At 41.6% G+C, this 72,089-nt stretch overlaps 2 protein-coding genes across 2 annotated transcripts in view; one reads left to right on the top strand and one right to left on the bottom strand.

Annotated features, from left to right (window-relative positions):
• Positions 1-2,143, bottom strand: part of LOC128467033 (protein RD3-like) — a 4,170-nt gene extending 2,027 nt beyond the window's left edge. The window contains exons 1-2 of the mRNA XM_053448537.1: positions 1,738-2,143; positions 699-1,012 (exon numbers count right to left, since the gene is read on the bottom strand). Coding sequence (XP_053304512.1) covers positions 699-1,003 — 305 coding nt within the window. The 5' untranslated portion in view covers positions 1,004-1,012; positions 1,738-2,143. The remainder of the gene's footprint in view (positions 1-698; positions 1,013-1,737) is intronic.
• A 9,863-nt stretch (positions 2,144-12,006) lies between these two features.
• NXF1 (nuclear RNA export factor 1) lies at positions 12,007-47,033 on the top strand. Its single transcript, XM_053448533.1, has 22 exons — positions 12,007-12,054; positions 12,138-12,255; positions 13,446-13,638; positions 13,716-13,857; positions 18,035-18,118; positions 18,270-18,374; positions 18,561-18,647; positions 18,845-18,914; positions 19,004-19,092; positions 33,895-34,002; positions 34,388-34,497; positions 37,338-37,374; positions 37,470-37,538; positions 37,625-37,680; positions 38,118-38,228; positions 38,307-38,365; positions 38,448-38,563; positions 38,966-39,005; positions 45,938-46,010; positions 46,108-46,290; positions 46,427-46,487; positions 46,594-47,033. Exons 2-22 carry the CDS (start codon positions 12,228-12,230, stop codon positions 46,630-46,632), a joined length of 1,860 nt encoding a protein of 619 aa, XP_053304508.1. The 5' UTR covers positions 12,007-12,054; positions 12,138-12,227; the 3' UTR covers positions 46,633-47,033.
• The last annotated feature ends 25,056 nt before the right edge of the window (positions 47,034-72,089 follow it).

The following is a 72,089-nucleotide window of genomic DNA, read 5'->3' as shown; positions in this document are numbered from 1 at the left end:
GGGTGAGTAAAAAAGGGGAGGCCTATTTGGTAATTTCACAGACCAGATCCATAGATTTAGAGTAAAAAATAACTAAAATAAAAAAACTGAAAAAGTGGATGTACATGATCCAATTTTAACCGCTATGTGTAAAAAAAAAACAAAAAAAAATGACATACCATGGCATTTGAGGTGTTTCCAAAATCAGGACGAATACCTAACCTGGTGCCACTACAGGGAACAATAGGTGTTATGTTTCTTAGTTTACATATAATTATGCTTTCTGTCTCAAATGAGAACGCTAAAAGTTGTAATGATAGTTCAATTTATATGTAGACAAGTGTCCACATGGGTATACGAACATATCCAAAGCCCTTTGTGAGCTAAGACAAATTATTGCATAATAGCCATGTTAAACTGCTTAATCAGATTCAGCATAATAACCCAACTACACTGTCTAAACTGTAAATTGTCTAAATAGTGCTGGAAAATGCATTGCTCGCTATTCAACCTGTCCAAATTCAAATATGGGTGCAATCTGCTTTTTCATGATATCTACTTTTTGGCTATATTGGGCTATATCAAGCCCAATATATTTATATAGGCCCCTGAATTAATTATGTTTAATTGAGACTAACACAATAAAATATTATTTTCTTGTTATTAATGGAGAATTAAAGAATAAATCATCTGAATTTAGGGTGGGGATACTATAGTACCTGAGTATAACAGGTCCACACTGCGATGGAGAGATTTTGGAGCAAATATCCCTTAATTCCAGCTCATCTCCTGGACTAAGTTCAAAGCCTTGGCGTGGAAAAGACGCCAGCCACGTGTAGTCCACTCCACTTTTGACACGACGATACTCAATTAGACGTTCTCGTTGCTGTCTCTCTGAGCGCTTTATGTGAGAGCCTAGTTCTAACATCAGGGTCTCTGTGACTAACTCTGCACTGCTTCGTGGTGCCAGCTTCATTACAGATCCTTCTGCATCATTCCAGCCAAAGAGACCTGCCAGGAACATGCTGAACTCCTAAAGAAAAACAAAACATACTCACATCTATAGATACTATATTATGCTAGCAGAAGAAAAACCTCAACACCAGGACATCATCATTTCTCTACTCATCTGAGGTTTTTCTGACTCAATGCAAGAAAACTGGCATGAATAATTTCTGGTGTTGCTTTTATAATTGTGTTTTTTTATATATATTTTATTTTGTTACAATATTTGCTGTTTCACTTTTTGTTTCACCAATATAACATAAAAGGTTGGTATTATAATATTGCCAGGAAAACCACTCACTAACCTACATTTATCATAGTTACACAAGAGTGTTTTAAACCACTGTTTTCACTGTTATCCAGTCCACGATTGCATAATATTGCTTCATAGATAGATTCTGATAACTATATATGTATACCCTAGTAAATTGTGCAATTTACTAGGGTATACATATATAGTTACACCTTGTCTTTATAAACTTGGGTAGAACTGCCATTTTTAAAGAAACATAAGAATTACCAAAGAGTATCAAAGATGCCCTTCAATAAACTGAAACTATCTAGCACAGAGAGCAGAATGTAGTAATATAGTTAGCTTGTACGCAGGTGGAAATGAGAATATTACGAAATTACAAAAATAAATTATCCAGTTACATAGTATGCTGCTTTCTTGATAAAATTATGTCACATTTTGATGGCTTCTATTTACAAAGGGAACATCTTCTCAAATTCAGGGTAGTGCAGCTCCATTACCTGTAAATTCTTTTCTTTTTTTCCTCCTTTTAAATAATTGCTTTTCTTCTTACTCCTTTACAGTTATACTTTTCACTTTATCTCCTACTAACTCGCTCTCTCAATCCCTTCGGGTAAAATGTATCTTATTGTTCTGGTGCTGTCTTCCTTCTTGTTATTCTTCTTCTAGTGTTGTCTTGTTCATATCCTTGCTTGTCCCTATGTTCCTCACATTGCACTACCTCTGCCTTTTTAAATCTCTTGTTAATACTCTATAATCTGAGGATTCCATCCAGTCAGCAATATTTTCATTGAGACTTATGAGCATTCTTTACATAACCAAGAGATCAGAGTTGTGGTAGAAGGTGCTTATTTCATGTACATCTGGAAGGAGTTACCTCACATTTATCCTGAAAGGGGTTGGTTCTTAAATCTATTAAATAAAGCCACAGTCATTATGTCAGTTTGCTTTGATGCAAAAATTATTTATATTTCTGTGGAAGATATAATACCACAACTTTTCATGGGGTGACTACTTCCATGAGGTAAAATGCACTGGAGCTTGTGTGAGTGTGGAATGTTCTCTTACAAAATATGCCAAATCTCTACAGTCCACGTTGTGTGATCTACTGCATTTTTGTTCTTTGAGGAGTGAATAGCGTTTTGAATACCTATTGCAAATGGGGAGGACAATTTGTAGGAAATTGCAGAAACACAAAGAAGTTCCCAGGTATGCTGATAAGGATCCTGAGTTACATAGTTCATAAGGTTGAAAAAATACCTAAGTCCATCAAGTTCAACCCTTCTACCTAACGTTCCTATTCTTGATCCAAAAGAAGGCAAATAAAACCCCTAAGTAACCTACTTCAAATTCTGCCATCAGGCAAAAAAATATTCCTTCTTGGCTCCAAGAGGCAATCAGATTTCTCCTTGGATCAAGAAGCTCTAAAATATTAATGTTATTCTATTTATATCCCTGTATGTCATGCATTTCTAAGAAAATATCCAGACCCCTTTTGAAGGCATCTAATGTATTGGATAATACCACCTCCCTTGGAAGTGAATTCCATACCTTTATTGTCCTCACTGTAAAGAATCCCTTCCTTTGACGTCTATGAAACCTGCGCTCTTCCAGTCTCAGAGGGTAACCTCTTGTTCTTTGTATATTTCTGTTAATGAACAGGTCACTGAAGAGCTCTTTATATTGGCCCTACATATATTTATATAATGTTATCATATCCCCTCTGAGATGCCGTTTTTCTAGCGTATATAATTTTAACTTTTTTAGTCTCTTCATAACTAGTATCTCACAATCCCCTTATTAATTTTGTAGCCCTCCTTTGCACTTTTTCTAATTCTATAATGTCCCTCTGAAGGACCGGTGCCCAGAATTGTACCGCATATTCAAGGTGAGGTCTTACCAATGACCTATAAAGAGGCAAGATAATATCCTCCTCCCTTGAATCAATACCTCTTTTTATGCATGTGAAAACCTTATTGACCCTCGCAGCTGCTTGCTGGCATTGTCAACCGTTATTCCCAAGTCCTTCTCATTGGTAGTTCCCCCAAGGATATTCCATTTAAAGAATAGGTTGCATTTTTATTATTTTTACCATAATGCATAACTTTGCATTTCTCTATAGTGAACCTCATCTGCCACTTGTACGCCCAGTCCCCAACTCTGTCTAAATATTCCTGCAAAGAAGAAACATCAAGATTAGTCTGAATTACCCGGCCTAATTTTGTGTCATCAGCAAAAACTGCGACATGGCTCTCAATGCATCTTGGGAGATCATTTATAAATACATTAAAAAGAAGAGGACCGAGGACAGACCCCTGAGGCACTCCACTTAATACCTGCGTACAGGCTGAGAAATATCCATTCACAACAACCCTCTGCATTCTATCTTTTAGCCAATTTCTGATCCAAATACAAACATTTGCCCCTAAGCCTATTTCTGTTTATAGAGTAGCCTTTTATGTGGAACCGTATCAAATGCCTTAGAAAAGTGCAGATAAATCACATCTACAGCCACCCCCAGGTCTATATTTTTACTAACTTCTTCATAGAATGCTAATAGGTTGGTTTGACAAGACCGGTCTTTCACAAATCCATGTTGACTTCTACTAATTGGATTATGGATCAAGATATGATCTTGAATGTATACCTTTAGCAAACCTTCAAATAATTTCCCCACTGTTAAGCTTACTGGCCTGTAATTGCCCAGTTGAGATTTTGATCCCTTTTTAAATATGGGCCCAACATCTGCCCTGCGCCACTCTAATGGAACTATGCCCGAGCTGAAAGAATCCCTTAAAATTAGTAATAATGGTTGGGCCAGAATTAGGCTTAGCTCCTTCAGTACCCTTGGGTGTATACCATCTGGCCCAGGGGCCTTGTCTACCTTAACAGTATTTAATTGCTTCAGCACTTTTTCTTGTGTCAGCTAATCCCATGTTTGCTGCAACGGTTCCTTAAAGTTAGCCAGCAGGGGCTTCGTCATTGGTTCTTCCTTGGGCCCTGACTTTGTAAAGACTACTGTGGCTACCCCTAGTAGCATACCTGAGAACTCTCCAGGTTTGACCCGGAGAATGACGGGTGAGCGCCCCGCTCCCCGCCCATTTTTTCCATTAAATGGGGGTGAGTCCCGTTGCCGTCAGCAGCAACTCCCCCGATGTCAGTGGGACCGCCCACTGACGTCGGCGGGACCACCCACCATCAGCGGGACCACCCGCTGACGTCAGTGTGCAGTCCTGGCCGCGTCCCACAAGGGAAGGCTCCAGGTAGCCGGGGCCGAGAAGTTCCCATGTATGCCAAGCAGGATATCATCCCATCACTTGCTGAGGGGATTATCCCTGGCAATCAGTCAGGATCGGCAACCAGGGAGTGACCGCCATTGTTTTACTTTAATATCAGACACCCCCTCATGGTTCACTACTATGTTGTCCCCCCCCTCCCCCAGTTCCACCACTACAGACATTAACCCCGGCCAAACGTTGGAACTGATTTCAGCCAGTAATAGATAGTGGAGGTTGGGACCCTATTGTATTGTTAATCCCTTTACTGACCCTGTTGTCTCTGGGAGGCAGATTAAGGGGGCGGTTTGTATCCCAATATCTTGTTTTATGTTAACGTTTTGGTTTATACCCTACACTGAGTCTCGGCTAGTGACTGGGAAACCGGGGAAAGAGTGTGTTGTCCCAGGCTAAGGGAGCACAAGTCAGCGGAGGTAGTCGGTCAGACTATCCAGCTCCGTGACACTGATTAACCTCCAGCAGCAAAGGCGTTAACGATAACAAGAAGAAACAACCAATCAAAAACAAGCAGCACAATTTATCAGTCCCAACCACTCCACCTCTTTCTTTGCTGGTTAGCCTCTAGGTGAGAACCTTCCAATTACATACTTAAATTTGTCTTTGGTATTTTATTATTACTCTATTATTTGTTATTTATTGACTTTAATTTGGTTGTATTATCACTTATTTTGACCTATTTTCTCCATTTATTTAGTCTTTCACGTATTTTCACCTTTATTTTCCATTATTTGGGTTTGCTCATTTTCTGCTGCTTGGTGTATTGTTCCTATTATTACTGTGTTTCCGTTACCTCATATTCATGCCTGTCCTCAGGGTTTTAGCCTCTCTGCGCGATGCGGATCTTTTTCGCCTGCTTACATCCACGTGGTGTGGTTTTTTTCCCTCTCGGCACAGATGGATCTTTCATCTCTTAGTCAGGCCGCATGGTCTTCGCTTTTCAGGACTGGCGGTCTGGTTTTTCTCGCACAGCACAGCGGTTTCTATCTCAGAGACCTGCTGTGTGGCGCGGTTAGCGCCGCGCAACTTTTTGTATCTTCATTATTTTTAGGTTACTGTCTTCCTTTTATTGGCTTTTATTTGTTTATGTGTTTTTTTCTACTCTACTCTGGTGGAGCGTTTGTTATTGCCTATGCACTATTGCTTCGTTTTTGCCCTCATTTTATTTTCCAGGTGTATTTTGTTTTTTTAAAATGTTTTGTCACAGGATTTTACAGTTATATTGGGGTGACCCCCTTTCTATGTAGGCCTTGCCATTTGGCTTTTATTATTAGAGATGACCCCTCTGTCCATCAAACCTTGCCATCTAGTGTATCCCTAGGACCCTCTATATTGTGGGTGAGCCCCCCTTACATTTACTACCTAATTAGGGCCTCGGTCCACCTATAAAGCTACAGGCTACCCCTGTTGCTACTCTGTGTTGGCTCTGCGGGTGACCCCCTCCTCCCACTTGCTGTGCCCTCAATCTGGGGTGACCCCCGTTACTGACTTGCCGACGTTATATTAGTGGATGACCCTCACGCTTGACGGGTGACCCCCGTTTCCTGGAACAGAAACACATTGGAGGTAGGATGGCAGATGAATCTGAGATTCACAGGCTTTTACGCGAGGATTCAGAGGCAGGTGGCTCTTTTTCCTCGACGGATCCAGACAATCCTTTCAAGGGGCTCTGGGGGGGGAACATCTGTTCCCTCTGTTGCTGGCAAAGGTCCTCTGAAGAGACCTAGGGCTGTCTCCCTTCCAGCTGTTCTAGAACCTACCACCTCTCCGACCACAGATTTGGTGGCCAAGTACGAGGTGCTGGACGAATATCACTCTGGCTCTTCGGGGCTTGGCTCACCACCCCTTGCAGAAGTCGGGCGCAATGCTGTTTCGAAGAACAGCAAATCTACGGCCACCGTGCCAGACCAGCCTTTGAAATTACGGATTAATTGGGCATTCCCTTATTTGACCTGAGAGCTCTTCTTCACCCACGCTCTGCAGAGGGGACTCCATCTGCGCATATTGCGGAGTTCCTCAAATTCTGGCTGCGTCGCCCCTTAGACAAGGAGGTCCATCAACGGCTGAGATCTGAATGCCTGCGCCCCACGTTACCAGCCAAGGTGTCTAACACCCCGGAGTTCGATCAGTCCTTCGTGACCTTCCTTACTAAAAATCGGAAGGATCCCAGGAAGGGTATTGAGCAGGGGCTACGCTTGACGCAGGATAAACTCCTTCACGTGTCGGGTCCGTTGACCCAGATATTTCAGATGGCCGACGAGGCCCTGGCGGATGGCACCTCTTTAGACGCACACACCTAGTCCAACTCAGAGGGCTTTCTGCCTCCTTGGCAATGCCAATTGTGCCATTTCGCAAGGCCACTCTCTTCAAACTAGACATCAAGTTGGCAGAGCTGGCCCCCAAGGAAGTGGGCCTGGAAGCTAACGGGAGAAATTTCTTAAAGACCTGAACCAGCATGTCAGCGTCTTCTTCCCCTCCCTAAACAAAGCCCAGGTCTCCATGAGGCGTGTGTTTCGGTCAGGAGACCGGTTTTTCTCCAGAGCTGGCCGGCAGAGGGGTTGACAGCAGAGCAGCCTCCATCGACTCCATACCCCTCTTTCCAGAAGCTTCATCGACCTACCAGTCCCACTACTGCAAACCCTTTCTCACGTGGTACCACCAGGGGGAGAGGATACTCATCCTTCCGAGGGAAGACATCTTCAGGTAAGGGTTGTTCCTATATTTTCCCTTATTCCTTGCCGGGCAGACTAGGTCATTTTTCCTATACGTGGTCCAACCTTACCTCTGATCCTTGGGTTCTACAGACCGTGTTAGGGTTCTGGATAGAGTTCGGTTCCCCTCCCCATCAATTTTTCCCTCCTTTCCCTCCTCGTCTAGCGCACGGCGACAGGGCCCTAGTCCATTTGGAACTATCCTCTCTGCACGACAAGGAGGCAATCGAATGCTTTGCTGGCCCTCCTTGTTTCCTTAGCAGCATTTTCTTGGTGCGCAAGAAATCGGGGAAGTTTCGCCCTGTTATCAACTCACATGTCCTGTGCAGACATTCCAAGATGGAGGGAATCCATCTTCTGCACGACCTTCTGCACAAGAACCATTGGTTCACGTGACTAGATCTGAAGGACGCCTATCTTACGGTCCCCATCCATCCGGACAACAGGAGATACCTTCAGTTTCGTTGGCAGGGGCATCTTTGGCAATTCACGTGCCTCCCATTCGGTCTCAGCTCCGCACACAGGTGCTTCAAAAAGCTTTTGAAACCGGCTTGGAGTTCCTTCGCGCACGGGGCGTTCGTTCCAATATTTATCTGGACGACGTGCTCCTCATTGCACACGACAGGGAGAGTCTACCCTGGCATACGTCCCTCACGGTGCCCTTTTCCAGGATCTCAGTTTCATCAGTTTCTTGGCTTCACGTTGGACTCCGTGAAGGCGGTTCTCCGGTTGCCTCCTACCAAGGTGACATCCATCAAGAAGGAGATTCGGAGACTACACAGCCGTCAGTTAGTTTCCCTCAGGGATCTTGCCGGGTTTATCGGACTTCTGTCAGCCTCTATTCAGGCTATTTTGCCTGCACTACAGGGCCCTACAAAGGTTGAAGACTCCTGAAAAGAACACTGAACACTGCTGAAGTAGGAAAATTCACACAATCCATGCACAGACTTTACTTTCTGAAATGATGCTTCAGATGGAGAAATCTGCTACAGGAAAAACTATTATAACACTAATAAAGCAGGTAATTTACTTACCAACAAAATTAAAAGCAAACAGACTTGTAAGCTGTATTATTGAAAACAATGTTGTCACCAGTTAAGATGGGGGAGGCGTTTAATAAATGTTATCATTCACTTTATAATCTTCCTGACCAGGGTCCTAGAGAGGGAGAGGAGAATTGTGAGAAAATAGAAATCCCTGTTATTCCCCAAGAAAAGTTGGACTTGCTTAACCTCCCAATCGAAAGGAATGAGGTTGAAAGAGCTATTGAAAACTTACAAAAAAAAAGAAATCATCAGGCCCAGATAGGTTCAATAATTCATATTATAAATTGCTTAAAACTGAACTCTCAGATCATTTGGCCAGGATGTTTAATGGAATAATAGCTGCAAACTGTGTCCCTAAGTAGATGGTTCAGGCTGACATAGTACCCATCCATAAACAGGGCAAAGATCCGTCATAGATAGTAAATTATAGGCCTATATTCCTATTAAATACAGACATAAAACTGAATCCCTCAATCTTGGCAAGGAGAACTGGGGAAGTCATTCCATCGCTGATTAACCCAGATCAGGTCGGCTTTGTGAAAGGAGGATCATCCGTTCATTTTAGATGCAATAAAGAAAACTAAATATACTTTACTAGTACTGGCCTTAGATGCTGAAAAAGCTTTGGATCGAGTGCCCTGGCTCTTTATGGAAAAAAAACACACTGGACAAATTTGGGTTTAGAGGCAATATCTTTAATGCCATTATGGCAACCATAAAGATAAGGGGTGGTGGTTTTATGTCAGAATGGTTCCCTGTCTCTAAGGGACAAGACAGGGTTGCTGTATGTATTAACTGTCGAGGTTTTAGCTCTAGCAATAATGGTTAATGATGGAAATAAAATTTTCCCCACATCAAAAGTGGTGAGAAAGTCATTGAAGCTTAACCTCTATGCGGATGCTATTTTAATACCAGTCACCGGTCCATTGAGATTGACAGATATAGTTTCCTGTTCAATTACAGGTTGAATATTGACAAATTGGTGGCTCTTGTGGTGAATGTTACTAAAGAAGACCTAGCAACGTTTAAAGGAGCCTTACTACCCCGGTCCAAAAACCAGAAAAGAAGGGAATGTGGTTCCCAGAATGCAATACTTACTTAGAAGCAAGCATGCTCTCACAAGCTATAATAACGCACACACGGTATCATAAGAATAAAGGCTGGTATATAATTGAAACCGAATTGTGTAGCAATTCTGATTTACCAGCAGCATTTTGGAAAAGACTAGCGAGAGGTTCAAAAGTTCTATCATAGTAGGTAATATTTTAGAATTCTGGCAAACATTGGGAATGAAGATGAGGATCCATCGATGAATACTCTGTGAATTACCCTTAGTGATAGAGGCACAGAATATTCAAGACTTGAATCTGAATGCCAGGGTACAGAAGGATATTCTTAAGATAGCAAATATTACAAGATAAAACCCTTTCAAATATTGGTAATGGAAAAGTACTTACCAAAAAATGTTTTTGTATCAAATAATTAAATATTACCCAGGGAAATTTAATGACTTACCTTCTCTAAAGGGGTAACAATGCTGGAGACATTAATAACGAGAGAATCTGATATTAGTGTTTTGTATCAGTGTTGAAATATGTAGAAGGAATTTAATAGAACACGTGCTAGTATCTATTAATAACTGGGAAAATGACTTGTACGCAAAAGCATAGGTACACAAGAATGGAATGGAGCTTTGGCACACATGGGAAGCATAGTCCACTGCTTAAACCTGAGAGAAGTCCAATTGGTGGTACACGGCACCCTCCACAATCTCTAAGATTTATCCTGGAACACCAGATAATTGCTGGAGATATGGTCAGACAGGAGGGAGTTTTCTGCAAATTTGGTGGCAATGCCCTATAATTAAAAGCTAATGGGATGACAGATTGAGATAGTACTCCCCCGAACCTCAGAAACCATTTTATTACATTTAGGTCTCTCAAGAATGATAAAGCCTGCACAAATAGGTAGAGGTTAATATGCAATTGACTTTAATGGAAATAGGGTCATGGAAACGTCAGAGTTTATAAAAAAATAAAAAAAAATGTAATATATGCAAAGTGTGCTTTGCGCCTGCGCTAGCGCTTTGCCGCCTTTTTGGCTGCCTCGAGCCGTCTCGTGGGTGCCTCGCGCTGTGTTTAGGTGTGCCTCACCCTATCTCGCGCTGCGCTAAGGGCGGGAAAACTAAGTATAAATAGAGGGCTGATGAGGGGGCTAGTTTACTTACCTGGCGCACCGCCTAGCCGATACTGCACTGTCCTTGAGGCTGGCGAGCAGTGGCAAAGCGGTAAGCTGAAGATGGACGAGTTAATGAAGATGAAGATTATTAGAGTATGGTTACCCTATAATTTTATGGGGTGAACTGATATTTGAGTTATGCCAGCTGGCTTATATGGAGCGGTTGGCAAGATGATGTGTTTTTAAGATGTGCTCTGGGGCTTGTTCCAAGGGCTGGAGTTTTTGTTTATATATGTATCAGTTATAAAGTTTCAAGTTATAATTGAAAGTTATTTGTATGTGATGGTAAAACTAAATAAAAGTCCACGGCCTGATTCATCCAATTTATGTGTTGTGTTTTTATTATTTGGTTTGAAGAAGAATATCTGCTGTACATTTATTTGAACTATGTCCCCTACAGCTTCATGTCTTACGCTGATAGAACTTTAATTACAAAAATTTGATAGCAAGTAAACTCAGTGTAGCAAGAAGTTAGAGAAAGACCCCCTTGCCCTCCTGTGCAAAAATAGGAGACAAGTTCTATATTAACTAAAGAGGTATTGTGAGTCAATAACTAAATAACAAAAGAAAGTACTTAGTGTGGTGTGATCTGATTAACAAAATAACTAAGAGAACAAACTTTCAGTTAAACATGTAATTAATAAACATAAAGATGTATATACTACAACCAGTTGCCCCTGAGAGGCAGGATAGAGATAGAGGGGAAAGAAGTGAAAATATAATTAAATGGGAGCGATATACTATTTATAGAATTTGTGTTCTTTCTGTTCTTCTTCTTGAACTACTTATTATAATCTGAGTATAATAATTGAACTATGTCAATTGTCTTTGTATAAAAAGAATAAAGAAAATATACATTTTTATGAGAAAGGGTTTGTTTATGTAAGAAAATAATGTTTTTGTACATGTAATGATTGTGGCCAAGTTGAAAAATACACCTGTGAGTCCGAGATATTACCGTAATAAATGTGACACTACATTCCCATGCTGCAAACCAATTAGAGAATAATAGCTCCCCAATTAACAATAATTGCTAGGAGGCTCTGCAGGAGCTGAGACCACCATCTTTGCCCTTGCATAGTGATGGCCCTTTTTGCGCCAGACAGGAGATGATACCTGCTCTTTAATCCCCAAGACACATAAAGTGAAGGTGACTGCCCTACCTAAAGCAAGATACTTTATGGACGTGTTTCCACTGCAATCAATCCCGTCCAAAATGCATAAGGGGTTAGATTGAGTGACAAAAATTTCAACAAATGAATGCTGCCACAATAGAGTTACAATAAATTATGTATTCGCTCTTTTATGGAAACTGGGAAGGGTAAGATATATTATATTTATCCGTGGCATCTAGTCGCGTTTCCACTAGTCTGTGCGTCTCTCCAGCCATCTGAAGTATTTCTCATGCTTTACTCACGTCTTTTAATTGTCAATATCTCTTCAAATAAAGTTTCGGAATACAAAACCTAGCCACCATCCCAACACGCATGCGTACTAACGTTACAAAAGCATACATGGCTGATGTCGGGGTAAGTCTGTTACTACGTTACCACCTTGTTGCGGTTGTTTTGTGAGTACCTAATTTTAATATAGCTATATTTGTCTCCGGCAGCAGTCGAATACGTTTTTCAGATAAACGTTCGGTAGACGAAGGAGGCCGATCCCTCAAGGGAAGTGACGATAACATCGGCGAGTGACCGAAATGGCGGATGGTGGTCGGTCTTATAGCGGTAAGGCTCGGCTATTGTATTTTGTAGTTGAATTTGTATTTTGCCACGTAAAGGCGGGCTTTAGCATTGGTCTGACTAATTGTTAAGTCGTATAGTTGAGCATATAAAATGATGGCAGGAAGTTGGGATCCTTTAGGTGTTTTGTCGTCAAGGATGCGTACTTGGTCAGCTATAGTACCGGAAGTTTTATTTGCCATTGGGGGATGTGTCCCATGGTCGTGAGGATAACCCTTGGGCTTCTTGCGATATTGATAATGTCTTAGTTGCTATGTCGAAGGGCTTATGGAAACCTGAAAGATCACGTGGCAAAGCTTGCACGGGTTCCTAAAGGTTCATGGCTCAGATCTTAAAGGGTTCTTACGGGATCAAGTGGCAGAGGGGTTATGTTCAAGACAGAGAGAGAGAGTGGAAGATAAATGCAGAATCCTCCCATCAGAAGCGCTAGAGGCTAATATAGTGAGGGAAATTAAACAAATGTGGGGTAGGCATAAAATGACCATGGCTTAGATTCAAGATAAAGGATTAAGATCTGAGTCGTATATCAGAAAAAAGGGGAGATTAGATGGGCCAAATTGTTCTTATCTGAAGTCAAATTCTATGTTTCTACAATAACACAGTGGATATGAATGGTTGCATGCAGCAGTGAGGAAAGTTATTTTATTTTTCACTGCATGAGCAAGCAACAAAAAGGTTATATTAGTAAACAGAGAAGTACTTATAGATGCAAAGTAAATGAGGGTTACTACGACTGTATAGTTCAGATGTGATTCAAATGCATTTAGCCCACTTGAAATTCTACTATACAATCACACACACCTGTCTATAATGTCTATAATTAAGAGCTAATTCAATATGATGTTGTAACCTTTGCTAGACACAAAAAGGCATAGACAACTAGACAACTTACGCTGCAGCCGGAAGGAGGTGTGGTTAGCAGCGGGGGTTGTCTGCGTCTATCGTACAGACCTTCCCTGGCTGTCAGAGATCAGAGTTCCCCCTCACCGGGGAATTCTCTCTGACAGCTGGGGAAGGTATGTTTCTGATTTGGTTTCTGTCCAGAATTTTCATCTCAGTGCATCCCTAATAATGTATCCTAAACAAAAACAACTATCTTTAAAAAACATCCGATAAAGTGGCATGATTTAATTTTGCTGTAGGTATAATTATGATTTATTTTCTTGCTCTGTCAGAGCACGATGACCGGTTAGGACTTTCTATGAAGAAACGTAAAGGAAGGGGGCCCTTTAGAGCCAAAATGTTGGGCGAAAGCTCCTACAACTATCGGAGAGGTGGTGGTTATGGACCGAATCCCCGCTCTCGCTTGGATCATGATGACTTGGATACCGCTATGAGTGATGCTCATGATTCCTCGCATTCAAGATTGTGAGTACTTCATTATGGGCTTTTTGAAGTCTGGCACAGAACAGTTCCTAATTACTTTTTTTCTTTTTCTATTTTAGCACCCCATACAGTCGCGGAGCAAGACGTCGAGATAATAAACCTGGAAATTTGAGAAGAAAACATAATGTAGATTCTTCTGATACCGCTCCCCCTAACAGAGCAGAGGCTAGTGATGGCCGAGGGTCGTGGCACAAAATAACGGTAATAAAGGGTGTATTTGTGTTGGAGTATGTGGCACTATTATAAAGCTAACATACTGATCTTTTAACAGCATCAAGCAATTTGTCCAGAGTAAGTTGGTATTCCATCCTGCCCCTGCAATCTTTGTGCCCTGCTTCCTGAAAATTACATAGATTCAAAGATTTCTTAGTGTGAACATAAATATCTGTTTCTTGTGTCGGTTAACCCCTTCAATCCCCTATGGACGTACTGGTACGTCCAGCCCTTCTTGCAGCGTCAGGGACACATCCCTGCCGCTGCACGGGAGATCAGGCTGTCCTTTGATAGCCTGGACTCCCCCCCCGACAGCAGAAGCTGGCATCGCCGGCTTTCTGCTGTCCGATCTGATGTAACAGCTTCTGGCATGAAAGACGGAAAGCTGTTACATTTCAAACTGCGTGATCGGGTTGGGTCACTGCTGACGTTATTAAAATAATATAAATAATAATTAATGTGAGCTAAGTGATGTCATTGTGACATCACTGGCATGTTCAGGAGGTCCCTAAGAGGACCTCTAACCATTTTTGTGTAAAAAAAAAAAAAAAATTAAAAAACCTTATATCCCATTTCCCTAGCATAACATCTAGCCAGTATAACCCTCCTGCCCCTGTTCACAACACCCAAACCCGTTAAGCCATAGGCATAAAAATTATATAAAAAATGTACACCTTACATAGTTAAAAAAAGACCCAAGTCCATCAAGTTCAACCCTTCTACCTAACCTTTCTATTCTTGATCCAAAAGAAGGCAAAAAAACCCCTAGTTAAGCTACTTCGAATTCTGCCATCAGGGGAAAAAATTCCTTCTTGACTCCAAGAGGCAATCGGATTTCTCCTTGGATCAAGAAGCTCTAAAATATTGATGTTATTCTATTTATATCATGCCTTTCTAAGAAAATATTGAGGCCCCCTTTGAAGGTATCTAATGTATTGAATAACACTACCTCCCTTGGAAGTGAATTCCATACCTTAATTGTCCTCACTGTGAAGAATCCCTTCCTTTGCCGACTATGAGACCTGCGCTCTTCCAGTCTCCGAGGGTGACCTCTTGTTCTTTGTATATTTCTGTTAATGAACAGGTCACCGAAGAGCTCTTTATATTGGCCCTGCATATATTTGTATAATGTTATCATATCCCCTCTGAGACACCGTTTTTCCAGTGTATATAATTTTAACTTTTTTAGTCTCTCTTCATAACTAGTATCTCTCAATCCCCTTATTAATTTCGTAGCCCTCCTTTGCACTTTTTCTAATTCCATAATGTCCTTTTTAGGGCTGCAACTAACGATTATTTTAATAATCGATTAGTTGGCCGATTATTTTTTCGATTAATCGGATAAAAAAAATGAATGTAAATTTTTCATTTATTTAAAATAATTTACTAAACAAATGATGTTAAATACAAACAGCAGAATAAAAAACTTTGATAATACATTTCTTGTCTTTATTTCCCAACCAGCCCCCCAATATATGCACATTTGAGCCCAGGCTTGCTACGCTGCCTCCCAGACATGCCATGCTGCCCCCCCACATATGCCACGCTGCCTCCCACATCTGCCACGCTGCCTCCCACATCTGCCACGCCACGCTGCCTCCCACATCTGCCACGCCACGCTGCCTCCCACATCTGCCACGCCACGCTGCCTCCCACATCTGCCACGCCACGCTGCCTCCCACATCTGCCACGCTGCCTCCCACATCTGCCACGCTGCCTCCCACATCTGCCACGCTGCCTCCCACATCTGCCACGCCACGCTGCCTCCCACATCTGCCACGCCACGCTGCCTCCCACATCTGCCACGCCACGCTGCCTCCCACATGCCACTGTGCCTGATACGCCTTATACCCCCTGAAACACCACTCCATCCTCCCCAGACATGCCACGCTGCCTCCCACATCTGCCACTCCACGCTGCCTCCCACATCTGCCACTCCACGCTGCCTCCCACATCTGCCACTCCACGCTGCCTCCCACATCTGCCACTCCACGCTGCCTCCCACATCTGCCACTCCACGCTGCCTCCCACATCTGCCACTGTGCCTGATACGCCTTATATCCCCTGATACCCCACTCCATCCTCCCCAGACATGCCACCCTGCCTCCCAGACATGCCACTTCTCTATCCCCAGATATGCCACTCTACCCCCAGATATGCCTTATACACCCTGATACACCACTCCGTCCTCCCCAGACATGCCACACTGCCCTCCCCACATATGCCTTATATACTGTATATGCCTTATACCCCCAGATATGTCACTTCACTGCCCCAGGATTTAGATTCCCCTAAATTAACCCTAAACTCCCCATTAACCATAACTGCCCCTAAATTAACCCTTAACACCCCCTTAACCACAGCATCCCCTAAATTAACCCTAAAGACCCCATCAACCACAGCATCCCCTAAATTAACCCTAAACACACCATTAACCACAACTGCCTCAAATTAACCCCAAACACCCCATTAACCACAGCTGCTCCTAAATTAACCCTAAACACCCTATTAACATAACTGCCCCTAAATTAACCCTAAACACCCAATTAACCATAACTGCCCCTAAATTAACCCTAAACACCCCACTAACCATAACTGCCCCTAAATTAACCCCCACCTCCCCTAACTTTCAGTAGCCCAAATATATATATATATATATATATTACATACATATATACACACATATATATATATATATATATATATATATATATATATATATATATACACATTATATACTTACAGTTAGATGAGTGTCACAGCCATGTGGTTCTGGCCTGGAGAAGGAAGGGGCGGGGCCAGTTGTCACAGTGATTACAGGGAGGGGGAGTAAGTAGGAGCTGCTGCTGTGAGACGGTGAGTCAGACTAAACGGATTATATAATGAGGGGGATTTTTCAGAGCGTTGAAAAAACCCTCATTTTATAATCGATAATAATCGATTCAACTAATCGATAATGAAATTCGTTGCCAACGAATTTCATTATCGATTATTATCGATTTTATCGATTTAGTTGTTGCAGCCCTAGTCCTTTTTAAGGACCGGTGCCCAGAATTGTACCACATATTCAAGGTGAGGTCTTACCAATGATCTGTAAAGAGGCAAGATGATATCCTCCTCCCTTGAATCAATACCTCTTTTTATGCATGCCAAAACCTTATTGGCCCTTGCAGCTGCTTGCTGGCATTGAGCACTGTTGTCAAGTCTGTTGTCAATCGTTATTCCTAAATCCTTCTCATTGGTAGTTTCCCCCAAGGATATTCCATTTAAAGAATAGGTTGCATTTTTATTATTTTTACCATAATGCATAACTTTGCATTTCTCTATATTGAACCTCATCTGCCACTTGCACGCCCAGTCCCCAACTCTGTCTAAATCTTCCTGCAATGAAGAAACATCAAGATTAGTCTGAATTACCCGGCCTAATTTTGTGTCATCAGCAAAAACTGTGGCATGGCTCTCAATGCATCTTGGGAGATCATTTATAAATAAATTAAAAAGAAGAGGACCGAGGACAGACCCCTGAGGCACTCCACTTAATACCTGCATACAGGCTGAGAAACATCCATTCACAACAACCCTCTGCATTCTATCTTTTAGCCAATTTCTGATCCACATACAGACATTTGCCCCTAAGCCTGTTTCTGTTAATTTATAGAGTAGCCTTTTATGCGGAACCGTATCAAACGCCTTGGCAAAGACCTTATAGTATGCTCCCGGGTGCTGTGAAAAGTATGGAAAATCTATATAAATTGGGTATTTCTGAAATCAGGACACCTGAATTGATAAACTTGGAGGGGATTTTCCATCACTTCCATCCTAATTTGTGAGGATTCGGAGGGAAAATGTAAAAAAATATATATTTTTTTTTTTCTAATTGTCGCTAGTTTTTACTAAATTTCTCATTCTAAAATTTCAGCTAATCATCCAACTATTGTATCAAAAGAAAGCTCTATCTCTCCTTAAAAAAACAATATATAGTTTACATGGGTACACTAGTCACAGGAAAGGAGAATAATCGCTAAACCGACATATCGCAAAAATGGCAAAATTTCTCTGGGACTTGAGGTACCAAAAACCCCTGGGATTGAAGGGGTTAATGGTGATGTAAATGTTCACGTGGGTTTTTTTGTTTTGTTTTTTTCTATTACTTTATCCCAACCAGGTTCCTCACGGAAAAAAATATGAGAAAGACTGGTTGATTAGCGTGTTGCAAAATGCCTGCAGTCTACCGTTTACTCCGATTCAGGTATGGTTGACCTTTTTTGTGTACTTTCTTTTTTTTTTTTCTTTTCTTTTTGTGCTAGTTTATGTGCCTTTCTACTTTGCTTTCTCATTTTGCCTCTCATCCCCACAACCACCTTCTACACTACCCATGTTGTGTGTATTCTTTCATGCAGTATCATTGCGATCATTCCCGTGCTCACTTTTATGTGGATGATGCTGCCACTGCCAAAGCTTTGAAAGATATCTCCAGGACATGCACAGACAGAGAGAATTTTAAGGTAAATGTTTGTGATCTTGGACCTTAAGCCTATCTGCATTCTATTGATGAATTTGTTTTCACCCTCCTACCTACAAAAAGGTCTTTGTATTTGTAAAATGTTTGTTTTTTCCCTCTTCTCCCTGTCTACCTTCTGTGCTCAGACATTGTATTCCATAGCTTCACTTTTATTATTATTTATTATTAGATTACAGTCTTGACTCGCCCGTGTCTCCCTCCTGTTGCCAAGGAGTTCCATGTCTTTATGAAAGATGAAGAAATAGGACATTTTAAGGTACAAAGATAAATGGATCTTTTGATATAATTCTCCAGATAACTTTTACATAGATATTAAACTAATATCGTCCTTTATAACCTATGTACACTTTTTTTTTTCCTTCATGTAGCACCTTTGTCAAAGGATGCTCTTGTTGGTTGCCTATTGCTTCTCCGTTAAATATTTTTTAGTATTTTTATTGTTATCTTTCTCAGAATTGCATGCAGAAGAGATATGATGGTGCCACTCTGGCACTGGATATGAAGTCTTTGAGAAGTGACTCAGGTACTGACACCGCTCTAATCCTGCTTCATCCTATTTATTTGCTTTATTACAGTTTGTTCATAACTTTTTTTTTGCATTCTTTTAACTAGACTTGGTTGCAAACAAAGTAGATCTGATTCTGAACAGGAGGAGCTGTATGCAAGCCATGCTGCAGATTATAGAAGATAATGTACCAGAGGTTAGTTTACCTTTTGCCTTGAACATGCATATATTCCGGTTATCTTCATGGACTTGTCAAATATCTGACATACAGGTGATACATATGTGGAGTAATGTGTTGTGCTTGGTATATTGGCTTGTTTTGAAATCGCTGAGAATTTTGTAAGCCTCTGGGCCTGAAATCTGCTGTTCTGTGAGATGGAGAATTTGTCTATTAGGACATCCACTGAACTGTCCCATTGGTGGTAGCAACAGATATGGACTTAACGCAAGCTGAGAAAATTCCTTGTTCGTGAAAAATAACTGCAAGCAGAATTATTTCATTAGATTGACCCGCATACACTGACCATTCTGAGACCCACAATTCCCACACTGCTCTCAGCTCAGTTGGCACACACACCCACTGACTTCTGCTCACGGCGCTAATGAGAACACAAACTGACCACTTTAAATCACACCGACTGTTCTCAGCTATACCAGTGTAAACTCAAAACGTTCCATTCTCAGCCACAGAAGCATACATTTAAAAACATTCTCAAACTAATGCACACATTATTCTGTAATATCTGAGCATTGAACCTGAACCTGATTCAATATATTTTACTAAAATTGAAAATATAAGTGATTTATATCTTAAACTCACTGCAGAAATGAAATCCAACACAGCTTCTTTGAAACAGGACATTGCTTCTATCTTAGCCAAACTCACTTCTCAGGAAAACTCTATTCAGGCACTACAGCTTGAATTGGGAATTGCTAGAAAAGAGAGTAAGGATATGAAAGATAAAGTTCAAGCTATGGAAATGAAGCTTATTTATTTGGAGGATAGATCAAGACGCAAAAACCTTAGGATAAGAGGGATCTCTGAAGATACTACCAATTTGGGCGAATATTTAAATGGCCTTGTATTTACCTTTATAAAACAGGACTGTTCAGTTCATCAACTGTTTGAAAATTTTTATAGGATACCGAAGCCGCAAGACCTGAACACTGATATGCCTAGAGACGTAATGGTCCGCTTTAATAATTTATATTATAGGAACCTTTTCACAAAGTAATTTAATAAGAATAAGGCACAACAGGAACAATACAAGGATCTGAGGTTGCTTCCAGATTTCTCTACTGCAACACGAAACTTTAGGCAACAATTTTTCACAGGCGTCAAGAAACTTCGAGATCTGAATATCAGATCTAAATGGGGCTCTCCCCCCAAATTGATTGTATTCAAGGAGGGCGGACCGCACATAATTAACAACCTTGTGGAACTTGATGATCTCTTAGTCACCTTAACTCCAATTGAAAGGCATTGATGGACGGAGTAGTTAACCCACTCGCGAATCAATTTTATATAACTTAATTGAATCATGTATTTCTTTTTTTTTTTTTTTTTTAAATTTATTTATTTTTTATCTATTTATTTCTATTTAAATATATATATATATATATATATTTTTTTTTTTATGTATTTGTGAAATTCTGCAGGGATAGTAGTATATATTAATTATCACTCAGTCTAAACTAATAGTAATAATTAATTAATTGGTGGTCTCGTACTGAATAGGTAACAATTTAATAATACATTTTTATGTGGATTGGTTTTGTTTATATATAAATGACACTTTAATTTTAATATAGCAGTATAATATTCGACTAACTAGTATAATTAGATACTAGATTTAACTAGTCGCCTAGAAATATTGCGCTATTACTGCACTTACAAACACTATATATCGACTGCTTTGCACTAAAATCACTTTATCTGTGAAAATGGCACTTTAATACTGGCTGATTTGCACATATCTATTATTATGAAATAGATTTTTTTCTATATATGCATTTGATATTTCTGTTAGGTGTTTTTGTACACTAACCCATGCAGAAGGGAAGCCTACAGCAGTCATCAGAGAAACCCCCCCCTGCAATGGCTGGTCTATAGACCAGCAATTGCGTCCCAGCTGCCAGAGGAAGCTTCAGGGACAGGGGGAGAGGGTTCTTTGGTCTCCACATGAGTGTGGAGACCAGCCCCAACCCTCCCCTGCTGCCTGATCGCTCCATGAGAGCGACAGTGCAGCGTTAACCCCTTCAATGCTGCGATCGTGGCATTTAGGGGTTAATTCCTGTTTTGTAAGGGGCTCTGCTGCTGGTGGTCTGCCTTCCAGGCAGACCGGCAACAGCAAAAACGAGCCCCCACAAGCCCTTTGATGATTCCTGTAGGCATGGAAGCCTACAGCAGTCATCAGAGAGACTCCTCCCTGCAATGGCTGGTCTATAGACCAGCAATTGCGTCCCAGCTGCCAGAGGCCAGCCCCAACATCCCCCCTGCTGCCTGATCGCTCCATGAGAGCGATAGTGCAGCGTTAACCCCTTCAATTCCACTTCACTATAATTGTGTATAACACATTCGTGGCATTGCAGGGGTTAACATTTGTCCCCACAAGCTTGTGGGGACTAAATATCAGTCAATGCTGTGCTCCAATGGAACATCAGCATTGAAAGCGTTAAAAAAAGTATGTGTGTGTGTATATATGTATATATGTATATATGTATGATATATGTATGATATAAAAACAACAACAAAAAACAGCACTGACTTGAAAGTCCAGGGTGCTTTCAGGTCAAATGCTGTGAGTTTAGTAAGTGGGCCGATGATGATCAGATCACTCCTAACCAACTGCTTAAAAAAAAAAAAAAAAAAAAAAAAAAAAAATCCTGGCTCCTAACTTTTTTAGCTGGCGCCTAGATTCACAACAAATTTGTCAAGCCCTGCTTTAAATTTATATATGTAAACATATTTTTGAGTCTTATTTATAATAATTTATTATATACACACAAAAGTTATTTATTTATTATTTTTGTTTAAAATATATTTATTATTATTGTATGTAGCACTTATTAAGCACATTTGAAATTACTATTATAATGTATGTATGATTATATTCTACTTTTTTTTTTTTACATAAATGTGATTGTGATGCATCCATCTATCGGCACTTACGCACGATATACCCCGACATATTAAATGGGGCAACAAACACATGAACTGTTTTCATGTGTAAACAGTGAGAATGTAATTAGGGCTGCAACTAACGATTATTTTAATAATCGATTAGTTGGCCGATTATTTTTTCGATTAATCGGATAAAAAAAAACAATATGCAAATTTTTCGTTTATTTAAAAGAATTTAATGAACTGGATGTTAAAAAACAACTTAAAATTTACATTAACATTCTTATTTTGTTATGATGTAATAAAAAACAATATTTTCAAAGTACAAGAACCCAAACACAATATTTATGAAACAAAATAACCCCAAACATTCTGAAAAGAGGTGGACTATTACTGTTCAAGAAACTTTGCCCCAGCACTTTGCACTTTGCACCCAGCACTTTGCACCCAGCACTTTGCACCCAGCACTTTGCACCCAGCCCTGGCACTTTGCACCCAGCACTTTGCCCCAGCCCTGGCACTTTGCATCCAGCACTTTGCACCCAGCATTCAGCACTTTGCACCAGCACTTTGCACTTTGCACCCAGCCCTGGCACTTTGCACCCAGCACTTTGCACCCAGCCCTGGCACTTTGCACCCAGCCCTGGCACTTTGCACCCAGCACTGGCACTTTGCACCCAGCACTTTGCACTGTGCCCCTGCACCCAGTCTCTAACTCTGCCCTGCCCCCACACTCACACTCTGCCCTGCACCCACTCTGCCCTGCACCCACACTCACACCCTGCCCTGCATCCCCACCCCCACTCTGCCCTGCACCCAGTCTCCCACTCTGCTCTGCACCCACACTCACACCCTGCATCCCCACCCCCACTCTGCCCTGCACCCAGTCTCCTGCCCTGCACCCCCCACCCCCACTCTGCCCTGCACCCCCACCCCCACTCTGCCCTGCACCCACACTCACGAACCGCTCTGTGCGAATGGAGCCACTCGCACAGAGCGAACCGCTCTGTGCGAATGGAGCCACTCGCACAGAGCGAACCGCTCTGTGCGAATGGAGCCACTCGCACAGAGCGAACCGCTCTGTGCGAATGGAGCCACTCGCACAGAGCGAACCGCTCTGTGCGAATGGAGCCACTCGCACAGAGCGAACCGCTCTGTGCGAGTGGAGCCACTCGCACAGAGCGAACCGCTCTGTGCGAGTGGCTCCATTCGCACAGAGCGATTCGCTCTGTGCGAGTGGCTCTGTGCGATCCGTGCACATAGACATGAAGAATACTTACCTCCGGAACGCGTCACATCCGTCACGTAGCTAAAAGAAGGCGGAGACTGCAGAGCGTGTAGCAGAAGCGGGGAACGCTCGCGGAGGTAAGTAAAAGGAGCCGAGTGCTCCAACAACGAATTGATCACTCGATTAATCGATAACGGAAATCGTTATCGATGATTTCCGTTATCGATTATTATCGATTTTATCGATTCGTTGTTTCAGCTCTAAATGTAATGTATTTGTTTGTTTGTGTATGTTTGTTTTGACGGTAGTCCAGATCTAGGGGGGGAGAAGGAGAGACCAATTGTATTTAACATAAATGACACTTAAATTAGCATCTATTAATTGCCAAGGATTAAATTTTCCATATAAAAGGGGTTTTCTATATGATGTGTTAACTTGAGAGCGAGTGGATATATGCTTGGTGCAAGAAACCCATTGGAAGAAGGGTGCCTCCCATTGTTGGAAATACAAGAGATTTCCTATCCCTGCCCAAGCTAGTTTAAGTGGGACGAAAAAAGGGGTGTCGCGATTTTGATAAATCAAAAAATTTAATTTGAACAGCTATATTTGGAAAGTGATCATGAGGCAAGATATATTATTCTTCTCTGTAAATTGAATGATGTGCTATATACACTTGTCAATTTATATGCACCCAATGTATTTACAGTAAAATTTTTGGAAAAACTGTATTTCGGACGTTAAATTAGATACATTTTTCTTTTGGCTCACACCCAAATTTAAAATTGAAATCTTTGGCTAGATCTTTCTTTGTTTTGCTCGCAACAAAATATATGATATTTGGAGGATACAAAATCCATCTGTGAAGGAGTTTACTTACTATTCTGCTGAACACCATTCTTATTCTAGAATTGACATGTTTTTATCTGACATCAAATCTATCGAATTCTGTGAATCGTCTAGTATAGGAAATTTGTCTTGGTCTGACCACGCTCCTATCTTTATAACAATTAAAAATAACGAGGAATTTAACACAAGATCTAATTGGAGGTTAAATGAATCTCTTTTGTTCTCTCGAGACTTTAAAGCACAGTTTTGAAAGTTAGCCATAGAATTTATGGAGTCGAATGATAACGGAATGGTTTCAGACGCGACTCTGTGGTGTGCCTTCAAAAGTAATATGAGGGGTCATCTTATAAAACGCGGTGCATATGTTAAGAAACTGAAAGGGGCTACCCACACTGACCTTTATATCAAATTAGCACAAACAGAGGCTGCCAATAAATTAAATCCCTCAATTCAGATACTATTAGATTACCAGTAGTTGTGAAAGATAAAACGCAAACAAATTCTTTTCTTAACACTCTAAATTTACCGAAAATCTCTGAGATAAAATTACAAGAATTAAATCTTCCGATTTAAACTATCACAGCTAAATACTACCATAAAGAACTTACCTTTGCACAAAGCTCCAGGCCCAGATGGATTTTCTTCTCCTTTTTTTCAAATTTTGGAACCTATTGTCTCTCCCTTATTATTAAGATTATTTAATGGAATATCTTCAGGGAATAATTTTCCATCTGAGATGTGACAGACTATAATAACTCCTATTCCGAAAAGTGGGAAAGATCTGACTAAAGTCACAAATTATCGTCCGATATCACTGATAAATTTAGACATCAAAATATATTCTAAAATTTTAGCTGACAGACTTAGTTCTGTTATGGGTGAGTTAGTCCATCCAGATCAAACAGGATTTCTATTGGGTAGAAGCGGTGAAGACAATACACGCAAAATACTAAATTTAATTTGAGTTACATCTAAGTAAAACGCCAGCTATTTTTCTCGTGCTTGACGCAGAGAAGGCATTTGACCGCGTGAGTAGGTCTTTTTTAGAACAAACTTTAATCGCTTTTGGTTTGACTGGTCAATTTCTAACTCTCACTATGGCGTTATATAAGAATTTGCAAGCGAAAATTTCAGGGCCTAATTTAAACTCTATTAGTTTTTCTATTAATAATGGAACAAGACAAGGGTGCCCTTTAGCTCCCCTATTATACGTGCTTTCAATTGAGCCTCTTGCGACATTAATACGCCGGTCGAACAAAATCATTGGAATAAGTACCGGTCCATATGAGCATAAGATTTCTTTATATGCCGACGATACTTTACTTACTTTGGCTTCCCCTGAAAACTCACTCCCAGAGGTTCTGGAATGTATTAATAAATATAAATTATATTCTAACTATAAATTAAATTTAGACAAATCACAAATTATTGATTTCAACATGGAACACTCTTGGTTTGAGCATATTAAGAATAAGTCTGCAATACATTGGAATCAAAAATATATTGACTGGGAATTAAAATATATCAGAGTCTTACAGCTATTGTAATTAACAATTATTCGATTCTCCTAGATTTCTTTAAAACTCAATTTACCCAATGGAAGAATTTGGAAATTTCTTGGATGGGCAGACTAAACACTTTAAAGTCATATGTTTTGCCAAAACTGATTTATTTATTTAGAACTATACCTTTACCAGTTCCAATGAAAATTCTAAATCAATTTGAAAAAACCTCATATGTATGGACGGGTAAAAAATCTAGAATTTCACGGTCCATTCTTACTAGAAATCTTTCGAGATCTGGGCTTAATTTTCCTAGTTTGCGCACTCTACAACAAATTTGTTTATTTAACCATTTCCTAGCTTGGGATATAAAACGAAAATCGGAACTACCTTGGTACAACTATGAGAGGTGGAAATGTCAAAATTTAGACCCATTTCTTTTATATTGGATTAATAAAAATGATATAAATAAATTAAATATTCTTAATCCAATTGTTTCTAACGTATTAAGTAATATGATTACTTTTAAGAAAATATTTCGTAACACGGAACTATGTTCACTATCTTCTCCACTGATAGCAGTACAATATATGATAAAAGACATTGATCTAAAATCCTGGTTTCTTCATGGTATAGATACAATATCTGATATTTGTACTTTTTCTGATTTGGTTTCATTTAATGAAATCCAAATTAAATATAATCTTCCAAGTAAAGAACTATAATCCACTAATTTCTCCGACCAATTTAGATAGGTTTATAAATAGTCATCATAAAAAAAAATCTAATTGAGGGGGGCGTGGCTGACCAGCAAACAGCATGGACGCTTAGGAACAGAGCTCCGACGCACGCGGCCACAATTTAGCTTCGGATAAGCTTCTTATCCCACCATGGGTAAGCACGGCAAGGTTCCTGGCACCCCGAGACAATCGGGGTCTAAAGAAAAGGGGTCAGTTACCTCGATGCGCTCGTTCTTTCATCCTCCGCCAGACCAAGACTCTCGGGACTCCTGTGCTAGGCCGCCATCTTCCGCGGCTAGCTTGGACAGCGATGTAGCCGAGGAGTGCGCCACGGATCCCAAGCAGCTCTCACCCGACCCTAAGGTGGACTCTTGGCGAGAAAAGATCGACTCTCTCCCCACCAAGAAAGATATAGCCGATATCGTGGATCGGGCCACTAAGGGAATCCGCTCCAGTTTAACGGCCATACAGGCGGATATCCGCCATGTTGGTGAACGTGTAGCGGTTCTGGAAGAGGAGCAACCTCGTGTTTTTGCCACAGTCGATTCCCTCACCTCGCAACTGCGGGAACAGTCGTCTGTTATTCAGCAACTAACGAGGAAACTAGATGACCTTGATAATAGAAGCAGACGCAACAATCTTAGGATCAGAGGCCTGCCGGAAACGATTGCGCATGAAGATTTACCGAACACGCTTACAGCCATATTCAACAAGGTTCTCAACAGGGATGCTGAAACCCCTGTTCGTTTTGACAGGGTGCATAGGGCTTTACGGCAAAAACCTTCTGGATCTATGCCCCCGAGAGATGTCATCTGTCGTCTTCAGGACTACCCTCTTAAAGAGGACATTATGCGGGCCTTTCGTTCTCGACCTACCTTTACCTGGGACTCCTGCCCTATTTCGGTGTTTCAGGATCTGTCACCCGTGACTCTCCAGAACCGCAGGATGCTCCAGCCAGTCACCCGGGCTCTCCGTGAGGCGAACATCCCCTATCAATGGGGGTTTCCGTTCGCTCTTTTGGTCCGGAGGGGATCTGCCACGCACATCATCAGACAGCCGGATGACGTACGGCCCTTTACAGAGGCCTTGGGCCTTCCACATTGTGACATCCCTGCGTGGGATTATTCCTTTCACCCACCTTCGAGTTTGTCGGATCCAGCTAAAGCCTGGTCACCAAGACCGCAGCGCAAGAAAAGGCAACGTGGTAGAGAAGACGCACAACATCAGGACACCCATGTTGATTGAACTGGTCGTCGGCTGCCATATCGCTGTCGCAGGGACTTCCGTGGACCCTTCATAGGATCGACGCCTTGCGAGCCCTATTGTGGACTGTGTGTGCTGACCCCCTGCTGCCCTACGAACAGGTTTTGGTTGGGTTGGGGGGTACTTGGTTGCCACTTATTTGGGGAGCCTTCCTGAATTACACCTTTGGTGCTTCGCATTGGGGTGGTCACGGGTCGCCCCGTTTCTCCACTGTGTTCCACCGCATTGTTCTCCTGAACGGGCCCCCGTCTTATCACTTTTTGTCTCGCGGCCTGCACAGTTAATGTTATGTTTATGTATGTGTGGCCTTATGCCCTTCGGTACAGGGGGTGGTTTGGGTCATACACTGTCGCCTTTTTGTTTATTATTTTTTTATGGTATTCTTTGATATTTGTGGCTCTGCCTTTTTGTCGACCCAGTTACATGCTCTAGGCTGTCGCCCTTGTGAGTCCCCGCCGTCGCTCATGTGGGGTTTTATTGGGTCCGCTGCGTCGCTCGGTTCCTATCTCCATTTTTTTATGTTTTGGGTTTTATGTTTTTTCTGATGTTCTTCCCCCGGAGCCGACCCGCTCCTCTTCCTTGCGGAGGTGGAGTGTTGGTTTATGACCTACCGCTAGGTCCTTGGGCTCACTACTTGATGCTTCGGCATCCAGAGTCTTTGGCTGTTCTACATGAGCTTGCTCTAGACTCTACATGTTTTTTATTTGTTTTATATGGTTTAGTTCAGTTTTTGTTACAATTATCTCACTGCCAGGATGCTACTAACCTATTATGGCCTTTCCTGCTTTCCGATGTCGATTCCTGACTGTATTAAACTAACCTCGCTCAATGTGAGGGGCTTAAACAAGCCACAGCAGAGGTCCAAATTATTACATATATTACATACATTTCGCTCACATATTGCTTTTTTACAAGAGACGCATTTTAAATCCCCGCGGGAATTTAAGCTCACAGACCGTCGTTTCTCCCAGGTGTTCCTATCGAGTTCTTCAGAATCTAAAACCAAGGGAGTTGCCATTCTTCTTCACAAATGTCTCTCCTTCCGGCTTCTAGATGTGTGGAGGGATTCGGAGGGTAGGGCTCTCTTCGTTAAGGGCTTTATTGGCAATCAAAAGATCACGCTAGCTAACGTTTATTCCCCGAATCGTAATCAACCGACTTTCCTGAGTCGTATTTTGACGAAATTTGGGGACTTTCAGGAAGGCCTCTCTGTTTTCGGAGGTGATCTTAATATGACTCTAGACCCTCTGAAGGACTCTTCTGCCCGTTCCTCTCACATCTCTTTTAGGCATATTAAACGAGTCAGACGAGCTCTTCATTCTAACCGTTTGGTGGACGTCTGGAGGGCCCAACACCCTACTGATAGGGATTACACACATTTCTCTGCTCCCCACAACAGATACACGCGTATAGACGTAATGTTTCTCTCTCATCATCATCTTTTACAATTGCGCTCATCTAACATTGACATTTGCTCGTTTAGTGATCATGCTCCCGTTCATTTTACCCTTGCCTTAACACAGCCTACATTTAAACCCTGGTCGTGGAGGCTTAATGAAAACGTCTTAGATAATCCTGTCCATCTCTCTGATCTATCAGACCATCTCAAGCATTATTTTGCCGACCACACTTCCGTCGATCTCCCCTTTCCTACAATTTGGGAGGCTCATAAGGCCGTCATGAGAGGCCACTTTATACAATTAGGAGCCACCCTTAAGAAAATTCGTCTGGCCGAAGTCGTGTCGCTCACCAGACAGATACACAGGCTGGAACAATCCCATAAAGCCACGCTGTCCCCTGAACTGCTTTCTCAGCTCCTCACCCTTAGAACTCAAATGGCCTCCCTTTTAGAGGATAGAACGAAAAGGTCCTTTATGTTGGCCAAAAAGCACTTTTACGAACTGGGTGATAAGCCCGGGAAGCTACTGGCCAGGGCGCTACGAGCGCAGTCCTCCTCCTCATACATACCCAGAATCAGGAACAGTAGGGGTACCCTCAGCTATGAATCCTCTGAGATCGCTCAGTGCTTCTATGAATACTACTTGTCCCTTTACAACTTGCCAGCAACAGCCTCTAGTGGTCCGCAGGCCCATTCCTCTATCCAGTCTTACCTGTCTGAACACTTTCCCCAGCGCCTGGAGGACTCCGTCATCGAGTCCTTGAACTCCCCGATCACCAGTGACGAGATAAACCTCGCCTTGAAACTCTCCCCTAAGGGTAAGAGTCCGGGCCCTGATGGCCTCACCACCAACTATTATAGCCGCTTCTTTCCGGTGTTGGGTCCCCATTTGACTAAATTTTTTAACTCCTTAGCGGGGGGTCAGGTCCTCGACCCATTATCCAATCTCGCTCATATTGTGGTTATCCCTAAACCAGGGAGGGACGCAGACCATTGTTCCAATTACAGGCCTATTTCCCTGATTAACACTGACCTCAAATTGTTGGCCAAGGTGATGGCACTGCGCTTGAGCCCGTCTCTCCCCTCTTTGGTCCACAGAGACCAGGTGGGGTTTGTCCCGGGGAGGGAGGCTAGGGACAACACGATCAGGGTGCTTAATTTGATAACTCATGCTAACACTCACAATGTCCCCCTTGCCTTGATATCTATGGATGCCGAAAAGGCATTCGATAGAGTTGCTTGGCCTTTCCTGTTTCAGACATTGTCCTCACTTGGCCTCCGGGGGAACTTTCTTAATCTTGTTAGGGCCCTGTACTGCGATCCGTCCGCGCAAATTAAAGTAAATGGTATCTTGTCTTCACGTATTCATATACACAACGGAACTCGGCAAGGTTGCCCCCTTTCTCCGCTGTTGTTCATCCTGGCAATGGAGCCCCTTGCCTCTGCACTTCGGGGAAATGCTAATATCACTGGCCTTCATATTGCTAATCATACACATAAACTCGCCATATATGCTGATGACATGCTCTGTATGGTCACACAGCCCTCCTCCTCTCTCTCACACATCATTCGGGAACTAAGCATTTTTTAGAGATCTCTCCAATTATACCATCAACTTACAGAAATCAGAGATCCTGGGGATTAATTTACCTGTGTCACTCCGGGACTCCTTGGTTAGGGACTTCCCCTTTCGTTGGCAGCCTAGAGCCATCAAATATTTGGGCCTCTGGATTTCGGCGGATCTTTCCCGGCTAAAGTCGCTAAACTTTGATGCCCTGCTCTCCACGGTACTTAGTGATCTTCGCAGGTGGGCTGTGCCACATATCTCGTGGTTCGGTCGTATAGGGGTCATAAAAATGAATATACTCCCTAGGTTCTTATATCTCTTCCAGTGTCTCCCTATATTCCTCCCCAAGGCCTACTTCAAGGCATGTAATAGAGTTTTTCGTAAATTCATATGGGGAGATCGTAACCCTCGTTTATCGTTCCATCATTTGGTACGACCCAAGCTCCGTGGGGGATTGGGGGTCCCCAGTGTGGAATGGTACTGGATGGCATCCCACCTCCGCCGTATCGTGGAGTGGTCCCTAGAGGTACCGAAGCTGTGGATCCCCCTAGAAGGCTCTTTTCTGTGGCATCGCGTCTCGGCGGTTCCATGGTTACCGGACCGATTCCGTCGCTTAAAGGTAGCTAAACACCCCACGATCTCGGCTACGTTGCGAGTCCTTCGGCGACTCGCATGTCGCCGACTTCTCACGTCCTCCCCGTGCCCCCTTCTCTCCCTTTCACACAATCCGGTGCTCTCCCCCGACCTGCAGAGGGGCATTTCTGACTCTTTGCCTCGTCTGGCGACGGCACATGTTAGACTCTACCACCTCCTCCAGGGCTCCGAGTTTAAACCCATTGCTGCTCTGGTTGGGCAGACGCCCCCTCCCTTTCGCTCGGTGTTTCTGCTTCACCGTTTGAAACATTATGTTTCCACGCTTCTCCCTAACGCTCTACTCACTAGGGAGTTGACTGCTTTCGAGCAGTTGTGTGTTTTACCTAAGGAGCCTTCGCACCTCCTCTCGCATCTGTATGCACTAGTAGTTGACGCCCACTGCACTTCGAAGCCGTTTTACCTTAGCCTCTGGGAGAAGGACCTCTCTATTCAGTTTACCGACGATGATTGGGAAAAGATGTTCTTACTCACCCATAAAAGTGTCATCTCTTCCAGAATCCAGGAAAACGCGTTTAAGCTGTTATCTCGTTGGTACAAGGTACCCCTGGAGGTACATCGATACTTGCCCCAGGTTTCTCCCTTGTGTTGGAGGTGCGCGGAGGTGGACGGTTCCTTCTTACACTTGTGGTGGGAATGCAGACATATCCGTCCGTTCTGGGAGGCTGTCGTTAGGGTGATAGTGGAGGTGTCTGACCCCGGGTTTGTTGCCTCACCGGAGTCATTATTACTTTTGCACACGCATGTCTCATATGGGACCTATAAGAGGTCTCTCACTATTCACTTGATCCAGGCGGCAAAGTCGGTTATCCCCCGGTTCTGGAGGAAGCCAGGTCCTCCGCCGATCGCTGCCTGGATATCTAGGGTTAATTTCATTTATCATATGGAGGACTTGGTGGCCGCATCCCAGGGGCGAGAATATAAGAATGGCCTTAAGTGGCTCCCATGGTTATCTTTTATGACCTCGTCTCGCCTTCTGGTCGCCGACTACGGGCAGTCTCCCTTAGGGGCGTTGGGTGGTGTCACCTTGGCGACTTCCCCCACCTCTGATGCTGACCTCTGATTCAGTCCCGTGCTTGGCCTTTTGTCTATTTTTTTGTCTATTTTTTGTTGCATCCTGTATTCTTCTTCAACTTTATGTTGTTTCTTCGGCGCCGTGAGATTTTCGGTTATTTTGTTTTATCGTTATTCGATTCTTGTTTCATACATTGTGACGTTTCTGGTCCCATATTGTATTCTCCGGCCTTTACCTTATGCTTTCTTTGTCGCTAAGGGCCGTTACGCGACTCTGGTATGCGGTAATTTTCTTTAGATCCTTCTATGTGACTGATTGTATCTATTATTCCATGTGATACTGTGGATCGTTTTTTGCCGCTCACATTTATTTCCTACTGTGTATCCCCTGCACATTTTATGACATGTTTTTGCCATATCTCTGTCTTATTACTGTGCATGTCTAATAAACGGAGAATTGAAAAAAAAAAAATCTAATTACGCGATTAAGGAACATATTGGATCAAGAGAATACGTTAGACAAACCGAATACTATTCTGAAATGGGAAAGAGATTTGGGTGTTTCCTATTCTTTTGACACTTGGTGTGAATCCTGGAATAAATTAAGGAAAGCGATGCATTATACAGATACAGATGGTACTATGTTCCAACCTCATTGCATAAAATGTATAATACTACCTCCAACAAGTGTTGGAGATGTAAAATAGAACTGGGGTCAATGATACACATTTGGTGGGAGTGTGATAAACTTTCAAAAGTAAGATCTGAAATTAATATTTTATTTAAGACTATTTGATATTGACATGGTACTGAATCCGCAGTCCTTTCTTTTCCATATCGACTTGCCTTGGGAAAACAAATCGAAATTGTATTTGGCTATTAACATTTTGGCAGCAGCCAAAATATGTATAGCTCAATCTTGGAAAACGGAACAAGCTCCACTTTGGCCTCAAATTATAGATCAAATAAATTACCAGTATACAATGGAGAAGTACTTTTACCGAATTCATAACAATACAAAAAATTACGATGTAATTTGGTCTCCATGGCAAAGATGGTTTTCTGGAAATGGTAAAACACACCAAATATTATATAATCCTGGCAATTATTAAATTAAAATATTATCTTTATATAAACGCTATCAATATCTCTCTTCTCTCCTCCCTAGATGATTTAGGAAGCAACTTGGTCTTTATACCGTTTTGTATTTGAATGCTACAAAATTAATTTAACACTAATTTGTATATCATAAGAATGAGAGGTTTTTTTGTAAATGTCTTTTTTTTTTGTGACATAATAAAAACTTAAAAAAAAAAAAAAAATACTTGAGCATTTAAAGGGACAGTTTTGATATTCCAAATTATGACCGTCTGCTTGACCTAAGCAACAGTAAGTTTATCAAATGTTAATTCAAACATATCTAACAGAAAATAGCTGGAAGGTGGGGGAAGGAGTAAATGCATATGGGAGATTCTGTAGAATCACCCCATGAACTTGCAGAGGGAGGTTAGGGAGCACCTTAATTTAAATTATCAAATGCATGTAAGCATGTGATGGCTGGAGTGTCCCTTTAATGGCACTTTCCTGTCTTAAAAATTGTGTATTTGTCTACAGTCACGCAACCCCCTCACTCCTGATAAATCCGTTGTTCTTTATTCTTCCAGTTGTTGTCATTGGATATCAGCAACAACAAAATCTACAAACTGGATGACATGGCTGAAATTCATAACAAAGCACCTAATTTAAAGATCCTGCACTTGTCCAACAACATGGTAAGGCTTTTTACATGTATTTACATACTTGAGAAGTAGAATTACTTGGTGTATTTAGTACATATTTTCCCCTCTTATGTAGCATGGAATTTAAAGTTATGCAGTACTTGCAGTGTTGGGTTATTCATTTTTTTTTCTTTGCGCTTCTGAATGTACTGGAAATCTATTGTCACAGGTGATGGAAGTCTTGATTCCTGTCACTTATGGATATATAGTGAGGACCTACATTTTATGTATATGAGTAGAGAGTAGGATATAATTTGTGCAGAGGTGATGGACTAACCAAATTTTCCTTAGTGCCCGTGATGCATCCTTGGGAAGGATTAACTTCACTGTCACCTTTGAATTATTATGCTGAATGCGCTGTTATTTTTGCTTCATGTAGTTGAAGACTGAGCGGGAGCTGGATGCAATTAAGGGATTGAAGCTTGAGGAACTTTGGCTTGATGGAAACCCTCTTTGTGACAACTTCCATGATGAGGGAGTCTACATCAGGTCAGTGAATGGTTCTACAACATGGTAGATGAGGAGAATTTTGATAAAGTAGCAGAAATTCCATACTGTAAGATAGCTGATCTTACAGTATGGAATTTCTGCTTGTGGTTCTAGGAGTGGCTGGAGAAGGCTAGATCTGTGGTTTGTATTTAAAAGCAAGCCATAGGTCTAAATTCAGTTAACCAAGAAAAACCTTTTGGCTAGACTTATAATTTCAAGAGATTTTGTAATAAGTACTTTGAGTCTGTGCATTGTGGTTTTTGCCATGTGATTTCACTCTTTAGAACATCTGACTATGGTTGCAAACATAGGGGAGCACTTGAGAGAGAGAGAGAGAGATAACACTTCTCCCCTCTCCTTTTCGTGCTGGGTTTATCTGAGGATTTCTATGCAGGATTGGGGCACATATTCTGATTTGTGACTTCCACTTTGAAAAAGAACTGCCCTATAATGTAATTACTTCCATGAAAAAAATCGCTTAACATCCTGATTTGGCCTGTCTGATGTGTTTATTCTGTAGGATAATACACTTTTATATTGCAGAAGGTTTTTTGTTTTTTTTTGTCCTTATTACATTGTACATCATCTTTATCGTTGATTGTCTTCCTCTGTATTTTTACATCACATTTTCACACTGTTCTATTTACATCATAAAATTACAGCACATACTCATTAATTGGAACCTGCACCAGCCTCCTTTCCTCATCCCTCTCACCTTCCTTGTGCATTGCTGTTGGGGTACTTTTACCAATAAGTACCCTCACTCTGTTCCCTAACCAATACAATCGATGTCCCAATGAAACCAATTTCCAACAATATGAACCTGCCTCCTTCTTTAGATGAATGTGGTTGTTTGGTCTATGACGGGTAAGACCCTCTGAAGGGGGGGCAACCTAAGGCAGACCTGAAAACGGCCATGAGAACAGTTTTGAGATCGGGGCTGGCGTTCAGAAGAGGGGTCAGTAAGAGTATTGAATCTGCTGCCTTTTTCCACCTTGCACATGCATACACCCTCCAAAATCCACTTCCTGCGAGGAGGGGGGAGGAAACTACAAGCCACATGTGACGTGGTAGTTTAGAAATCTAGAATAAGGTCTCCCTGAGAGGAGATCAATGTGACATGTCATAATGCCCAAAGAGCGAGTTGTATTGTGGAGCTTACCCACTATTGGACCCCATAATGAAGCTGAAGCAGCAAATGACACTTGGAAGAGCTGGATGTTGGCTGGGGTTGGCAGCAGTAGAAGTTCTGAGGTCTGAAAGCTTTGCATTCCTCATGTGCCCTTTTTTGTTCTACCCCACACGATCTCCATATGTGCACACATTCTGCAATAAACTCATGTCTACTCCACATGGTATATTCTTTCCACCTTTTTCATATTCTTTTAATCTCTATACTCCTTTTTCAGATATTCTATTTACTCAGTATTATATACAGCTCTAGATCCTGCCATTGTGGTTAAACAGTGTGGCTTCACTCTGTAATTGATGGAATGTTTTTAAAAACTCTTTAAAATTTAATTGAAACACTAAAAATACAAATTTGAAGTAGGTTTTTTTTATTTTTCCTGGTTTGGTAGTATACATTAATATATCTCCCCTGCATGGAAATCTTTGTATAATTCACCCCAGATAAAGCTAAAGCAAAGTTAAGGAAGAATCATTGAAAGGTGTGGACTAAATGTCTGCCACAATAAAGTCTACAAGGCAAGAACAATATGGGTGGCAGGCACTATACTTGTGCATTGGGATTTTGTACAAATGTTAATTTGAATGAAATTTGCCAATTTGTATGAATGTCTAAAAACATGGAGAGTTTAGTTTGTTTTTTTGTTTTTGTTAATGCTCTCTATCCCCACTTCCTTGTCCCCGTCTCCTTTCTCGCAGCACTGCTTTATTTGCCTCTCACGTTGTTCTGTCTTTGTCTGCTTCTTCCTGGTATCAGCTCTATGAACCTGGCCTCCAGGAGCATGTACAAAAAAAGTGGAGCCTCTGGGCACACCCTCTCCCCGATTGGCAAAATGTGGGAGAGGCTGTCCCTGTGCTGCAGTACTCAGGCCAGAATAATGCGGACAGATTTGTGGAGAAAAACTGTTTCTACACCTCTCGATAAATCTGTTATTCCAGTCTCTCAGAGTACTTCCGCAAAAGGGTTGTGCTACGGTTACAGCCTTTCTCTCGTTCCTCCGATCGTAGGGGGAGGGGGGGGCAGGATGTATCCAAAGGCTCCACCTTTCTTGAAGTGTTCTGTGAAGCTTTGTTTATAGATCTGATCCTGTGGAGAAGCACCACGCTCGCAAAGAAGACAGATGAGCAACGAGAGAAAGCGGCGTTCCAGGAAAGGAGATGCAGGCACAGATGTGCTCTGTGTAGAAGTTAGGTAGCCATTCAAAGAGTTTGAGAGAGCATGATATAGTTAATAACAAATTTAGTTTAAAATGGGAACAGCCCTCCAAATTTTATCCAAACAAAAATTCTTTGTCTGAAAACAGACACAAATCATAACATTTGTCTGACACTTGGTCCGCTTGCACAAGTAGTAGACAGTTGTGGGAGAAAATGTATTCCACAAAACATAATATTACAGTGATATTACCATTTTCTGCTTCTTATGAGATGTGTTATTAATGCGTGATGTTACAAAAGCTTGCAAACTGACTACATTCCCAGCATAAATGATCAATCAACGTGGATGCACCACCCCTCATGTGATAGAGAAGGGAGTTCCTAATCACGGAGTATGCATTCTTTGCAATGGGTGTTGCAGTTTGCTAGAGCTGACATTGTATGTTTCTCTTTTTTTCCATTCTTTCGTGGTGCTCACTCACCCTGGATGACAGAGCCGTGCGTGAACGATTTCCCAAACTAATTCGCTTGGTGAGTCTTTGCTATATATTGGCCTTGATTTATTCTAGTAAAGATTTTTTTTGTTCCTCAGCCTTTTCTTTTAACCGTGTCCTCTTTCTTCTTAGGATGGCCATGAACTTCCGCCACCAATCATATTTGAGGTTGAAACTCCCCTCACGCTTCCTCCAGGCAAGGTGAGAGTTTGTCTCTGTACATAGGGTGTGGTACTGATGCTTGATGATATTTACATCATATGTGTGTATCTGCCTCTTGTTCTCAGGGGAGCTTCTTGAGCAGCGATGAATTGAAAGTATTAATTCTACAATTTCTGCAGCAGTGAGTATCTCCAATCTCCCATTACACACACAACCATTTTTTTCTTTGTTTTTGTTTTCTGTCACAAAATGTAATATTTGAAACTTCAGGTGGAATTAGTCCAAGTATTGTCATTGGCAAACAATACACCTTCTAAATTGCCAATATTGCCAGGACAATTGAAGGCAGTGCATTCAAATTACAATAGCAGTCGGGTAATCCCTTGTTTCGGTAATTAACTGAAATTGGGAAAAAAACAAAACGTATATTTGTTTGAACATATCACTGGTACACTACTGTCACTGTACTCCCTCTCATTTTTCTTTACAATTATGACAGTCCCCCAGCCAGAACCTTCATATTCTTCAGCTCTTCCCATTACTGGCATTACTTTTTTTATCTTAAACTGTTCTTTTATCTATTTTCATCTTTCCTATATTACCCCAATCCTAATGAAGGTATTATGCCTGTTATGATGGAGAAGATAGACAGAGTCTGCTGAATTTTTACCATGATGAAGCGTGCTGCTCCATGAGCATTCCCTGGCTTACGTGGCAAAACCCCACCAGGTGAGTAATTCTCTGCTCTATGCTTTCCACAAGATCCAAAACCTTTTCTCCAACTAATTCATATCTTTCTACACATAGGAGCAGCCTTGAACCATATTTCAAGGACAGCAGAAATATTAAGAAACTCAAAGATCTATGTAAGTTCTGAGACCAAATACCATTGTACGTGATGTACAAACCTTAACGACGTCTAAAAAAAGGACCTTTTTATTTTTTTAGCTGTCCGTATTAAACTTCTTAAACACAAGCGCCTGAATGTTGTTGGCTTCCTGAACGAGCTCCCAAGGACCCAACATGACCTCAACTCATTTGTAGTGGATATTGTTTCCCAGTCGGTTAGTTTGCACCTGTTATTTGTTACTCTTTCTGGCAGTTCTTCTGTCACTTACTCTGTTGTCCTTCCTTTCCCATTGCATTTCAGCTTATCTCTTCCAGATTTTTATTTCTCTCTGCCATTATTAAGTTTGTTTTATTCTTGGGTGTTCATTGTTTCCATTGCTACTTTACTGTCCCCTTTACTTAAGCTACTATTTGTTTTGCTTGTTTTTTTTAACTTTACCATGTGATCAATTGAGATTTATTTTTCCATAGTGGCATGTAGTAATCTTATCCCATTGTTGTGTATTTTCCTATTCAGTATTCAGTATCTTATATTTGATTTATAGGCTGCTCACTTAAGTTTGAATCTGCCTTCTCAGACAAAGTTGTATTTTTTTTTTATTATTTTTTTACTATAGAACACACTGCTTTGCTTCACTGTAAATGGAATTTTTAAAGGTAAGTAGATCTCCGATTCCTTGACAAAGAGCAAGGGCTTTCTGGAGGCAGAGTGGAATATAGGGGTTAAAAGGAATATCAGGGAGGCAGAGTGGCACATAGGGGGTTAAAAGGAATATCTGCAGGGCAGAGTGGCATATAGGGGTGTATAAGGCATATCTGCGGGGCAGAGTGGCATATGGGGGTGTATAAGGCATATCTGCGGGGCAGAGTGGCATATGGGGGTGTATAAGGCATATCTGCGGGGCAGAGTGGCATATGGGGGTGTATAAGGCATATCTGCGGGGCAGAGTGGCATATGGGGGTGTATAAGGCATATCTGCGGGGCAGAGTGGCATATGGGGGTCTATAAGGCATATCTGCGGGGCAGAGTGTCATATGGGGGTGGTTAAAAGGCATATCTGCGGGGCAGAGTGGCATATAGGGGTGGTTAAAAGGCATATCTGCGGGGCAGAGTGGCATATGGGCGTGGTTAAAAGGCATATCTGGGGGGGCAGAGTGGCATATGGGGGGGTTAAAAGGCATATCTGGGAGGCAGGGGCAGAGTGGCAAAAAGGGGGTTAAAAGGCATATCTGGGAGTGTCGTATAGGGGCACATCTTTTTTGGGGGGGGGGGTCATCTTATAATACGGTATTTATGCATTTCAAACAGATGCTGCTAGTTTGTGTTTTTGTTCTAAAGTCCTGAATGCTTTGGCAAATGTTTGAAAAGTAGTAGTAGTATAGAATCTACCAGATACCATACATTGTTTCAAAGATTAACCCCTTGATGCCCTGTATGACGTACCAATATGTCATGACTTCTTTGCATCTGCAAGGACGTATCCCTGCTGTTTCCACACTGGAAAAATCTAATTACAGCCTGGACTCCTACTGTTAGCGGAAGCCAGCATCGCTGGCTTACTGCCAACAGATTAGATATAGCCGGTACATTGCTACAATATGAATGTCTGGGCACTCCTTTCTGGTAGGTGTTAATGCTGACTCTTGCCAGAAGGGTCTGTCCAACTTGTTGCAATCTGATTGTTCCCCCTGCACTGTTATCATGGAAGTTTTGAGGTAGAAAGAGGGAAAAATATGTAATTTATATAAACACACGTAAATGGAAAACAAACTTTTTAGGACCACTGGTGATGTCGCCATGACATCACTGACATCCATAAGATATGAGATCCCCAAATTCATCTTTATTCACGTTATACTAGGAACAAAATACTAGGTGCAAAATATACCGTATTGGCTCGAATATAGGCCGCACCCTAAAAGTTAGGTGCTTTTTTAAAGAAAAAAAAATTCTGACCAACCCAACCCAACCCCCCCCCCCCGAGATATGCTGCCACTCTGTCCCCCCGCCAGACTTAGCGGTGCAGACTCCACTGGGTCTTGCGGGGCCAGCGGGGGACATCTACGCATAACGCGTATTCAACTTCCGGTGCGGGCACTTCCGCCATGGGAAGTACCGGCAAGGAACATTGTTAACGTACATCGCACAGACGTTCACCGGCTGCAGCGATTAAAGTATAAACCTCCGCTGCCGGCGCGTCTGCACGATGTGCTTAAACAATCTCCCTTGCCGGGACTTTCGGCCAAATACGGTATACGTGCCCCAATATTTTTAAGCCTACCACCTCAAGTAAAAATGTTTATTTTCCTGCCATACAGTGGCAGTACGACTGGGTAGTGTTCTCTCCTTGTGGACAAGACGCTAAAAGTATTGAAAGGGTTAAGTGTTGGTTGAATTAATGGTCGAATTCTCCTCAGAAAAAGTTATTTCCTTTATTTAGATTATGCGCATAATCGAGACAAGGCACACAACACACAAAAGTCGAAGCGTTGTCTAATTACGTATTTGGATTAGATGGTTTATATAACTTATATTTCTTATCTACTTCTAATAGCATGCATCATTCTGATTGGTTACTTTTTAAGCAGGTTACGCCTCTTAGTAGATATGTTGGCGCAACTCGTGATACATCATAGACTAGACATTTTCTACTGTCTTTGTCAGCAATAATATTTATGATTACATAAGCATTTTTCTAACATTAAGTCACGGAGAACTCCTCCTACGTACCCATAAAAGCAAGCTTCCCCTGAACAGCCCCAGTTTTCTTCTTGTCCCGTACAGGGACGGACTTGGCGCTTTGCAGGGGGATATTCCCCAAAGATCAGAAGGCTGGTGAGGCACACGGGTTGTTGCCTGGGGGTTCGCAGCCTACGTAACCTACGGAGGTCCCCTCCGTAACTATGGATGTCACGGAGGGTTGTGTCGGAGTCTCTTTTCTTCTCGGCTGTCAGAGGAGCATGCGCAGTAGGTGGAACGCATGCCCAGGTGGCGTTGCGTTCCACCAAAGATCCGATCGCGCTACTGAGCATGCGCAAATCGGATCTTCTGGAGGGCGCCAAATTCAAACCTATAAAGGTTGTTTTTTTTTATTCCTGTCTGTCTGCATTGGTATTTCTCAGCACAAGATACCGTGTCACCAGCCCCCCCACACGGTTCTGAGGATTTTGAGGTAAGATTTTCTTTTCCTTTAATATTCTCATCCTCCAGAAGATAGATATAGATAGATAGATATAGATATTATTTGTTTTTTTTGTTTTTTTTTAATTTACATTTGTATTTTGTCTTTAACCAGATGTCTAGTCTGGTTTTACCTGGAGATAAAGACAAGAAATCTGCTCCTATTCCTAGAAAGTCCACTTTTAAATCAAAGCCATGTGGCTTGCTCTGAGTGTGCTACTCCTCTGCCGGATGGATGCAGAAAAAAGATGTGTAATGCCTGCTCGGCAGAACAACTCACTAAAGACAAACAAAAGGACTTGCAATCCTTCCTGGGATGGTTTCAGGAAAACCTAGCACAGACCTTTGAGGCGTTCCAGGTCTCTGCGGCTCAAGCTCAGTCAAGGGTTTCGGGGAATGCTGCCTGTAAACGCAGAAGATCCGGTTCTTCCTCTAGATCAGAGCTCGCATCAAGTTAAATCTCGCAATCTTAGGACTCCTCAACCTCGTTCAGTTCTGAGGATGAAGCGGTTTTTCCTTCCCAGGAGCTTCGCAGGTTCACTAAGGAGGTGACTCGCATGTTTATCAGACAAAGAAGTAGATAAAATCAAGGGTTTTCCTATACTACCCAAGTTGAAACAGCTAATGGAAAGAGAATGGAAATACCCGGGGAAGAGGGCTTTTCTCTCCAGGCATTTTAAGCATCTCTTCCGACTTCGAAGTGAAGAGCATTGGGATGAGCCCCCCCCCAAGGTGGACGTCCACATAGCCCAGCTGTCGAAAAAGACGACTATTCCCATTGGAAGTGTCTCAGGTCTTAAGGACTCAATGGATAGAAGAGTCGAGACTTCTTGCCGGCGCATATTTCAGGCATCAGGTGGGCAATGCAGAGCGACAGTGGCCAGTGCAGTAGTCTCTAGAGCACAGTTGTTGAATACAGGCCCTGGAGGACTGTTTACCGGATGATCAAGATTCCAAAATCTCCAGACTACTAAAAAATTTGCGTTTATCCAACAGTTTACTTATGGATTCATCTCAAGAGTTGGTGAAGATATCGGTTAAGAATATGGGGTTATCGTAGAGCCTTATGGTTGAGATCCTGGACGGCTGATACAGCCTCCAAGGCATCTCTATGTGACTTACCTTTTGAGGGGAGTAACTTGTTCGGAGCACCATTGGAAGATTTAATCAAACAAATGTCGGAGACCAAGAGGGCTCTTCCCCAGGATAGACGTCCTAGATGGAACAGGAGATATCCGTACAAGACAACCAGGCCTTTCCAGACTTCTTCCAAATCGCAGAATTTTTGGAATTTCTACGGAGACAAAGTTCCAGGACCGTTCCAAAAAACAAGAGAAAAGAAAGTTATGACAAAGTAGGAGGAAGGCTGCAGCAGTTCAAGCATATTTGGGAACAGACTACACACAACAGCTGGATTCGGAAAATCGTTTACAGAATCGGTTTCTTCTCTCTTCCCAGAAGTCAGTTCCTGATTTCTTCATATCCATCCTCGGTGAAAAATTTAGCTCTATATTCGGCGTGCCTATCTCTCCTATCAAAAGGGGTTATAGAGAGAGTTCAAATTTCTCAACGCTTCCAAGGAGTCTATTCCAGACTGTTTCTAGTCCCAAAGCCGGATGGATCCTTTCGACCCGTTTTGGATCTAAAAAGAGTCAACAGCGGCATCCAGTAATCGCCATTTTCGTATGGAGAACATTTCTTCAGTCACCCACCTTCTTCAGAAGGGAGACGTCATGGCTACTTTGGATCTGAAGGACGCTTACCTTCACGTTCCGATTGAGGAAATTTCCAGACGGTTTCTCAGGTTTTCAATCCGTGTAAAAGGAAAAATTCATAATTTGCAGTTCAAGGCCCTTCCGTTCGGGCTGTCGTCAGTCCCAAGGATCTTCACAAATATTTTGTGTCCCTTGACGGCTTCTCTACAGGAAAAAGGGATTTCCATGGTTCCTTACCTGGACGACTGGCTCATCAAGGCCGAATCTTCAAAGGAGCTCCGGGCGGATCTAGTCCCCACAATGCGTTTGCTGGAAGAGCACGGCTGGATTATCAACCGCAGCAAGTCCAACCTCATACCTTCCACCAGGATCCAGTTCCTCGGCCTAGAGGTGGCCGAGCGTGTTCCCAATGTGTTTTTCTATCCTCCGAAAAGATCAGGAAAATCATAAGAACGGTCAGATCGCTTCAATTACATCCGACTTGCTCTATCAGAAAGCAGACCTAAGACGCTCATGGCCTGACAGCCTCCATCCCAGTGGTCAGGTGGGCAATATCTCAACTTCGTCCCCTTCAGTGGGATATTCTACGGAGTTTGTCCAGGCGAGAGGAAGACCTAGACTGGGACATAACTATCTTGAGTCAGTTCTTATCCCAACTTTCTTGGTAGAGGACTTCTTCTCATCTTTTAGAAGGCCTTTCTTTTCGTCCTCGCAATTGGGTAACTCTTATCAAGGATGCTTCCGGTATCGGTTGGGGCTCCCATTTAAGTTATCTCTTCAGGCAAGGAATCTGGACGAACGAAGCGAATCTTCCGGAGACCAATTACCGGAAGCTAAAAGCGGTTCTTCAAGCACTAGTAGCCTTCAGGCCCCAATTGGTAGGTTGTGCCGTGAAGATTCAGTCGGACAACGCTACAACAGTCGCGTATGTAAACAAACAAGGGGGTACACGAGTAAGGCTTGTTCGGCTTATCGGCTACCCACATAAGAGGCTGCGACAATTGCATTGCAGACGATCTAAGCAGGCTAAGATGGTCTCAAGCAGAGTAGTCCTTGACCGAAAGGACCTTCACCTCCCTGGTGTCAAGATTTGGCCTTCCGAATATAGATTTGATGGCCTCCAGGCGAAACAGGAAGGTTCCAATTTTTGCCTCAATCAACAGGCAGGATTCGCCGGACTTCCTGGACGGTCTGTCCATCGAGTGGAACTTCCGTCTAGGATACGTGTTTCCGCTTGTCGCATTAATTCCCCGTGTCCTCCAAAAGATTCGTTCGGACAGGGCTCAGGTCTTAGCCGTTATCCCATACTGGCCGAACCGCAGTTCGTTCTCCTCCCTAAGTCAACTGAGTCTAAGGTATTGGTAACTACCTCTCTCAGATCACTTGTTGGACGGTGGCAATCTTCCTCCAGATCAGCGTGTAGGTGAAATCCAAGCCTTTTCATCCTCTGACAAGTTTACCATCTTCTATCAGGATAAAGTTGTTCTCCACCTGCAGCCCTCCTTTCTCCGAAGGTTCTGTCAAAGTCCACTATTAATCAGCCCTTGGTGCTTCCATCATTTTTTCCGTCTCCTTCCTCTCCAGATGAAGCTAAGTGGCACATGTTGGATGTCAAGAGAGCCCTGGAGTTATATATTGCTGGGACTTCCTCCATCCGTTCCACTGACCAGCTTTTCGTTTCGTGGTCTGGTCGTTCGGCGGGTAAGGCTGCTACTAAGGCTACCTTGTCAAGATGGATCACGGAAACCATTCACATGGGCTACCAAGTCTCTGACCTACCTTTTGTTATCTCCAGTCATGGCCCACTCCACCAGGGCCGTGTCTGCTTCATGGGCTGAGAAGGCTTCCCCTTCACCAGAGGATATTTGCAGGGCAGCTACGTGGGCGTCATTCAATACATTCGTTCGTCACTACCGCTAGACGTCTTCTCATCCTCGGAAGCGGATTTTGGGCATAAGGTGCTCCAAGCTGTTATTTCCTGAGGATTTGGTTGCCCTCCCTTTCTTACGGGATCTTGTTACATCCCAGTTGTACTGCCACTGTATGGCAGGAAAAATGGAAATTTTTACTCACCGTAAATTCCTTTTTCCTTAATACAGTGGCAGTACGGATTTCTCTCCCTTTATTTCTAATAAATTATTTTTGCAAGCAGTTTTGTGTTCTTGTTACTTACTGGGGCTGTTCAGGGGAAGCTTGCTTTTATGGTTAAGTAGGAGGAGTTCTCCGTGACTTAACCCTTTCAATACTTTTAGCGTCTTGTCCACAAGGAGAGAACACTACCCAGTCGTACTGCCACTGTATTAAGAAAAAAGGAATTTACGGTGAGTAAAAATTTCCATTTTTAAAAAAAAAATTTACCATTCCCATACCTGACAAGCCAGTAGTTTTAGAAAAGAAATAGAATTTAGGGAAATATGTTATGTTACTGTAAACAAATGTTGCCAAACATAAATTGATTTTGTTGTTTAGCAGTGGCACCTACTGTATAGCATTATATTACCACAATTTTTTTATGTACTGCTATGATTTTAAAAGATTGCGCATGTGGGCAAAATGTATGCTTTTGTTATGTACATCAAATGTGGAAAAAGGAATCCTAACTTAACAAGCACATTAAGAAAAACTTTATGGTATTAAAAAACATGGTTTTGTATTAAAACTATCTCAACTTACTCATATCTGTCTCTTTTCAGTTGATGCTCAGTCAAGTGACACTGTGTTTGCGTTTTCTCGTGTCTTTTTAGCTGTGCCTGGCAATGATGGAGGGTAAGTTTGAACTTGTATATGTCGTTCCCCAGAAAACCTCTTTTTGCATTAAAATATAAATGTACATGTAGTCTAATTTTTTTTCTTCCTAAATCAGGCTCCTGTTGGTTAATGATGAACAATTCATAAGGAATGCCACCACCGAAGAGAGCCACAAAGCATTTGCTGCTCCAGCTCCCACACCATCCAGTAGTCCTGTACCTGCCCAACCACCTGTACCTCAGGACATGCTTCAAGCTTTTATTCAGTTCTCGGGCATGAATGCAGAGTGGTCTCAGAAGTGAGCAAACATTTAAAAAAAAAAAAAAAACTGATTCCATGTGATATTCTCTAGAATATTATTTTGGCTTGCATATTGCTTAAAGTCCTTCCCTGAATACTATTCATAACCAGATTTCATATGCATTTTTATTTAGGTGTCTTCAGGAAAATGCTTGGGATTTTGAGCGGGCTGCCCAGATTTTTATGAAGTTTAAGGTAATTCACGCTGGAGACGGCTAAGTCTACCCAAAGAATTTTTACTTTCTGCAGTTTCTGATCGACTCATTAATTTAAAATATCTTCTTTTCTTTTTAACCTGCAGGCAGAGGGGGTGATTCCAGACGTTGCATTTATCAAGTAACATCATTCAACATTTATCAATTTTTATTATGCTGCATCCCTTCTGAAAACTCCTACCTGAAATCTAAAAGTTATGGCTACAAACTTCATAATGCATATTACCATTGTTCTGGACCATCTAAGCTGTTTTTTAATTATTAAAATGAAATCGCACAACCGGATAGCCTGTGTGCATATGTGACATAACCCATTGATGACTTCATGTGAAATCAAGCCAATTTACAATTTTGTCTCTTCAAAGGAGGAAGGTTGTGAAGTCACTGATCTTCTTTCAAACTTCTGTTCTCTGTATGATTTAACAAATGGTCATCCTTCTCAAATGCCTTAACCCTATGATGTTCACATTCTTCCTGTTGGATCATTTGTGCCAGTCTCCATGAGAAATTTAGTCAATATCCCAAAGAGATTTTTAAGAACATAACACCAACTAAATTTTCATGAAAGAAATTGAGACAGCCCTTATTTACTTACCTTCATATTTAGAGTAAAACACTAGCTGTCAAGTAAGGCTATATATGAACCAGTGGAGTTTGTTTAAAAATGTAAATACACTTTTCAATGTTTAAATTTCAGTGTGTAATTTTGAATGTTTTAGTTTAAAAAAATGGCTGTTCTAGTGGCATCAGTGCGAAAGAAGAATGTGTATGCCATGCAGGTTCTTAATAGTGTAACACCATTGTCAAGGGTTAATGGAAGTTCGTGCTGTGAAGAACATGACACGGCAGCTTGTTTTAGGGATGCATATTTACACTGCCCTCTTAAGTGTAAATATGCCATCTTAACATGAAAGGATGTCATATTTGTCTACCTGCAGCTAAGCCTGAAGCTGTGTTGTGTAACTTCATTATTTTAACTTAATTTGGAGTGTTTTAGTTGAAGTGGGGGGCGGGGAAGGTGTACCTTTTTTTTTTTCTTTTTGATATTTGTTTATCTAAAATGTTTTTTGTAATTGTTGAAACTGGGGAATATTCTAACCAAAACACTTCAAGATTTATAAACTCTGCTTCCAGTTTTGCTGTTACTTGATCCTGATCCTTGTTTTTTTGTTGCTGTACATTAACTAGTTTAGTTTTTATGCGCCTGTTTAATTTTTATTAAGACATTTTAATTGATTGTGATTGTGTGACATTCAAAGTTTATGGTCTTTATTTCTACCTTTCACACCAAAAAAAATACTGATTTTAAGCTTCATTGGTGAAAGTATGTTGTACCTTACTGAATAATCATTTAAAAGTGTAGTAAAAGTTAGCCCTTTATTTTCTTGCTCAATCATTAAACGTTCAGTTGGGTTGTAGGGGGAGTTCACATAACCTTTTTTTTTTTTTTTTTTTTTCCCATTTCCCTGTACGGCAGTGTTGTGCCAAGCAACAATTTTGTTTTTTATACTTTGCTTAGAGAATGTCATAATGAACTCTGGCAAGATTTAAATGCAAACACTGTCAACCCCAATGATTCCAATTTTACTCCATAGATAGGAAATGGAGAGCTGCTTTCATTATCTTTCTATGTAGATCATTAACATCATACATGCAGGGTATACATTACTTAAGGGTTCCTTTTGGTACTGTACAGATGTGTCGTTAACATGCTCAGTGGGATTGGAAATTTTTATTGAAGACTCTTGTCTCCTAACACAGACTTAAGGTATACTAAAAGCTGCAGCTTTGTTTAATAAAGCTGGTATACCATTTCTGATTGGAAAATGGATACACAGGAGTATTTGAGAATGTGGCAAGGGATATTTTATGCCCACCATTAAATTAATCAATTAGATTTACTTGTAGATGCGAACAAAATGTATCCGAAAGGCTATTGGGGTAGTTCTGCTATGTCACAAGTTTGTAGGAAATGTGTTCCTGTTTATATGTATACAACAACTGTGTAAATGTTTTTAGTTTCATGTTGAATGACTGGGGCCTGCCTAAATGTATACTGTTAGGTAGCACTTGAGTAAAGTAATAGTAGGTTGGCAACTTTGTTGAATGAAGCGTTTGAGTAGCTACCCAAAAGTTCCTCTTATTACATTTGAAATTAATTGCTTGTATGTCTTTTTGGGTGTGTGCAAGAATGAACAGTGGGAAATTAAAGTTTGCTCAGATGTGGAAATCATGTGCATTTTTTTGTTTGCTTTGCTTTTTGTATACGAGCAACTGTACAATCCCCATAAAAGCAAATTTTGTGTTTAATTAGCACAAAGAAATGGTATAGCTGTGATACTCAAATTGTGGGAGGTTTTGGTAATTTGTACTTCTGGGTGGTGGATATCTGTGTGCATATGGAGGTAGATTGTAGATTTCCCAAGGGGTAGGATATGTGTGTGTGTGTGTGTGTGTACATGCATGAAGAGAAGTTGGCATGCTGAGCAGATCTGTTGCTTTGATGGTTGGTAGCCTGTGTGTGAGGCTGCTTATCTGTATGAATTTAGGTAATCTCTTCATGAGAGGTACAATTGGATGTTTTGTCAAAGATGCCCTTTTGGGGCTAACATAGGAAAAACATGTATGGTCTTTTGACACCTCAGAGGACTTTTTTTTAAGTTTATGTAAGTTTACATCTTTTCATATCCTACCCCAGTGAAGAAAAGTTTCAGGTTTGATGAAACGCCCTGTTTTCTCTTGGGCCACTATGGCTATATATTTTTATTTTGTAAGAAAAGAGTATGTGTAATGTCCTCCATTACCCACTAAACATTTGTTAGCAAGTTAGAATGTCATTGTTTTTTTTAATATTGTTCTTGTTCAATAAACACATTTTTTTCATTAGCTTGTAATTTTTTCTTTTAGAGGCATGTACTATTTTGCATACTGTTTTATGTAACCTTACGGCATGGAGGATTACTACACACATCTGGTACCAGATTAAAGAAACACGTTAAAAAGGGTCTTGTCTGCTTCTTAGTTTGATTTTTGTCAATGCTTGAGGAACTAGCACACTGAATTGTTTTGGGGGGTTTTCCCCCATTCCTGGTAGCACACAGAGAGCTTATCACTTAGTGCAGGTGCCCCTCCCTCCCCAGTGTTTGTTCCTGCTCTACTCTGATAGGGGCTATCCTCTCTAGGAGCTCTTGAGGTGCCTGGACTCCTCACCCACTACATGCTCCAGGGGAACATGGATGTTTGGGGGCTATCGCAGGGGTACATAGGTCCGGCCATGGGAGCGACTGGCCTCGAAGCCGGTCGGGCAGTACTTTCTGGTGTCTCTTCTGACGCACGTACCTCCGACTCTACTCCTCTGGATGAGGAAGCAAGTCCTCGGACACTGAATTTTGAAGGTGGGTTTCATTTAGCTACAGCTCCTGTTTTAAGGCCGTTCTGGTAAGATTGTTTTATTTTGTTTTGCCTTCTCAATGCAGTCTTTCATGATGTCTGATAACTGAGAGACTCTAGTCGAGGATGTTGTCCCTAGGAAGGCCTCCTCTAAAACCATGCTACCTCTTCAGAAGAGGAAAGGGAGGTCAGGAAAGATGCTCTTTTCTTCCCTGTAGAGGAAATCCACAAGTTAATTTCAGTGGTCAGAGGTTCTTTGGACATGGGTCAGCACATTATTGCCAATAAGTCAGATCTATTTCTAGGCTTTACAAGGAAAAATGAGACCTTGACAGTTCACAAGTCCCTGGCTGTAATCATCTCTGATAAGTGGGGGCACCCGGAGAAGAGAATGACTTTATCTAGAAGAGTTAAGAAGCTTTTCCCTGCCATCCCAGGTGACACTATGGATAGACTCCTCCTCTGTACCTGACATAGGGCTTCATCTAAACATTTAAAAGCCCCTCCCCTCCTGATATCCCCAGTGTTTTTTCCTGCTCTATATCAGGTAGGGAGGACTGGTCTTTCGTTTGTTGTTTTCCCTCAGCTCTACGTTGAGCCGATGCCTTTGCACCATAGCTGGATGGCTGGTGCCACGCCGCCAAGCTCGCACTTACCTTCTGCTGGCGAAATGTCCTCGGCTGCTGCTTCTCATGTGTGGGGTAGGAGTCCCGGACGGCTTGTTTGCCACAGGGCAGCTTGTTCGTCATCCCAGAGTCGTCCAACATGGCTCGGGCCATTATGCGCTTCCATTCCAAGCCTCGTTTTCATCCGGTCTTGAAAACTTTGGCCTCAATCTGCCACTTTTGTGACTTATGGCTTGATTATGCTCCGTGCTATTTCTATTTCCTAGGGTGCTGTTGCATCTGAAGGGGTTACGTCGGCTCCTGATAATTCTGAGCCGCCCTCTGGTCTTCATGAGTATTCATCTGAGGAAGGAGAGATCCGGGGAGATAGTTCTTTTCTTTTCCCAGTGGAAGAAATTGAGACCCTTATCTTCCAACCACATGCCCCCTTGGCACGATCCCTTCCCTTCTCACCCAGTCTTTTTCATCTACCCTTGTCCCTACTTGAACTCATATCTTCAACCTCTCCCTCATTACTGGAACTGTCCCATCCTCTTTCAAGCATGCTACCATTACTCCTATCTTGAAAAAGTCCTCCCTCGACCCGACTGATCTCTCCAATTACTGTCCCATATCTCTGCTTCCTTTAACCTCCAAGCTTCTTGAAAGAATTGTTTATATCCAATTAACTAAGTTTCACTGCCATCCCCAGTGACACTCAGGATAGACTCCTCCTCTGTACCTGAGATAGGGCAGGACTCTAAAACTTTAAAAGCCCCTCCCCTCCTACTAACACCAGTGTTTTTCCTGCCCTACAACAGGTGGGGGGACGACAACTCATCTTCCTTTTATTATTTTCCCCGGCTCTAGGTTGAGCCGTCTTTCCCCATGCTAAGCCCCCTTCCTGGGGGGGGGGGCGCCTTGGAATACCCTTGCACCTTAATTCTATAACAAAGTATCAAGATACATACAGTACTAGATGCTGGAAATGGTGGTATTTGGTACTGTAGGCTAGTATTAGTAAGGCTAGTAAGGAGTATTCTTGGTGAGATGAAGGTGAAAAAAGAGACCTTGCCCTTGTAACCATGCATATTTATACCCCTTTACGTTTGGTTAAAGTATACGTTAAGGAATCCTATTGGAGCAGTCATAGGATACACTCACTGGCATTTCACAGAAGACCCTCTAAGCTACGTCACATAATTGATAACATATGTTCCTAACACTCAAGTTGCATTCAGGGCGAAAATGTGCAGAACAAATTAAAAGTGTAAAAATGATTTCTTACAGGGGGTGTTCGCTGCTGCAGCTCCGCTGTTCGCGTGGCTCCATCGGTTGTGTTCGCTGCGGAGACACCTGCGTAGCTGATGGTGGCACTTCCTATGGCCATGGAGGCTTTCCGGTCAGGAATTCAGTGGCTAGACGCTGCTGTTGCGGTGTTCTGGCGTCGGCCGACTTCCCGTTCGGGCTTTCACACTTCCTGTAGTCAGGGCCGGCCCTATAATGGGGCAGACTGGGGCAATTGCCCCAGGCGGCACTTTAGAAGGGGCGGCACTTTGCCGCCCCAAGCGCTTTTTTTTGTTTGTTTTTTGAAGCGGAGGAGAGAGAGAGGGGCACCGAGTGGTTTTCGCTTACCCGCTCGGCGCCTCTCTCTCTCTCCTCTGCGGCGAGTCTCCCTGTTCGGTCCCGGTGCCGGCTTGTAATGCAGAGCGCCGGAAGTGACGTCAATTTCCGGCGCTCAGCATTACAAGCCGGCACCGTGGCAGAGCAGGGAGACTCGCCGTAGGACTGTTTAAAGGTAACTACCGGGGGGGGGATCGTAGATTATGGCGTCGGCAAAGTTTAAAATGCCCCCCCCCGGCGTTTTAAACTTCGCCCCAGGCGGCGTTAAGTCTTCGGCCGGCCCTGCCTGTAGTGCATTCCATGCTGTTGCATCTTTAGATGATAACTCTGAGCCGCCCTCTGTTGAGGACAAGTCTAAGAAAGCTGTTATGAAGTCCAAGCATGCCCAATGCTCCAGGTGTCACAAGGCTTTGCAAGATACGAGGAAGAAGCTCTGCTCTGTTTGCCTGATATCTGTAGCGGATTCTGAGCCGTCTGGTGGTAGGGAGTTTTTGACCTGGCTTAAAGAGGAGATGCAGGCTACCTTCTCTGCCTTCCGTCAAGCTGTTCCTGTTCAGCCTTTGTTATCAGACTCTGAATTTGATTAGCCAGATGTAGAGAGAGGTTATTCAGAGGGAGGAGAGTTAATATTTGTTTCCGGTGGAAGAGACTGAGACTTCAACTGTGAGGTCAGGTATGCTTTCTTTGCCAGCTTCTCTAAGCAGTCTGCCTCATTTCCTGTTCATCATGTGCTATCTGACATTATCAAGCAGGAATGGCACCACCCGGAAAGAAGGATTAACTTGTCCACACGGGTTAAACGCATGTTTCCCTTTCGATGAGGACTTTGCTCAGTTTTGTGCTAACCCTCTGGTAGACACTGCTGTTATGAGGATTTCCAGGAAGACGACTATGCCGCTTGAGGATGGCTCTCATTTCTCTGACTTGATGGAGAAGAAAGTCGAAATCTTTTGAGGCGGCTGCTGCTGTCTTTAAACCCGGGAATTGCGTCTGCCTCAGTTTCTAGAGCAGTCAAGATTTGGCTCTCACAGATCGAAGAGCATATTGCTGCCAAGACTTCCAGGCAGACTATCCTCAAGAATGTTGCTGCCGTGCGACTGGCCATGGATTTCCTCTGTGATGCCTCCATTGAAAACATCAGAATGACAGCCAGAGCTTCGGCACTTTCCGTTGCAGTTAGAAGGGCCTGATTGCTTAAGGTCTGGGTGGCGGATAATGCCTTAAGAAGAACAGGCTTCTTAATATCTATTTTAAGGGTAAGACTCTATTCGGGGAAGAGTTCGAGTCCCTTTTGGAGAAGACCACAGGGGACAAGCATTGAAAACCTCTTTTGAAAAGACGGCAGTCCTTTCGGCCATTCTTCCCGGGCCCATCAAGAGGCCATAGCTCTAGATTCAACCCCTCGTCTAGAGAACAGAGCTTCCGAGGCAGATTCCCTCGAGGAAGGGGGAGATTTGACAGACTCGCCTTCCCTAAAGCGTTTCAAGGCAACGGTGCATGTGGCATCTCGTCCGGGTCTCATTTTGTATCAACCTAAGGTATGTTAATTGTTTGTTATGAAATGATACAAACCCTTATATTACGAAAAGCTCAGATTATCCTGTTTTTTTTTTTTTCTTCCTCTTTTTTCTCTTTCGTGATCCCTTAAGTAGCTGAACTAGGTTTCTTCTCCCATACGGAAAACTAGGTGGGAGCCCCCGGTGTATGATGGACCAAATGTAAGGAATAGTGTTGAGGACGAGATCTAGAAAAAGTGCAGGATCAAAACGTACATCGCCTATATTAAAGATACTGTTTTATCTTCTATATAAGCAACTATAGCATTAAGAATGTTACTCCTATTAATTTGTATGTCCTAACATTATTTAACCCCATGAAAACGTGCCACTTTGTCATTTACCCTGGGTAGCAGTAATTCTAGCTCTGATCATGGACACATGAACTGTGACGGGTTAAACGTATTGTCGCTATTAGCACGATCGGAATCACATAGGGTACGGAAGATTCTATATTTACTATTTTCGGAATATATTGTGCTGCGGAGATTAACAGGTGTTGTATCTATTCCGATGTGTTTTACAGAAGGATAGGAAGATGAAGACTCTACTGAAGTCTGTTGGTTCTGAAGGATAGTATGTTAGATGAAGAATGTTGCACATGAAGGATAATATGTTAGATGAAGTATGTTAGGTATCAAGGATTATAAAATCAGACCAGACGGGCCATCTCGTTCGCCCTGTGCCCCCAATAAGCACAGGGTTACTTAGACATGAATGGACTGGGAAGGCAAGTTATAAGTCTCCCCAGGAATCCACCAGTGCCCCCCCTCCCAAACTCAAACATAGCCCCATGTGTCCTCTGCCTCCGGGGGATACCCCTAACTGCAGTTGAGTCTGGTCAGTCGAAATATTGCTTAACATACTGATCATTTAATCTTTTAGTGAATGGAGACAAGAGATACAGCCACAAGTTCACCGAGTGTCCCTGTGCATCAAAGAACACGGCGTGATGCAGAAGAGAGAGATCATTACTTGAACCCCCAACCGTCTCAGTCAGTAGCCACCAATTGCAGTTGATTGGAACACTGATGAGATGGCTAAAGTTTTATTGCACAGATGCCCATTTCTAGTCCACTGATCAGCAATAGCCAAAACTCATAAGAGCAATGGTCAGTATATATTAAAATAAAATATATTCCGTATTCAAAGAACTGACTCACTTTTACAGTACAGTACCATCATGAAACGCATTTAATGGACGACGCCGCTGATGATATATATCAGAGATGGAACCCGCACCTGCTGGGCGGTGGACCCTCATTGCGCCTGCAATTTTTAACTGGACACATAAATGTTACGTGATGCTGAGCAACAAGTAAAATGTACCATCTGTGGGATTCAGTGACGGCTCTGCAGTGATTGATATCATTTGTGGGAGAACATACAGATGCTATACCCTACTGGGCAGCACTTTACATACGACGGCCAGCACCATGTGACCTTTACACGTCAGGTTAAAAATGCCTTCATTCACACGATGGCATTAACAATAAAGAAGTAGTTGCCACTAGAGGCACTCTGTTTTAGATTCCTGCCTACAACTAATATAGAGGCTCTAATGAATTCATTTTCTGGTCATCTGAAGATACAGCTGAATGCAGATATTCTGTAGCGACTCACCAGATGAACTGCTAGCAAGAGAAAAGCTCCATCTAACGCACTGAAATAACTATAATTATACAGATATTTTGTTTGCTCCAGCAGGACATTTGTACTAGATTAAGGTTTTGGGGGTATCAAATATTTAAGTACATTTGTCTGATCTTTTAGATCACAAATGCCCCTTGATAGACAAATCACCTCTGGACTCATGAAGTGTCATTCTTATATCAAAGGTTAAAAGTGAAATCATGCTTTAGCAACTGTCATCATTGGAGTATGAAAATCTCTTGCTCCTGAATGGGTTAAAAAACGTCACACAGATCCCCAATAAATATTTATAAATATATGAAATGGTTTTTTTTTTTGTTTTTTTTTCATATAAAAATGCTCTAGCAAATAAATACGACCAAGTGGTAAGCCTCTGCATTTTGAACCCCCAATTATTTGCTGGTGATTATTTAGAATGCACCAACATAGGGATGCGTGATGACGTAGCACGCGCACGCAGACGGTTGGTGCCGAGCTTGAACCCAGCAGGTCGGATGCTTGAAGCGGGCTGCAGCTCACCGCAGTGTCAGACCCCCAAACGGTCAACGGGCGGCCGAATTCTTTGGAGGACAACATCTACACTGCTTTCGGTAGAGGAACTTTTCTTTTCTTTTCTCAAAAGACTCTCTGCATACTTAAATGTTTTATGTTGCTTTCCAGCGATGAGCTGATTGAGCTAAAGCTTGGATGACGGCCTGTAACGGCCCGCAACTCACGTGGTTGATTTTGGGACTTATAAGTATAAAAAAGGACATTTAAAGGTTGTGGTTGTGGTTGCTAATCGAACATTGCTAATTGAATATATAATTTGCGATGTCGGATGTGGAAACAGAGAAACCTTTATCAGAGCAAAAGTGAATTAAGAATATAATTGAGTCTTTCATTTATAATTGGATCTCTTCTCTATAGAGTCTAAATCTGGATAAGAACGCATTTGAACGCATTTGAACTTTCAATCCATTTAGAAGACGAGACACGAGACACAGAGATAGTTAAGGAGACCGAAGACTCTACTCTCTTTTTTCCTTTAAGCTAAGAGATTTGCAACCACACGCACACCTACACTAACTTATAATTTTTTTTTTTATATTTTTTTTAAGATTATCATAATATCTATGTATATGGGAGTGATCTACAGGATAATTGCTCAGTTTTGAACGCTTTAAGAAAATATTACAAGCCAACATATAAGAAAATGAAAAAGTTAATATATAAGAAAGAGGGGAGAGAAAAAGGGGTGAAATATTGACAGATATCACGCCATTTACTCTAAGTTTTTCTCCGGAATACTAAGAATACAAAATGGGTCCCAAAAAAGAGAGAAAAAGAGAGAGAAAGGGATAAAAGAGTATTGAGAAGTCAAAGTCTTTAACTGCATATTATTCTCCCAAACCAGAAACAACTATATCTAAATCTCTCCAAACATCTTATGCTGTTCCACACGACTCCTCTTTGGAGATTCAAACAGAGACCACACATTTGGATCCGAATCATCCATCTAGAATTCCTAATATAAATGATTTATATTCTAAATTAAGCGCAGAGATGAAATTTAACACTGATGCGTTGAAACAAGAAATCGCTTGTATCTCAATCAAATATTATGCAATCTTTACAGCATGAAATTGAAGTTCTTAAAAAGGAGAACAACAATCTCAGACTGAACATACAGACCATTGACCTGAAATTAATACAATTGGAAGATAGAGCAAGAAGCAAAAATATAAGAATAAGAGGCATCCCTGAAGAAATCTTAAATACTCAACTAGAATTTTTTCTAAATGATTTGCTTGCAACCTACACTCCAAAGGAACATCTAGGGAAAGCAGCACTCGAGAGATTTTACAGATTGACTAAACCCAAAAATTTGAAAAACTCAGACACACCAAGAGATGTTATGATTTGTTTTTTTAATTTTCACACTAAAAATTTTTTTCTATTTGAATTTCAAAAAAAACACTCTCATGATGAAAAATATAAGGACTTAAAACTTTTTCCGGATTTATCATACACAACGAGGACTTTTAGAAGAGAAATTGGAGATCGCACTAAGAAACTAAGAGACATGAATATTAAGTACAAATGGGGCTCGCCTATGAAAATTATTATCTTCTATGAATCTAAAACTTTAATATTCACTGACCCCATACAAGTAGAAGAATTTATGCTCTCATTAACTCAATCAACAGGAGGAGGACAAAAGTATTAAAGAAAAAAGGAAGAGATGGAAAAAGGGAAAAAAAGGAAACCTTTTTTTTTTCTTCTACATTTTTTTTTTCTCTTTTTTTGAAACCATATATTCATATTTAATCCACTGTCCCAAACCATATGAGCTGCAACTATATATAGTATATTTAGATTACTGCATCAAACTACAAAGGAAATACAAATGTTCCCCTTCCCTTTTTTTTTTTTTTTCTTTTTCTCTTTCACATTTTATCACTTGACTTGATAGTACTACACGACTATCAACTCTAAAGGTCTAAATTAATACAATTTTGATTATATATAATTAATTCAGGATAACATATCTAATACAAGCGGATAACACACACAATAATCACAATAACACTTCTTAAATTTTAATACTTTTTTAATTTAAAGACACAATCACTTTTCATATTTTAATAGACTATGATAATACACGAAACACATAACATGTGGATAACACAAATATATATAACACTAAACCTCTTCTTTTTTTTTTTTTGAAGGGGATCGGAGTTCGCATGTTTTATATTCATGCACAAATAGGATGACTGTGAATTTTTTGTATGTTAAAGTTTGTTTAAACGGCACTTTATTGATTATCAGGGAAGGAAAGGATAAGATGCCATATTACTTAAATGACACTTAGGTTGCTGTCTATTAATTGTCAAGGCTTAAATTCCCCACAAAAAAGAGCGTTCTTATATGATATGATTACTCGAGAACATATTGATATATGCTTTGCACAGGAAACCCATTGGAAATCAGGATCTCCTACTCGATGGTTTTATAAAAAATACTCACTTGTCTTTGTATCTAGCCTAGAACATAAGAAAAAAAGAGGGATAGCAATACTTATAAAAGACAATATTAAGTTTGAAAAATTACATTATGAATCCGACCGAGAAGGTTGATACGGTATATTAATATGTAAATTGAACGACGTAACTTATACCCTAGTAAATATATATGCACCAAATACGTCTACGGTTAACTATCTGGATAAAGTTTTTGATCGGGTTCATGAAATAACAAAAGGTTTTCTCGTAATAGGGGGTGACATGAACTGCATTCAAGATGCCAAACTAGATAAAGGTCTGAGACATGGTTTATACCCGGACATAAAATTGAAATCTTTGGCTAAATCTTTCTCAAAATGTTTAGCGCGTAACAACCTATATGACATTTGGAGAATAAATAATCCCTTTGTGAAAGATTATACCTTTTACTCATTGGTCCATCATTCATATTCTAGAATTGACACATTTTTTACGGACAGTAAGTCAATAGAAGATTGCAGTCGTGCGTCTATTGGAAGCCAAACCTGGTCTGACCATGCCCCAGTCATTATAGAAATTAAAAATATAGAACAACCAAGAATAAGATCTAATTGGAGACTAAACGAATCGTTATTATTATCCCCATTATTTAAAGAGAAGTGTATTACTTTAGCCAAGAAATACATAGAAATTAATGACAATGGCGAAATTTCTGATGCAATTTTATGGTGTTCCTTTAAATGTTTCATGAGAGGTCTCCTCATAAAACAAGGCGCACAGATGAAGAAATCAAAGGGGTTAACTCTCTCGGACCTTTATATTAAATTGGCAAAACTTGAAGTCAGTAATAAATAAAATCCATCTAATTTGCTTTTTGAAGAGATCAGAGTAATTCAAGATAAGATTAAAGAAAACTTAATCGAGAAAACTAATAGATGTTTATTAAGACTGAAACATAAATGGTATTACAGTAGTAATAAAACTAGTAAAAATTTGACAAATAAAATTAAAAATCGAACAGATAGAAATAGAATCAGCAAAATTGTGTTAAATAACAAATTATACTCTACTCCTAAACAGATTGGAGAAGCATTCAGGTCTTATTATTTATCTTTATATAATCTACCAGATATAACCAAAAATAACTTACAGATAGATTCCTTTTTGGATGGGCTAAATCTACCTAAACTTTCTATAATGAAATTGACGAAATTAAATTCTCCTATACAACTTTCAGAAATAAGAAACTTACCTAAATCTAAAGCTCCTGGCCCAGATGGGTTTTCTGCCCCTTTCTATCAGCTCCTGGATCAAGTTATCTCTCCACTGTTGCTTAAAATATTTACAGAGATACCAAATAATAAAAAGTTTCCAAGGGAAATGTTACAAGCTATAATAACTCCCATTCCCAAACCAGATAAAGACTTAACTAAAGTCACAAATTACCGTCCTATCTCATTAATAAACTTAGATATAAATTTTTTTTCTAAAATCTTAGCTGACAGATTGAACGAGGTAATGCAAGACTTAGTACACCCAAATCAAACGGGCTTCCTTAAGGGAAGAAATGGACAAGATAACACGCGAAGAATTTTAAATCTTATCTATGAACTCCAAAACTCTAAATCAACCGCCACACTAATAGCCCTTGACGCCGAAAAGGCTTTCGACCGGGTTAACTGGTCTTTTTTACAAGGTACTTTAAAAGCCTTCGGCCTGGTTGGAAACTTTTTTCTTAATACATTAGCATTGTACACAAGCCCACATGCTAAAATCTCAGGAGCTAATTTGGATTCTAACTATTTTTATATTAAGAATGGTACGAGGCAAGGATGCCCATTAGCCCCTCTGCTTTACACTCTATCTATCGAACCTTTGGCAGTAATAATCCGTCAATCAAAAAAAATTAAAGGAGCAACAACTGGCCCATTAGAGTGTAAAATCGCATAATATGCGGACGATATTCTTCTCAGTCTTACATCACCAGAGACATCAATCCCAGAAATGATAAAATGCATAAAAGAATATAGTCTATACTTTAATTATAGCCTTAATGTACATAAGACACAAATTATTAACTTTAATATGAATATTTCTCAAATACAAAATTTGAAAAATGAGATACCATTTTTTGAAATGCAGCCATATATAAATTACTTAGGTATTAAAATTTACAATAACTTTTCTGACTTAATAGAAAATAATTATACTAGTCTTTTTGAGGAAATGAAAACTCAATTATCGGGGTGGCAAAAATTAGAAATATCTTGATTTGGAAGATTAAATGTATTAAAATCTTATGTCATACCCAGAATAATCTACCTATTTAGAACTATCCCTCTTTCAGTTCCCGTAAGAATTTTAAATCAATTTGAAAAAATGTTATTTTCATTTGTATGGTCAAACAAAAAGCCAAGAGTACCACACTCCATTTTAAAGAGAAATTTATCACAGACCGGATTTAAATTCCCTAACCTACGAACTTTATATGAAACTTGTATGTTTGGTCATTTTATAGCCTGGTATTCGAAATGGGAGCTTGATCTTCCTTGGCATAAATATGAAAGAGGTGTGGCAATCAGGACTTATTTCAACTTTATTGGCTCAACTCTAAAAACATAAAAGATTTGGATATTCCCAATCCACTAATAGCAAATATTCTGAATAATATGCTTAAATTTAAAAAAAAAATTGTCTCTAACGACTTAAATTCATCTTATACACCTATTGCTTCGCTGCATCTCTTTATCAAAGATATTGAATTTACAATTTGGGATTTTCATGGTATCTATAAAATAGATATTTGGTCTCCCTCCGGGCTAAAATCCTTTGCAGAACTCCAAACCAAATTTCTTCTCCCAAATAAAGAGTTTCTCTCATATTTAAGAATCGTAAATTTTATTAAAACTAAGACTTGGCATTTGCCAACTATCTTAGATAGATTCCTAGAGAAACACCTTAATAAAAAATTAATTTCTAAAATTGGGATTATGTTAGAACAGACAATTACTACTGATAAACCCATCACCATACAAAATTGGGAAACGGATTTAGATATTTAATATGCGGTAGAAGTATGGTACTCTGCTTGGAATAATCTAAGGAAGGCAATTCATTGGATTATGACGAAACATAATATTGATAATAGAGCTCTGCTCCTAAGGAGGTAATTTTTATTTTTCTTTGTTTACTTTGGATATTATCGACATAATCCTATGTGTCTGGACTGCTTGTTATATTTGTTGTAAATGTTTTGAAATTCTGAAAATAATAAATAATACAGAAATTAAAAAAAATTTTAATTCAGCAGCTGTATCAGCACTTAGCTTTTCGTTCGTGCCTCTGTTATTGCGTTAGCCAGATAACCCCGCCCACTCGACTGTGGTTGGTTGATTCCATGCATAGCTTTTCGTTCGTGCCTTTGTTATTGCGTTAGCCGGATAACCCTGCCCACTCGACTGTGATTGGTCGATTCCACGCATATATTAACTCCCGTTTGTCTTGACTGTGTGCAGCTGAGCAAATACTTTTCAAGAATAGCTGACATAAACATCATGATAATGCAAAGTAATCATGTTACTTAATAAATTACCCATAGAAGTTTTTAATAGGACAGTTAACAACAACAAAAAAAATATTGAAATGCTCACCATAACCTAAAATCAGCGGCATTTCTAAAATTTTTAAAGGCTCACCATAACCAGTACAAAGAGGCATTTCTCACGACTTCAATACTAGGGCGGTTGACGCTATGCACTGGGTTGGCTGAATTGAAGTGTGCGATGAATGCGGTCCCCTTCTTAAAAGGATGGCATTGTGCAAGGTGGTAATTTGTCATAACACGGATCCAAGCCAACAGTGCATGTGGCATATCATCCGGGTCTGAATTGAAGTGTGCGATGAATGCGTTCCCCTTGTTAAAAGGATGGCATTGTGCAATTCCATGGCAAGGTGGGACTTTGTCATAACACAGATCCGAGCCAACAGTGCATGTGGCATCTCATCTGGGTCTCATTTTGTATCAACCTAGGGTATGTTAAGTGTTTGTTATGAAATGATACAAACCCTTATATTACGAAAAGCTCCGATTATCCTGTTTTGTTCCCCCCCCCTCTTTTTTCTCTTTCGTGAACCCTTAAGTAGCTGAACTAGGCTTCTTCTCCCATACGGAAAACTAGGTGGGAGCCCCCAGTGTAGGATGGACCAAACGTAAGGAATAGCGTTGAGGACGAGATGTAGAAAAAGTGCAGGATCAAAACGTACATCGCCTATATTAAAGATACTGTTTTATCTTCTATATAAGCAACTATAGCATTAAGAATGTTACTCCTATTAATTTGTATGTCCTAACATTATTTAACCCCATGAAAACTTGCCACTTTGCCATTTACCCTGGGTAGCAGTAATTCTAGCTCTGATCATGGACACATGAACTGTGACGGGTTAAACGTATTGTCGCTACTAGCACGATCGGGATGACGTAGGGTACGGAAGATTCTCTATTTACTGTTTTCGGAGTATATTGTGCTGCGGAGATTAACAGGTGTTGTATCTATTCCGATGTGTTTTACAGAAGGATAGGAAGATGAAGACTCTACTGAGGTCTGTTGGTTCTGAAGGATAGTATGTTAGATGAAGCATGTTGCACATGAAGGAAAATATGTTAGATGAAGTATGTTAGGTGTCAAGGATTATAAAATCAGACCAGACGCGCCATCTCGTTCGCCCTGTGCCCCCAGTAAGCACAGGGTTACTTAGACATGAATGGACTGGGAAGGCAAGTAATAAGTCTCCCCAGAAATCCACCAGTGCCTGCCCCCCCCTCCCAAACTCAAACATATCTCATCCTCTGCCTCCGGGGGATACCCCTAACTGCAGTTGAGTCTGGTCAGTCGAAATATTGCTTAACATACTGATCATTTAATCTTTGGGATTGAAGGGGTTAATAAATTACCCATAGAAGTTTTTAATATGACAGTTAACAACAAAAAAAAAAATATTGAAATGCTCACCATAACCTAAGATCAGCGGCATTTCTAAAATTTTTAAAGGCTCACCATAACTGTGACAAAGAGGCATTTCTCACGCCTTCAATACCAGGGCGGTTGACTCTATGCACTGGGTTGGCTGAATTGAAGTGTGTGATGAATGCCTCTGCCCACTTGACTGTGATTGGTTGGTCATGATAATGCAAAGTAGTCATGTTACTTAATAAATTACCCATAGGAGTTTTTAATATGACAGTTAACAACAACAAAAAAATATTGAAATGCTCACCATAACCTAAAATCAGTGGCATTTCTAAAATTTTTAAAGGCTCACCATAACTGTGACAAGGAGGCATTTCTCACGCCTTCAATACCAGGGCGGTTGACTCTATGCATTGGGTTGGCTGAATTGAAGTGTGTGATGAATGTCGCTGCCCACGTGACTGTGATTGGTCGATTCCATGCATATATTAACTCCCGTTTGACTTGACTGTGTGCTGCTGAGCAAATACTTTACAAGAATAGCTGACATAAACATGATAATGCAAAGTAATCATGTTACTTAACCCCTTCAATCCCCTATAGACGTACCAGGACGTCCAAAAAACGCCCACAAAGAAACCCCTATGGACGTCCCGGTACGTCCAGCCCTTCGTGCAGCGTCAGGGACACATCCCTGCCGCTGCGCGGGAGACCAGGCTGTCGTTTTGTTTCCCCACTGACAGCAGAAGCCGGCTTTGCCAGCTTTCTGCTGTCCGATCGCCCGTAACAGCTTCCGGCATGAAAGCGCAGTTGCAAACGCGCGATCGGGCATTCCCTTCGGCATTTCTAAAATTTTTAAAGGCTCACCATAACTGTGACAAATAAATTCTACTATTTGTCCTGAGTTTAAAAAATACCCAATGTTTTTATGTTTGTTTTGTTTTTTTTCTGCACATTATGGGGCAATAAGTATCAGGGTATCTTTGAAGCCGGCCAATGAAATTTACCCCATCAAACATATATTTTTAAAAACTAGACACCCCAAGATATTTCAAATGCTGGTTTTTTAACACTTTCCATGCTCTAGTTCTACCATCAGCCTTTGTCAAACTTTATGGTAGTACATTTTTTTTTGTATTTTTTTCCACACACGTACTTCAGGTATGAATTTACCGCTCCTGGTATATGTCCCTGTCAAACAACACACCAATATGTGTTCAGTAACATCTACTGAGCGCAATGATACCCCACATTGCATGAGTTTGTTGGTTTATTTCAGAGGTAAAAGGCCACCTTTGTGAGGTGTGTATTTTTTTGCCATTTAGACATCTGGTCAGTCTGTGTCCACGTCCCATATTTGGGACATCTTTGAAGCCGGCCAATTCAATTTACCCCATCAAATCATACATTTTTTAAAACTAGGCACCCTATGGGCATTTATAATGCCAATATTTTAACTCTTTCCATGCGGGAATTTTTGTGACGATATAGTGTAAATTGTGGGACTTGCTCATAAAAAAACATATATATATATATACAGTGGGGCAAAAAAGTATTTAATCAGCCACCAATTGTGCAAGTTCTCCCACTTAAAAAGATGAGAGAGGCTTGTAATTTTCACCAGAGGTACACGTCAACTATGAGAGACAGAATGGGGGGAAAGAATACAGGAAATCACATTGTAGGATTTCTAATGAATTCATTGGTAAATTCCTCGGTAAAATAAGTATTTGGTCACCTACAAACAAGCAAGATATCTGGCTCTCACAGACCTGTAACATCTTCTTTAAGAGTCTCCTCTGTCCTCCACTAGTTACCTGTACTAATGGCACCTGTTTGAACTTGTTATCAGTATAAAAGACACCTGTCCACAACTTCAAACAGTCACACTCCAAACCCCACTATGGCCAAGACCAAAGAGCTGTCGAAGGACACCAGAAACAAAATTGTAGACCTGCACCAGGCTGGGAAGACTGAATCTGCAATAGGCAAGCAGCTTGGTGTGAAGAAATCAACTGTGGGAGCAATTTGAAAATGGAAGACATACAGGACCACTGATAAACTCCCTCGATCTGGGGCTCCACGCAAGATCTCACCCCGTGGTGTCAAAATGATCACAAGAACGGTGAGCAAAAATCCCAGAACCACACGGGGGACCCTAGTGAATGACCTGCAGAGAGCTGGGACCAAAGTAACAAAGGCTACCATCAGTAACACACGACACCGCCAGGGACTCAAATCATGCAGTGCCAGACGTGTCCCCCTGCTTAAGCCAGTACATGTTCGGGCCCGTCTGAAGTTTGCTAGAGAGCATGGTCAGATGAAACCAAGGTAGAACTTTTTGGTAGAAACTCAACTCGTCGTGTTTGGATGAGAAAGAATGCTGAGTTGCCTCCGAAGAACACCATACCTACGGTGAAGCACGGGGGTGGAAACATCTTGCTTTTGGGCTGTTTTTCTGCAAAGGGACCAGGACGACTGATCCGTGTAAAGGAAAGAATGAATGGGGCCATGTATCGTGAGATTTTGAGTGAAAACCTCCTTCCATCAGCAAGGGCATTGAAGATGAAACGTGGCTGGGTCTTTCAGCATGACAATGATCCCAAACATACCGCCAGGGCAATGAAGGAGTGGCTTCGTAAGAAGCATTTCAAGGTCCTGGAGTGGGCTAGCCAGTCTCCAGATCTCAGCCTCGTAGAAAACCTTTGGAGGGAGTTGAAAGTCCGTGTTGCCCAGCGACAACCCCAAAACATCACTGATCTAGAGGAGATCTGCAAGGAGGAATGGTCTAAAATACCAGCAACAGTGTGTGAAAACCTTGTGAAGACTTACAGAAAACGTTTGACCTCTGTCATTGCCAACAAAGGGTATATAACAAAGTATTGATATGAACTTTTGTTATTAACCAAATACTTATTTTCCACCATAATTTGCAAATTAATTCTTTAAAAATAAGACAATGTGATTTATGGACTTTGCTGTCTCATTCTGTCTCTCATAGTTGAAGTGTACCTATGGTGAAAATTATAGGCCTCTCTCATCTTTGTAAGTGGGAGAACTTGCACATTGGTGGCTGACTAAATCCTTTTTTTGCCCCACTTGAGAGTTCTCAAGAGGGTCTGGAAAGACCCTCTGTGAACTCATTCATTTTTCTGTTGTTGACGCCATCTTGTGAGTGGCAACGTCATTTACATGATGGCGCTTGTAGTTGCTCTTTGGAGCAATCACAAGGCTATCAGGGTAGGGGGGTTGTGTTGTTACATGCCTCAATATCGAGGAATGTCAGCAACACCGGTTATGCTTAGAAAGTGATTCCGAACGCTTCCTAAGCTGTTTTAGCCTGCCGCGATCTTTGATGATTGATGCGGCGGCGGCCATTTTTCTTGTGGGAAGGGCTTCCATGGATGCTGCAAAGCCGCCAATCGCAGCGAAAACGCTGGTTAACAGCAGCCCGTACGTGTACGGGCTTTGTCGTTATAACATTGCACTGCAAGCCCTTACATGTACAAGCTTTGTCGTTAAGGGGTTAACTAGGAACATGGGGATTTTATAGAAAATGTAAACTTTTAATATAGGTCTTTTATAGGTTTTATATAGAATGAAGATTGTGTTGATTACTTTGCTTTTGGATCTTAGAAGGTTGGTAATTAATTTTCCCATATTATTTCCTTTAAATTCATATTATCTTATATTCATTTTATCTTTAGAGCGACAGCAGATTCTGTAGCAATGTTATCAATAACATTGATACATTAATACTTTATTGTCACGCACAGCGAGGTTGGAGACAGTGGAGTCAGTTAGAACCCAAAGGTAGCAGTAACGTGGTCGAACAAGTTGAGGTCAGGATACCAGGAGACAGGATCAATGGATAACAAGCCAAGGTCAGGATACTGGCCTATCAACGTAAATGAGGAAACAAGCTGAGGTCAAACACAAAAGGACTGCCAAAGATAATGCACACTAAGGAAGCACTATTAGCATAGGCGACCATCAGATGCCAAGGATCATATAGGAAACTGGAAGGTTTAAATAGGAACAGGAAGAAAGGGGCATTGAATTCCGTTTGGCACCAAAATTAGTCAAACATCACTTAATGTGTCAGGATCTGCGGCCATCTTGTGTGTGGCATAATCTCCCATTATAAGTCCAGTAGTAGTAGTAATAATAACCACTAGATGAGAGGTGGAGCAAGGTCTCCCCCTTCTCCGTGGAGGCTGCTGCTTTGGCGGTCGTGAAGTGGAGGAGGGTCTCCCTTATCTCCGTATTGGCTGCTGCTGGAGTGGCTGAGAGGTGAAGGAAGGTCTCCCTCTTCTCTGCGGCGGTTGCTGTAGCTTTGGCTGAGAGGAGGAAGGGGGGGGTGTCTCCCCCTTCCTCGATCAGAAGGCAAGGAAGAAGAGTGCCACCAGGATGAGACAGCCATTTAGCATTTAACATTATCTTTATTACATTATCTCTCAGACCCTAGGAACCATCACGGGTACTGTCCCAGGGAAGGACTACGGGTGGAGACCATAGAGGCAGAAGAAAAGCCATGCCCCAGTAGACTCTTGAAGAGCGTTTCGAGTAAATTCTGCGAACGGCAAGATCAACCCAATTATCCTGGTGGTTATTGACTAATATTCGTAGGTATTGCTCGAGATGTTAATTAGCTCTCTCCACTAACCCATTGGTCTGAGGTTGGTAAGCAGATGAGAAGGCAACGGTTATACCTAAGGACTTGGTGAATTCCCGCCAAAACCGTGCTATAAACTGCGTCCCTCTGTCTCAGATGATTTCAGTGGGCAACCCGTGAAGACGAAGCACCCCCTGAATGAAGACATCTGCCAGAGTGACAGCGCTGGGTATGAAGTGGGCCATCTTAGAGAAACGGTCGACCACAACTAGGATCATCGTATATCCCTTAGAGGAGGGCAAATCGACAATTAAGTCCATAGCAATATGAGTCCATGAAATGGAGGGATAGGTTAAGGTTCATGACTCTCTCCTTCCGGTATAGTGTGCATACGGGACAGGGTGTCTGCCTTGGTATTCTTAGAACCCGGACGGTAAGTCAGCACAAATGGAAAGCGGGAAATGAAGAGAGCCCATCTGGCCCAGCGCGGATTGAGGCATTTGGAGGATTCAATGTATCGAAGGTTCTTGTGAACAGTCAAAATCACTGACGACGTCACTCCTCCAGGGCCAGGATGATGTCTCAAAAGCTCTTTGTTACCTATATTGTAGTTTCTTTTGGCCAAAGTAAAATGTCTTGAAAAATACCCACAAGAATGAAGAGGACTGCTGTAAGATGCCTGTTGGACAAAGACTGCCCCAACCCTGGACTCAGAGTCATCCACCTCTAAAATAAACTGTAGTTGAGAGTCAGGATGTGTCAGCACAGGAGCCGTGATAAACTTGTCCTCAAGGCGGATATAGCCTAAGATGACCACTCCGAGACATTGGCCCCCTTCTTGGTTAGGGCCATTAAAGGTGCAACTTGGAGTAATTGCAGATAGACCGTCTGTAGTAATTGGCAAAACCCAAAAACCTTTGAAGGGCCTTAAGGCCTTGATTGCTTGTACCATTATGAACCTCAAAGGCACACTTCTCCAGCGGTCCTCTGTAGTCTATACAGGGGCGCAATTCGCCATCTTTTTTTCCCAGACAAAGGAAAACCAAACACCAGCGGGGATGTCGACCGGCGAAAAAACCCACGTTTCAGATTCTCCTTGATGTAAGCCTATGGAGCCTTGGTCTCTGGAATGGATAACAGATAGACTCGACCTCTGGCTGGCATGGCACCAGGAAGAAGGTTAATCTGTGCGGGTGCAACTTCTCTGCCTCCTTTTTGTTGAATACGTCCACAAAGTCCTGGTACGGCTAAGGTAGAAGTGTTGTCAAGGCCAAAGGAATAGTCAACAAGGAAGCAAGTCTCACTGGCTTGAGACGATGCTCCTCGCAGGTTTTACTCCAAGACGTAATCTGCCTGGTAGTCCAGTCAATGGTGGGGTTATGTGACTGTAGCCAATGAAATCCCAGTATTATGGGAGTTAAAGGGGAACAGATAATGAAAAACTGCAATCCTTCAGTATGTACCAGACCCACGGACAGCGTCAGGGGAGCTGTAGTACGGGTGACCTGAGCAGGATGGAGAGGCCTGCCATCAATGGACTCAAGGCGTACAGGAGTACTTCTCAGGAGCGTGGGAATAAGGTGCTGCTTGCTGAACGCAGAGTCAACAAAGTTACCCGCAGCTCCAGAATCCAGGAAAGCCTCAGTGAAAATTGACCTGTAGACCAGGATAGACGAACAGGAACAATACCTGCCTTCTCTCACAACCAAACACATGTAAAAAGTAAACATTGGATCGGAACACCAATTACTCATTAAATGCAAGTGGATGTGGATATTATGATTATTATCATATTTAATTTATATAATGGCAACAATTTTTACAATACATACAATACATATATTCGAAGGGTTTGAGAAAACTAGAATTGACAGACCTTGCTCACAACCGTACAATCCAAAGAATTTGCTTTTTACTTTTTTGTTATGATCTTTAAACCCTTCAGTCCCCTATGGATGTACCTGTACATCCTAAAAATACATTCAGTAAAGCCCTTTACTTTAAAGCCCTGGACTCCCCCTGTCAGCAGAACCTAGTGTTGCTGCCTTCCTGCAGCCTGATCTCTTGTATCAGCTGCCGGCACGAGCGGCGGAAAGCTGCTACAGTTAAGTGCCACAGCAGTGAGCTGCATGCCTACGTTAGGCAACTGTGGCACCAGTGATGATCGGCCGGCCCCTGGACCAGTGATGTGCAAGAGAGGTAATAGGGTGCGGGAGAGTGAATGATTGAATGAAGTGAGTAAGTGTTTAAGGGCAGAAATGTGACAGGCAGGCTGTTTAGAGGTGCAGAGGTGGCACAGGCAGGTTGCTTCAGGGACAGAGTTGGCTCTGGGAGGCTGTTTCAGGGGCAGAGTTGGCTCTGGGAGGCTGCTTCAGAGGCAGAGTTGGCTCTGGGAGGCTGTTTCAGGGGCAGAGTTGACACTGGCAGGCTATTTCATGGACAGAGGTGGCACAACCTGGCTGCTTCAGGACAGATGTGGCACAACCTGGCTGCTTCAGGACAGATGTGGCACAGGCAAGGCTGTTTTAGGGACAGCACTGGCACAGGCTGGCTGTTTTAGGTGCAGTGGTGGCATGGGGAGACTATTTAAGGGCCAAAGTCTGGCTTACTGTATAGTGATAGAGGTTATTCTCTTTTATTTCTGAAATCAGGACGCCTGAATTGATATATTTGGATGGGATCTTCCGTCACTTTACTTAATTTTCATTAGTTTTTACTAAATTGCTCATCCTAAATTTTCAGCTAATTATCTAACTGTGGTATCAAAGGAAAGTCCTCTCTCTCCTTGAAAAAACAATTTATAGTTTACATGGGTACACTTTTCGCAGGAATAATCGCTGAACCGACATACTGCAAAAATGGCTCCAGGACTTAATATACCAAAACACCTTGGGACTAAAGGGGTTAATGACATAAGTTCAAACATTGAACCTATTTGTTATTGTTGAATAATAGACGATCACAAATGAAACCAAGAATTTTAACTAACATGCGATCAGAAAGAAAAATGTTTGCATGTTTACAATATGCAAAATACTTTTAGCTTTATTTTGTTACTTTATCTCCACCTTGTGGCTAAAATAGCAAATTAAATGCTAAACATGCCTATTATTTTAATTGAAAAAAGAGAGAATGAACTTCAGCAGCTTCGGCAGATGGGATTGTAAAGTGTTTGGGCAATGTACACTACATGACAAAAGTATTGGCACACCTAACTATTACACCAACAGGGACTTTTATGGCATTCTAAATACAAAGATGTTAATGTAATGTAGTCAACCCCCCCCTTTTGCAGCGATAACAGTTTCCCCTCTTCTGTCAAGGCTTTCCTCAAGATTGAGGAGTGTTTCCGTGAGGGTTTTTGCCCATTCATCCAGTAGAGCATTTGTGAGGTTAGGCATTGATGTTGGATGAGAAGGCCCTGTCCGCATTCCCCATTCCAGTTCATCCAAAAGGTGTTCGATGAGGTGATTTAAAAGACCTTAGGAGGCAATCAATGAGTGTAGGAGGCGCTTAAACGGTGTTGCTTAAATGCCTCAATGGCGAAGCATTCAGTGACACTGAAAACCCATCCCAGGGTGCAGGATGGCCGGATGTCAAAATCTATTTAGCATTTTTTTCATTGTCTTTTATAGAAGACTAAAAGATTTTTCAAGTATAAGTCAATAAGTACATGCACATCACTTTCAGCCTCCCTGTGCTCCCTCCTTGTGTCCCCTACACACGGATCCATGCTATCACGCACGCACGCACACACACATATATTCATTCATTTACTCCCCCACCCTATTTAAAATAAATCTACCACCATTGTATAAGACCCACCCAGTTTTTAGACCCCACATTTTTCTAAAAAAGGTGCGTCTTATACATGGGGAACTACGGTAATATTCAGGGATATAATTTTTAAATTATGTGGAAACAGCTTCTTGATCCAAGGAGAGATCTGACTGCCATTCTGGGGTCAAGAAGGATTTTTTCCCCCTAGTTTGTAGAAAATTGTAAAGAGACAACTGGGTTTGCCTTCTTTTGGATCAACAGCAAGAAATAAACAGATATGGGAAAGGCTGAACTTGATGGATACATGTTTTTTCAGCCTATGTAACTATGTAAAATAATGACATCTAAAGATTAACCCCTTTTGTCCTGAAAAAAACCCAATGTACAACTTGTGTGGGTTCAG

The sequence above is a fragment of the Spea bombifrons genome, chromosome 10, assembly GCF_027358695.1.
Source record: "Spea bombifrons isolate aSpeBom1 chromosome 10, aSpeBom1.2.pri, whole genome shotgun sequence".
NCBI classification, from domain to species: domain Eukaryota; kingdom Metazoa; phylum Chordata; class Amphibia; order Anura; family Pelobatidae; genus Spea; species Spea bombifrons.
This window is presented reverse-complemented; position numbering and strand designations above follow the sequence as displayed.

Coding starts and splice junctions, on each gene's coding strand:
- NXF1 (XM_053448533.1), top strand. CDS start 12,228: ATGGCGGATGGTGGTCGGTCTTATAGCG. Junction 38,366..38,447: donor TAAGAAACTCAAAGATCTAT/GTAAGTTCTGAG, acceptor TTATTTTTTTAG/CTGTCCGTATTAAACTTCTT. Junction 39,006..45,937: donor TGTAAATGGAATTTTTAAAG/GTAAGTAGATCT, acceptor GTCTCTTTTCAG/TTGATGCTCAGTCAAGTGAC.